General features: G+C 41.3%; 2 protein-coding genes across 2 annotated transcripts; both read left to right on the forward strand.

The window, feature by feature from the left end:
* Positions 1 to 735: 735 nt before the first annotated feature.
* Positions 736 to 1,344, forward strand: LOC135701396 (serum response factor homolog A-like; the record flags this gene model as incomplete). Its single annotated transcript, XM_065222180.1, has 3 exons — positions 736 to 841; positions 922 to 1,160; positions 1,231 to 1,344. Coding segments are annotated over 3 exons (459 nt in total), but the record flags the coding sequence as incomplete, so codon positions are not given.
* A 175-nt stretch (positions 1,345 to 1,519) lies between these two features.
* On the forward strand, positions 1,520 to 3,589 carry LOC135701397 (uncharacterized). Its single transcript, XM_065222181.1, has 2 exons — positions 1,520 to 2,344; positions 2,492 to 3,589. Exons 1-2 carry the CDS (start codon positions 1,520 to 1,522, stop codon positions 3,587 to 3,589), a joined length of 1,923 nt encoding a protein of 640 aa, XP_065078253.1.
* The last annotated feature ends 68,500 nt before the right edge of the window (positions 3,590 to 72,089 follow it).

Raw genomic sequence — 72,089 nt, forward strand, 5'->3', positions numbered from 1 at the left:
TGGAGTTGTACTAACTGCGTGACTGCGAAATGGGTCCAGCAAACTAAGGCAGCTTCGGACGGAGCACCAATAAAGGAAGACTTCATCCAGAATCGGAGATCGCTGCAAGACCTAAGCATCGGGAAAATCGTGACAAGCACCCGTGCAATCCAGTAATTCCTTCAGCTACAACATCACAAAAGTCAGCTAAGTAGCTGACAGTTCCGTTGACCAGTCATCATCCAGCACCTCTGGTTCCAGTGCCCGATCAGAAGCAGCAGACTTCGACACATAGCCTAGATATACCATTGATTGGCTCTGGAATTCGTTCAGATCCAGCGTCGCAAAAATATTTGAAGTCATTGCCAGTTTCGTTGGCCAGTAAACACCAAACGTGTCCAGATCTAGTGTTCAGCCAGCAGAAGCAGAAGTCGTCGTTACCAGCTGTAGTGTTGCCAGTGATCGATGCAGAGGAAGCGATTTCCGAAATGTCCATCTCCTCGTCACAAAAGGTCGGCAAGAAACCGCGCCAAGCTTCAACTAATGAGATTGCAGGAAGATAGGCATTTCAGCAGCAGCGAGAAGAGCGCAGGAGAATCGCTGAGGAAAAGGCACCCCAGGAGTATAAGGAATATCTGGACAACAAATATAAGATTCTGGAGGATTTAGCGAGCGAACGAGGATCGAGTCGGAGCTCTAACTTCTCTCGTCGTTGGGTTGAAGAATGGGTGCAAGCAACTAACCCTACACCCTTAGACACAGCCAAAACCGCCGCTCAGGAACAAGACGGCCTGCAAGAACAACAACAGCAGGAACATCGGCGTCAAGAGTTTGTCGAGCAACAACAGCAGGAACGGTTGCGGCAAGAACAGCTTCGAGAAAAACAACAGCAGCAGGAAGCGACACTGCAAGAATAACATCGGCAACAACGGTTGCACGCAGATCAGCTACGGAAGCAGCAGCAGAAGCAGTTGGAGAGAGAGCAGCAATTTCGGCCGTATCAACAGCAGCAGCGGCAAGAGCAAATACGTCAGGAGAGTCTTCTGCGACAGCAACAGGAAGATTTGAGGAAGGAAGCGGATGCCATCAATCGGATGTGGGAACAGCAGTTGGAACAGGAGAGAATTCTACGCGACCAGCAACAACAGCTAGCGGATGGTCAAGGGGTCATGCGACGACCAGTAAATCTAATTCATTGCAACCAGATGCCAGAACCACAACTCAACCCTCCACCGGTGAATCTCGAAGCAGAGTCATGCAGAGAGTCGATACGTGAGCAACCTGGACAATTCCTTCCAGACGCTCTACCGCAGTCGACGCAACTTCATCCGAGAGAATCGTATTATCCGCATAGACCTTCTATGAATACAGACGACAGAAATAGAGGGTAAACTCGTCGATTGTGGATGATGATGACCAGTTTCAACTTTCCCGCTCTCAAGTTGCAGCACGACAAGCAGTATCCAAAGATCTGCCTATGTTTTCGGGCAATCCAGAGGAGTGGCCAGTTTTCATATCCATGTATAATCGAACGACCACGATGTGCGGATTTACGGAGGATGAAAACATAGTTCGACTGCAGAAAAGCCTAAAAGGAAGAGCTTACGATGCTGTCAAGAGTCGCTTGATGCATTCCGGAAACGTTCCTGGCATTCTGTCCACTTTGAAGATGCTGTTTGGTCAACCAGAGGTGATCATACAATCGCTAATTAGGAAGGTGAGCTCTTTATCGTCGATTCGAGAAGACAAGCTGGAAACGCTAGTGGACTTTGCGGTGAATGTCCAAAACTTCTGTGCCACTGTAGACGCGTGTGGACTGCAGGAGTATATGTACAATGTCACTCTACTACACCAGCTAGTCGGCAAGCTAACGCCATCGCTCAAACTCAACTGGGCACAGCATCGTCGAACACTGTCACTGGTGAATCAGCGAGTGTCGTCGTATTTCCACCGGCGATACATGACGGGAAGCCAACTCAAAACGAAGCGCGGGGGACTAAGAAAAGAAATGCGTACCTCAACGCCCATTCTGAAACGTTTCGTCCTTAAGACTACAGTAGCGATTCGGAAGAACAGACTACAGTTGCATCAACTTCGGCGAAGGAATCCTGCCAAATCTGCAAGGGAACTTGCAAGTCGGCCGATAAGTGCAAACGTTTTCTGGAACTGTCTGCGCATCCATAAAGGATACTGCAAAGCAAAACCATGTGGTAAAGATGGATGCACCTACCGGCACCACGAGCTGTTGCACAACAATTCGAAGGAAAATCCGAAAAACACCGGAAGTACCACTGAAGGTGAGCAATCTTCGCAATCCAGCACTAGCAAGTCCGGATGCAACACCCACCAGACAACCGTCAGCTCAGTACTGTTCCGTTATCTCCCAGTAGTGTTGTATGGAAAAAATACAGCTATTCGCACGTACGCATTCTTGGATGAGGGTTCTGCGCTTACGTTGCTTGATCAAGAGCTAGCTAACGAATTGCAGCTTGATGGCACTGTAAGCCCTTAGTGTCTCCGATGGACTGGAGGAACCGAACGACACGAGGCGGATTCTCACATCTATAATCTTCACATTGCTGGTGGCAAGAACGAAAGCAAGAAATTCCTCTTGAGCGATGTTAGGACGGTTAAAGCGCTACTGTTGCCGCAGCAAACGATGGACATGGCTAAGTTGTCACAACTGTACCCACACCTTCGAGATCTGCCGATCGATTCTCATCGCGACGCTCGTCCACGCATTCTAATAGGGATGAAGCACGCCCTGCTCAGTCTTGGCCTGAAAAATCGAGAAGGGGAAATCGGTCAACCAATTGCTGTGAAGACACGGCTCGGATGGACCGTGTGTGGAGGATGGACTTTCCAGAACGAAGCGAGCCTACACCATTACACCTTCCACGTTTGCCCCTGTAGTGTGAAGTCAGATGAGGATTTACACCAAGCTATGAAGGACTACTTCTCAATAGACAGTCTCGGGTTGGTTAAATCGGAGAAGGCGCTTTTGTCCGTTGAAGATGAACGTGCAGTATCACTGTTTCAGTCGCTTACCCGTCGTAAAGATGATCGATACGAGTCCGGGCTGCTCTGGCGGTTCGATGACGCCCGCTTGCCTGACAGTCGATCAATGGCGCTGCGGCGATTCCAGTGCCTGAAGAAACGGATGGAGAAGGACCCACAACTGTCTAATACCCTGCAAGCGAAAATTGCCGAGTATGTGGAGAAGCAGTACATCCGGAAGCTCACCGACGAAAAAATCAACCAGAAGGTTCCGCGACGCTGGTATTTGCCAATCTTTCCCGTAACCAACCCAAATAAACCTGGGAAGGTGCGAATTGTGTGGGACGCAGCGGCCATCGCCTATGGAACGTCCCTGAGCTCAGCGCTGCTAAAAGGACCGGATCTGTTGTGCTCTCTCCTCGCGATTCTACTCCAGTTTCGGGAACGCCGTATCGGACTGACCGGTGATATCCGTGAAATGTTTCATCAGGTACTGATCCGAGCCGAAGACCAGTTATGTCAGTGTTTCTTCTGGATAGACGAGCATGGAGCTATAGTGGTGTACGTGATGCAAGTGATGACATTCGGGGCTTGCTGCTCCCCCAGCACTTAACATAAATTCCTGCCCCTCCACACGTCTTGGTACTCCTACCACGTCCGGACGAAAGCGAATGCTTAATAAAGTTGTAGGCGGGAATCCGAATAGGTCCAGCTGTTGAGGATTGTCTCAGTTTAGTCTCAGTTACGCAGAAGAAATGGTATTGGTCACGGTCGAGCATTAACTTGACACCATCAATATGTCGTTAGAGACTGCGAACGTTGAGGTGTCCTATACGAAGTTGTTTTGGGTAGGTAGTCATCTGGTGGAATTAAAGTCGTCGAAATAGTAGTGCAGTTAGAAACTAAGGACTGTGCATGGAAGAACAGCGATGAATTTTCACCTTCTGTTGTCGAGCCAGTGAGTTCCATGAGTTGATTGATATCGTTGATTAGCGTGTATTCGGATTGATCAATGAGATGAACGGAAACTACCTATGTCATTTCGAATAAACACAGAGCTGATAACTTTTTTGTGTTTAAGTCTCAGATCAAGATTCCGTATTCGGAAAGTTGTGAGAGACAGGACTTCGTTCAGAGTGAACCGATAGTCTAGCGGAAGATCATCATCCAGCATACACAATTTTGCATCCCTGTGCTTCTTGTAGTACACTCGCAGCGTCGAATTCCTGGCTTCGTTTCCGTCGAACACGATGACAATTGTGGGTGTGAGCGAACGATCCGACCATTTTGAAGATCTAACTGGGTAGACGGAAATACCTGACAACATTGGCCATGATGTGAGGCACACCTAGGAAGTCGAAATATCTCCTCACAATGGCTCCGAGGTTCTCATCGACTCGGTAGCTGTTGACATTTTGCGAGGATACGATAGCAAGCTTTGCTCCCAATTCAATCGCTTCGATCTTCTGTTCGATGGTTTCGAGAATCTTGGTTTGTGCAGACTGCCGGTCGTATATTCTGTCGACCTCGAGCACACGATTCTTAAGACGTTCAACTTGCTTCTTACACCAGGACCGTGAAACTTCCACCTCCTCACACAGCTTGAGCATTTCTGCCGACAGTTCTTCGATTAGCTTCACCAGAAGTTCGTGAACGTCATTGTCCGGTGCTGGTGTTGAATCATGTTGCTGCTGTTGTTGCTTAGGGATTGGGTTTCCTCGCATGCTGCAAGTCTCACAGAAATACCAGAAGCTTTAGAGTTCAGGTGAAACTAGATCGCTGATTAGGACGCAAGTTGTGTGAAACCATTTCACACCATTTCTTGCTTCCTTGCTTCGCCTTTCCTTTTCTCTTCTTGCTCGTGGGTGGATATTCACGGTCACAGCTACCACAGATATCTTCGTCACTCATGATGATATTAGCGCTACCAAACGACGACTTCAACGGAGTTCACATATTAGTGCTGCATTGGAGCAGCAAGTCACAAAAGAGTTTTTCGCCGAAAATAAGGCAATGTTCACAGAGGAAACAGTCACTAGGAAGTCACAGATAAGCTGGGAGCCCCGGTGGAGGCATGATTCAACCAGCAGCAGTCAGCTAGAGGCCCCGGCGGTGGCCGCAATTCCCTAACTATGAAACTTCTGGATGAGTTTGCGTTCTCAGGAATTTTCGTTTAGCAGCTGGGTGCCCCGACGGTAGCCGCAGTTTCCCAACGTCGTACAGCAAAATGCCCCAGCGGTGGCTATCTTGCTACTTATGTTGAGTTTAAAGATGGCGGCTGGAAGGTGAAAAACTTCCTCGCGCCGACCGAGACGCGACCGGGAAGAGATTCAACAATTATCTTAGAATTTTCACGATTTCTGACCTAATTTTAGGTTCGTCGGATTCACCGGAACGTGTGCTACCCGTTTTCAGTAGATTAAGTCGCGCCCGGACGGAAAAACTAGGCAAATTGAAGAAACTTTTAGGAGCAACACGGAGACGCGTGTGTAGGTGTGTAGGGGGCAGCAATTTCCTTGTATTTTGTTTTCAAAATTTTTGTGAGTTTCCAAAAGGGTTTGGAACTTGGGTCTAATTTAGAAACATTATTTTCAAAAGTTTTGTTCCTCAGGGCAGAGAATCGTTTTTTAATTTGTTTTTGCAAATCCCGCCAGATAACTTTCATGGCAGGATCGCGTGTTCTTTGAAATTGTCTCCTACGTACATTTTTAAGACGGATCAAGAGCTGAAGATCGTCGTCTATTATAATTTAATCGAATTTAACCTCGCATTTTGGTACTGAGGCAGCTTTTGCTTCAACTATAGAAGTAGTCAGAGATTCAAGAGCATAATTAATTTCATCTTTGGTTTGCAAAGGAATGTTTGGATCGAAGTTATATTCCATAAATGTTCGATACTGCTCCCAATCAGCTCTATGGTAATTGAAAGTAGAGCTGTTGGGATTAGAAATTATTTCTTGGGATATTTCAAAAGTTACTGGAAGGTGATCAGTACCGAAGTCAGCATGGGTAACCATTGACTACAAAGTCGACATGAATCAGCTAAGACCAAATCAATAGTGGAGGGATTTCTTGCAGAAGAAAAGCATGTTGGGCTGTTTGGATATTGAATAGTGTAATAACCTGCAGAACAATCATCAAACAGAATATTACCATTGGAATTGCTTTGTGCATTATTCCATGAGCGGTGTTTTGCATTAAAATCACCAATAATGAAGAATTTAGACCAATGACGGGTAAGTTTCTGAAGGTCACCCTTGAGAAAATTCTTTTGCTGGCCTACGCATTGGAATGGAAAATAGGCAGCTATAAACGTAATTTGTCCAAATTTTGTTTCAACAGATACTCCCAAAGTTTCAAAAACTTTGGTTTCAAATGAAGAAAGAATTTTATGTTTGATTCGTCTATGAGCAATGATGTCACGCCACGACAGTGTCCATTGAGGTTCAATTTACTTTGATGCATTTTGGAAAATTTCAAAAGCAGTTTTTTCAGACGCATTATTTCAGATTGCAAAAAGCTCGCACTATTCGATTGCTTTTGATATTTTACACAAAATGACGCGAGTTTTTTGCAATCTAAAATAATGCGAGGAAAAAAACTGCTTTTGAATTTTTAAAAAAATGCATCAAAGTAAATTGAACCTTAAGACGATCATTTAAATAAATAAAATAATTTGCGTCCTTCTTAACCTTATGGTCAGGTTTAAGGAACGTTTCAGTTATAACGGCAATATGTACGCTATTAACTCGCAAAAAGTTAAACAGCTCGTCTTCATTATCTTTAAGAGATCGAGCATTCCAATTTAAAATATTTAATGATGTAAAATCCATGATTGAATTTCAAAGTTATGACAATATTGTTCGTAAATTTTACTCAAGTTTGAATAGCATCAAATATGGAGTTAGTTTTTAGCATATCAGTAATCATATGAATTAATATTTCTGTAAAAATTCCATTGCTTCCTAAATCAACATTTTCAAAATTTCCGTTAGAATTACGTTGGTTAGTATTTTGATTTCTATCCGCTGCAATGGCAGCTCCATTTACTCGCTGAACATTTTAGCAGCGAGAGGATCAAGGTATATAGTAGATGAAGAATTTGAAGCAGGGGTGATATTTGTATCTACAGGTACTAATGTAGAATTTGTTCCTCGCTGACCGTTGTTAACAGTAGAGGAATTTGTACCTGGTCGGAAACGTGGACTGTTCCTACCTGTCGCTTAGAACGAGATTGTAGGATCGTTTTGCGAGACTTACATTCCCAAAAATTTGATTTGTGGTTTTCACCATAATTTGTACATTTAAATTTCTTAGGATCTTCCTTCACAAGACCATCCCTGGCACTTACGGCACTGAGTGAGATTTTGGAAATTTCCTCCAGTCTTCCTGAAGTGTTCCCACTTCACTCGGACATGGAGCATAAGGCTAGCTTTTTCTAAGGCCTTAAGGTAGTTTAGTTTACTAGACTTGAAGTGAACTAAATAAAAATCATTAGAAATCCCGTTGCGCGAATAGCCAGGATGGAATTTCATTTTCATTTTGGTTACTTGGAGTGACACAACTCCAAGTAATTTTGCCAGTTCATCTTTGATCTGATCCAGGGATTTACACCTGGGCAGTCCTTTCATGACAACCACACGTTCATGTAAGTAAAAAATGTATGCTGCTTCTCAGTAAGATACTTGAGAAGACCCCGACGGCCAATTGGTAGTGAAAACTTAACTTTCACGAAGTTCAAAAGTTCCATGCGAAGAGCATGGAAATCGGAAGTGGTTATCACAATAGGGGGAATCTTTTCCTTCTTGGCATTAAGCCGGGAAAGTTTGCTAGAATTTTTCTTGGATGATGGATCATTCTCATCATCCGTGAGCAAATCAAATTGATTACTCAAATTAATTTCATCAGAAGGGGGATCAAGAGTTTGCCCCTTTCTTTTGCGCTTAAGCACCATGGCGGCAGTAAATTTTTATCCAAATCGACTTCCAAGCAGATTACTAAAAGAATCTGAAGGATCGAATTTTCCAAATCGATATCCAAGAAGGATTACCTCGGGTAGGGTCCGAACAAGGTAGTAATTTTACAGGTTGAGCACTGAAAAGTGCTGTTTAAAGTTGTTGTAGCTTTAAGTAGTAGTAACACTTCCTTCAGCAAAAAGCAAATAGATCCGCACGGCAAGAGAGCACGATGCGGACTGTTGAACTGGCAACTTTGATTTCTCAATTGGCTCCCGCACGTAACAGGTCGAATTGGCTCCCCCCATTGCCCCGCCAGACTATGAATATAGAGTCTATTTTTTAGTGGTACCAGCAACCTCCCATATATCCACGTCTGGAAACCCGGAACCGGTTCAGATAAAGCTTAAAAAGGACATTTCCTAAGCCTAATGTACTGGTATCGTCCGACGGCTTAAAGACGACGGGTCCGACAACTAAAATTTATGATTTTACATGCAAAAGTAAATAGACACTATACCATGGACCAACATATGGATACATCCGGATACCCGGAACCGGTTCCGGTAGGGGTTCAAAAAGGACACTCCCTAAACGTCATGTACTGGTACTGGCCGACAGCTCAAAATTTATGATTTTTCATCCAGAAGTAAATGAACATCATGCCATGGACCAGCAGGTGGAGCTGGCTATCATATTGAAAGGTACGCGTCAATTGAGCTACATACAGGCTCACCTAATCCATGCCATGAAAACGTGCATTGGTTTGTTAAGCGGAAATTGTTTGACTATTCAACTATTGTGAAAAAGCTGGGCGATCAATTCGGCTACAATTACGGAAGACAGCTGCAAAATCGATCCAACATTCATTTAAGATGGCACAACATGATGATAATTTGATGACACATACCGGATGACATCATTTTCGGTTTTTATTTCGTGTCATCATCGCGCTACCATATTGAGAAAGCATTTACGCTCGCTTTCCAAGAACGTCATTAGCAGCAAACGGGCAGATTAATTTCCCCTTCAGTTTCGACTCACGCTCTTGTCTTCCTAATTGCCTTAATTCAGCCAACAGCAGCACCACCGCCGTTGTTTTCGTCGTCGTCGTCGTCGTTGCTACTCGTCAAGCCCTAGTTACAATGCACTTTATGGTATAATTACAGTTTAATTACATTCATCAGCCCGCGGCCACCGTTGCGAGTACATAGTGCCATCGAAATGTTGCTAATTTTAATGACGCCAAGCTATTTTCCGAGAGCATTCCGTGTACAAAGTACAAGTATAGAGGCACATTATACCTACTACCGAATCGATCCGAAGTAGCTGCATGTAGCAGAAAACATCGTGCAAGTAAGTAAGTAAGTAAGTAAGTACAGTAAGTACACGAGGTATGCGATTGGGCCGTGTGGGCTGGTTTTTCCATTAGATCTTGTTAGGCGGATAATAAGTATGTATGTATTGCTGAACGAGGCGGCGCAGCACTATACTGCTCTTGGCTTGCCTCGAGCCTGCCCCGTTATTTGGTTAAGCCATCCCTCGCCGCCCGCATCGTCCAACTCGAGACGAGAGCTCCTCCGCCGATTATAACCCAGGTAGAAGAGTGCAGCCCCTTGAAACAATAGTTAAACTCTTAATGATGGCAAAATAAAAGTATTGCTAATAACTGTTTGCCTTTAAGATCTTTTCCCGTCGAGTCTTTCACCATCATCGGTGGAACACAATTGTTTGCCTGCCCCTTCTCGGTGCACTCCTCGCCAGCTCAAAAGCTTGTTGGACGCGGTTTTTCGAACATTGCTCATTTTTTTTCGCCAGTACTTTGCTATTTTCGCGCTTCGGTTCGCGTTAATTTACGGGTTATTATTTGCTAGAAACCCATCAGCGTACCGCACTTCAACACCAGCCCGCCTTGCCCGTTGCTTTGCCACTACAAATGCGGATAGATTGAATTTCAGGGTTTTGTCGGAGCTGTTGTTGTTGTTGTTGTTGTTATTATTGCTGCTACTGCACGGCTAATGTTTTTGTTTAGAAGCCGGGAAATTGGTGCGCTAGATGTGGAGAAAATCGTTGTTATTTCGGGCGAAAATAATAATTTAGTTGATCCCTTCCAATCGAGTCGAGGCAGCACAATAACAGGTAACGATGGCGATCTCTGGGTTTCTTCCTCGAGCGGTAGGGTTGAGTGCTTGAATTACTAGAGTAAGTACATATTTGGGTTTTGTGATGAAATAGTTGTGGAACAGCTGTTTCCATGTTGCAGACCGGATCAGATCGGTAGGTATATATCACAAATCCACTGAACAGTTGGTTCCAGCACAGTTCACTCATATGAACTATTTTAAAGCTTATTTATTTAAAGGCTCAATCGTGAGTGCTTAACGGTGCCGATATTTTCATTCTTTGCTTTTCGTAATGTTACACGAATTTCTAAAAAGTACGTCAAGTAGTGATGGAACCCAATACTTGCAGTTTACTCGAGGTAAGAAGGGTAACATTTGAGAGGATATCGTCCCCTTAATGCTACAACTAGGTATCTCAAAAATCGAAGTTTTGAGAAAAACGCATTTCAAAATTTGACCTATTTTAAAGAAGATGGCTTACGTGTCAAAAAAGCGTAAAAGGTTATTTCTACGCAGTATACATGAATTATACTATTCCCCATTCTAGTCAGGTGAACATTACGGTGCCTTTGTAGATGTATGGGAAAAAATATAGATTTTTAAAAAAAATACCGAGTTACCTAGTTGTAGCATGCACAGCTAAACATTTTCTAGAGCATTTGTTCTGAGATAGCGGTTTTTCTGATGAATGAGAAAGAAGTTGTTAAACGCAAAATCGAAATATTTATTTATTTGGCAACTTTTAATGTATGTACTAACACGTTTAAACGTTTTATTCACTCTTTAAAGATCTTCTTCATTCTCCTCAGAGCTGTTATCTTCGTCGTTGACTTGATTATCGTATGGCAGATTCATATAGAACGATTTTTAGCAATCTGATTTTGGTTTCAAATTGAAGAGAGACTTAAGGTCATTGTATTTTGCTGTCGAGATTGGTATCGGTGAACGGTAAAGCTGCTGTAGTGGCTTATGTAATTCTCTTTTGCTCCGCTTGTTGAAATAAATGTAGCGAAACTCCTCTTCATACGATGTTTTGATGGCCATTTTGTATGGCTCTGATTTCAAGAAACGCATCCAAATCATTTTAGGCCACGAAATGATGTCTCCACTGGTGTCCTTCTTGCGCGAAGTCATGTTGTGCTTGAAGAAGGTTTTGTAGTCCTTGATCTGCTCTTGGTTCAAATCATAAACCAAGTAGGGTTCATCGTTCGCCCTCCGTGCGCTACGAGCTATTTGTTTCATGTCCTCAGGCCATGAGGCTTGACCAACGCGCTTGAGTTCGGTACTGATGACCGAATGCATGGAATCGCACTCCATTTCACTGTGGCCAGATACGAGAAATTTGTGATCTATTTTCTCAATATGTTCCAACTTCTGCACTGCCTGCATGAACATTACAGCAACGAACTTATTCAAATTCTGCCCTCCGCATCTATCACTGTAGAATGTTACTTCCTTAGTTTCTGAAGGAAGTGACATTAAGAAGACGTTAATACAGCTGGCTATTTCACAACTTATTTATTTATTTATTTGTCATCAATCAGTGTAGACCGTTTTACAATTGTTGTCTTAAGTGCTATTTTTACAATTCTGTCTTTGTTTATATTTTTTATAATATGTCTTAAGAACAAGTTAAAACATTACTTCTAGTTGACGTTATGCGACGAATTAAAATATTGCTTTAATTTGGTTTTTGTCATTGTAAAGTCAATGTTATCGCAGTGCTTATTATATGTATCCATCATTTGGTTCAAGGGTCCAAATTTGGCATAATTCGTACGATGACGATTTGTAGCAAATATATTTCTATTTCGTAAATGCCTAGATGGTGTATATAAATTTAAGGATGACAATAGTTCTATTGAATCAATTCGATGTGATACGATATCGTTTACGAAAGAAATCATAGCAAATTCACGACGCTTTTTAATGTTTGGATATTTATGAGCATACACCGAGCTGTGTAAGATGGCAGAGGAAATACCCAGACAACCAGAATGCACGTATATTCAAAGTTGTTTTCGTGATATACAAACATATATTCAAACAAACAAGTCGTATAGAATGCAAAGAAATGGCTTATACGTACAAAAGTGGAGGCCATATACGTGCATATTTTCGTTTAATTTTAAACGAGTTGATTTAACATCATATGCAATTTGATCTGTAATAACAAATCCATTTTGAAAAGTCTTACGATGTAATCCGATTAAATTTGTGATACAGTACGACGGAAAAATGAGTCATCGCATATAAGTCGGAAATTTGCATTCTATACGATTTAACTTAAACATAATGCGAGGTATGCCATTCTAATATGCGATTTTGACTTAAACTGTAGCAATTTACGATACTGTCTGTACATTGTTATACGACTTCTGGTTGTCTGGGTACAGTCCAACCTAACTTGCGGAGTGCATACAATAGAAACTGCTTTTGAACGGACTCTATTCTTTCTTCGTGTGTGATTGAAAAAGGTGACCAAACTATGCTGCAATATTCTAATATCGATCTTACATAAGCAATGTACAATGTTTTTATCGTATACGGATCGTGAAAGTTATAGCAGAAACGTTTTATGAAACCAAGCATGTTGTTAGCTCTGTTAATAATTGTGTTATAATGATCGGTGAAAGTAAGTTTTGAGTCCAAAATAACACCTAGATCTCTGACTTTATCACACTTTTCTACGATCTGGTTTCCTAAAGTGATTGTTATATCGGGTAGGATTTGTTTTCTACTAATGGTAATTGAGTAACATTTTTTTTATATTTAATTGTTGCAGGCTTTTTTGACACCAAGTATGGAATATCTCAATTTCCTCTTTGAATGTGATGATGTCTTTGGCATCTTTTATTTCCAAAAAAAGTTTAATTTCGTCAGCATATATTAAAACTTTCAATTTCTTAATAATGAAAGATATGTCATTGACGAAGAGAATAAATAAAAGTGGTCCAAAATAGGAGCCTTGAGGAACTCCTGAAGTGACATCAACGGGATTTGATATCTTTCCTTTGTATTTTACTATTTGATGGCGGTGAGTTAAATATGATTCAAGCCACTTGAGGAGTGCGTAATGAATTCCCATTTTTTGAAGTTTAAAGAGAAGCATGGGTATGTCAATTCGATCAAACGCTTTGCTGAAATCTGTATACAACACTTCTACATGGTTTACGTTATCCATTGCATTCAAGGAATAATTAATTAATTCGAGCAAATTCGTAGTTGTTGAACGGCCTTTAAATAAGCCATGCTGCATAGTAGTTATTCTGTTTTTAATTTGAAGAAAGAGTTTTTCATTTACAATCGCCTCGAAAAGTTTCGGAATGCAAGAGATAATAGCTATACCACGATAATTACGTATGTCGGATTTTTTACCCGATTTAAAGATAGGCACTAAAAATGGAGCAGTAAGTTCAATTGCTAAAGTTTTCATAAAAACTGGCGGAACACCGTCAGGGCCAGGACCTTTAGATGCATCTAAATTGTTTAAACCCTTTAAGATATCATGAACCTTGATTTGACTTACGCTGATGTCACTTGAAAATTCTGGATATGATTCAAAATATTCACGATCACGGTCCTCTTCTGAAAACGTAGTGCCTCGGCCACCTTCGGTTTCATTCCACATAAAACAATTCCCTTGCTTGTTCACCATGTCATAAATCGTAAGGTTATACGTTGAAAGCTTCCGCTTGTAAAAGAGAGCACTGTTCTTCGGGTCGTAATGTACAAGCAGAACTTGCTGCAGATCAAATGAAGCACATACTAGCTTACCGTTTGATGATTCAGCTTGTAGTTTATCGTTCCACTTTTCATTTCTAACTCTTTCCTTTTGCGCCAAATGCAGGTTGTGTTTATCTTTCAATGAGTCCTTCAACTCATTATCGGCATTGTCATAGTAATTACAGACACGGCATTGATCTTTTTTGGGGTTGTGGAACCCCAGGTTGAAATTTTCATTGAAAATTTTGCGGTACGTGGATGCGTTAACCTTGGGATCTCCTCCAGAGTCGCAATACTCACAATATAGACGATACATTAGGGTGATATTCAGCGAGGGATCAAGATATTTCCGATTAGTTTTCTCCCGACAATAATACGACGGTACAACCGGAAAACTTTGTATGTGACGTTTCACATTTTGTACCACTGATGTAGGAAAACAGTATTTAACGTGTTTTTCACGTTTTTCATCTTCCATTACATTCTGCAATGACCGCTTAGTCATGGCGATATCCACAACCCCTTTTTGTATGCCCAGTGTGTTAAGGAACATGGTCTTACATACCTTAATTTTGTCGCCGATATGTGGAAGAAAACATTCGACAGAAAATGTTCTTCTTGATGCAGTAGCAGTAGTAGTCACACATTTCTTCGGTTTCCTTATGGTGTGGCTGTTGATGAACTCGCGTTGCCGGATGTAGCCAGCAAGTTCGTAGTAATTTGTGATATCTCCAAACGTTCTCCTGGCACTTCCACCTGCAGTTCTTACAGGAATCTTTCATCACTGCAGCAGGAATGACGCGTTTTCGCGTAGATACATACGCTTGTCCAGAAAGTCGCTTAATCTTACGGACATTTCGTTCCCACTTGCCTGGACACCTCGTACGTTTTCGTGGTCGATTTTTTTCTTCTGCGAAAGTCTCCATTCCCTCTAGCATAATGCTAGGCTCACCAGCTTCTGAGGTCTCGGTAGTCTCGATCTCCTCGCCAGGTATATCAGACATTTCTGAGTGTGTAACGACTTCTGTCGTAGCTTCAATGCTCACGTCACTCTCCAGTAATGCAGACTGATTGAAGCCGGACGTATCAAATGAATCAACTATGGATTCATCTGAATCGATGTTTTCAGGAACATATTCTGAATGATCCGTGGAAAAATCATCGTCACTTGATTCGAGAAAGTCTTCAAAATCCTCCTCAGACAGATCTGGTTCGGAAAACAAATGGCTTACGTCTAAGTCATCATCAGAATCCGTAGGAATGGAGCCGATTTCTCTTTCAGAATCATCTTTATAGAAAGAAGAAGGAATGCTTTTAGATATTTTAAAAATAAAAACACTTAAAGTGAGCAGCAAGCTACCTTTCCCTGATTCCGTATCCACCAAACTTGAGCCAAATGATTCATCTGATGACATAGATTCGGTATCTTTACCATTTTCTGATTCTGACGTCGAACTAAACATCAAGGAATATTTTGGTATCATCACTGTTTACCAACATTTTTCTGTCAATAATACTTACACGTCGGTTGTATATTCAGATGCCGATCCACTCGAGTCCATTTCTCTATAAAGGGTGATACGGTCAAAATTTGGTCAAGGGAAAACGCGTGTAAATCGGTGAAATCGTTTATTTAAAAAATCAAATTAAATTTCTTTTTCAAGTTCAATTAGTATAAAATTCAGGAAAAATATTCAGTTAGGCTTCCGCTTTTCCAAATCCGAATTGCCGGGCCTTACGGTTGACCCCTGCCATCAGATTTTGTACAGCCACCTTGTCCACCTTCTTCGCCGCAGAAAGCCAGTTTGCCTTGAACTGCTGCTCGCCCTTAGCAGTTTTTTTGGTCTTCTTTAGGTTCCGCTTGACAATAGCCCAGTATTTCTCAATTGGGCGGAGCTCTGGTGTGTTGGGAGGGTTCTTGTCCTTGGGAACCACCTGCACGTTGTTGGCGGCGTACCACTCCATGGCCTTTTTACCGTAATGGCAAGATGCCAAATCCGGCCAAAACAGTACGGAACAACCGTGTTTCTTCAGGAAAGGCAGCAGACGTTTATTCAAACACTCTTTCACGTAAATTTCTTGGTTGACAGTCCCGGAAGCTATGAAAATGCTGCTTTTCAAGCCACAGGTACAGATGGCTTGCCAAACCAGATATTTCTTTACGAACTTTGACAGTTTCATGTGCTTGAAAACATCTGCTACCTTTCCCCTTCCTTTTGCCGTATAAAACTCCTGTCCCGGAAGCTGCTTGTAGTCGGCTTTGACGTAGGTTTCGTCGTCCATTACCACGCAGTCAAACTTCGTCAGCATCGTCGTGTACAGCCTCCGGGATCGCGCTTTGGCCGTCGTATTTTGTTTATCATCGCGATTTGGAGTCACTACCTTCTTGTAAGTCGATAGTCCGGCTCGTTTTTTGGCTCGATGCACGGTTGTAGACGATACACCCAGCTTATTTGCGGCATCTCGGAGAGAGAGGTTAGGGTTTCGCTTGAAACTACCGGCAACTCTCTTTGTCGTCTCAGCGGCTTCCGGTTTTCGATTTCCCCCCGATCCAGACTTCCTGGCTGTCGACAAACGTTCCCCAAACACTTTAATTACATTTGTAACGGTTGATTTGGCAACTTTTAGCGATTTTGCCAACTTTGCGTGCGAGTGCTCGGATTTTCGCGATGCGCGAGCAAAATTTTGATACGCTGCTCTTCTTGCTTGGACGGCATTTTGACAACTGAAGAGTGAATTCCAAAATCAAAATAGGAGCAACATTCTACACACACACACCTTCAAAATGAGGGGTGTTCAGGTTTTTTAAATGCAAAATTGAAAGAAATACGTCAAGTTGATATTGACCAAATTTTGACCGTATCACCCTTTAATAACAACTTGCAATTCACGAATCACAACAATGCCAGAAGTACGAACAACGCAATGGTTAAATCGCTAATGGGTGCTGATGTTATGCGTCCTTTGCTTTTATGCGTCACTCAGCAACGATGTTCATTGTCTTTAGCGTATGTTTGTGTGAGTTTTTTTTGCTGAAGATACCTAGTTGTAGCATATAAAACAAAAAAATCTCCGTGAATAAATTTCAGTGCAACTACTGGATAACTTCAGTTACCTATTTGTAGCATAAAAATCATATTATAGAAAATGCTGGTGATTTGAGATAGCAATGACAATTTATAAAATAAACTTGATATTTTAAGTTACCTAGTTGTAGCACCCAATATCGTTGTTCTATGCTGAGATACCTAGTTTTGAAAATTAAAAATATCTTCTTTGTTTGTTATCGTAATAAGACGATCTTTTGATATGTTATAGAACATCAAACGATGAATAATTTGGTATACTCAACTCAAAATCGACAAATTTCGAGTTACCTAGTTGTAGCATTAAGGGGACGATATGTCTCACACTTAATTTTGCGCTTATTGTGAAACACATCCATTTCATGTGTGAATCTTATGCTACACAGATAAAAATTCTGAATTTTAATTGTGATGTAAACATTCACGTAAACTTAAATTTAATTTCACGCAACCGAGCAACTTGTAAACAATGTTGTTTACAAAGATGGGCTTTTGTAAACAATATTTACTACATTGCATGAATTGTGCTAGAACTTTACATGATATAAAAAGTAAACTCATATGATATATGACGCTCCATTTATGTGCATCATATTGAACAGAAATTTACACTACTTTTCGATCTGTGTATCGAGATCCTTGCTAGATACAAAGTTGTTGTTTCCGTATTGTTGTTCAGGAGACTAAGGCCTTTTGAGTTAAGGATAATTGAGTATGGAAATCTCTCACCAGATGACACTTTTGTTCTTATTAATTTTGTGTAAATGCTGGGTCGATATCTCGAGATCTTTACTAGATACAAATTCGTTGTTTTCTGCAAGGATGTTCAGGAGGCCAAGACCTTTTGAATGGTGGACAGTTTAGTTCGGAATTATCTCACTTGAGTGCATTAGTTTTTTTTTAGAAATTTTAAGACTTTCAACTATATAATTTCAATAATATCTCAACAATTTGTGAATATTTATCATGTCCAATGGTACGTATGGAAAGTAAATAAACTTAGAAGTCACATATAGCAGAATCATTCAATTTATACGTTTAGAAAATAGTTACGCGCAATGATATGTTTATGGAGTAGTCAAATGAATTGAATGTTCGACAAAATATTCCACCGAGCTAACAACTTGTAAGGATTATTGCTCAATAAAATGGATGTATGAAATGTATCAAAACTTTATATGATCTAAAATGTGAACTTGTATGATATAAGACGCTCCATTTGTATGCATCATATTGAATTAAATTTACACTACTTTTTCGAAATGTGTATATATGTCCTTCATTCACTAATATGCCTCCTCCTGTTTTCTATTTTTCTTCTTCTTCTTCTGATCATTCCCTGGGTCTGAACGTTATCGTCATATTCACTATAATGTAATCCAGCATATGGTGGGAAGCACAACAATTGCATCTATAAATAGGTCACGCCTTTTTTCAGCTCTGAGTCAACTTCCCGTGACTTTCTTCATCACAACCACACGTGTGAGATAGAGAAACGTCCCTTGACATCTGAACTTTAAACCGCTTCAGCATGGAATTCCAATAATGCAATGACAAAGCACACAAAGCCCGAAGATGGATTACAAAAGGTTCCAACCAGGGTCATCATCTCCTCCGTCCCTCCCTTCAGCCGGGCATTCTTGTTCGTTCTAAAGAAAGGTGCCAGCAACTTGCCAACAATTTCTGCAGAACTCTTCTTCTCCATCGTCGTCGAATTCTCCGTCGTCATCGAAGACAAAGTTAGAGGATGGCAAATTTTTCTGCTGACAGTAGTTGGTTCAGCAATAACCGCTATGATTGGATGGGAATTTTCGAGAGCCAATAAGTTTGCCACAAAATTGCGCTGGTGCGAATGACCATCAACTGCTCCCCGGGACTAACGTTGTGGCTATTACGAGCATCGTCTAGTTTTAATGATTTTCCCAGAAACATCATAACAACAACAGCGACGGAGCAAAAGACGACATCGGTCGACATCCATGTTTCCTGCTGTGTTTGACATTTCGCCGCTCTGCCCGGTTCTGCATCGCTGTATCTCCACCGCAGCACACCCTGTCTGCGCTCTGTTGGCCTCTTCTCGGCCGTCTCAAGTTTGGCTGAAGTTTACAATTTAATTTTAACTGCCACAGACAGGACTATGACTTTGTTGGGTTGGGTGCCAGCAGCGTGGTCCGAGTGAGATATCGCTGTTCAAATAACAACTCATTTTATCAAATTTCAGTCATTTAGGACCAACATCTCCGAGACCATCGATCCGATTATCCGTTCTTCCTCTTTCGCTTGTGTTTTCCACGCACACCGCTGCAACTGGCAGCGATCGTGACGAGACTACGATAGGAAATTACTGTCTTTCAGTTACGCGCTACGATGCGATGCACTGTCACGATGACGAAGTTTGAGTTGACAACGAACTGGTAGACAGCCTAATTTAGTCGTTGACCTTGTTTTTCGATTATCCGGCGACGGATGACATGGCAGCGGGAATCCGATTTGCCGTGACTAACGATTGACTCTATTAGAGCTTCGGCAGGAGATTACCGCGATGGCTCTGTGAGCCCGATTAGCCAACGATCGATGAATCAAATTTGTAAATATTGGGTAAGTGGAATAACCGGTGTAATTTGCTCGCAGAGCAAATGGCAGGCCTTCAGAGCCGATTCCGTGGAACGGAAAGTAATTGATTGCTTCGAGGGTTGGTTCGATTCTCATTTATTGCCAACTCCAACCAACCATCATCCGGCCTTTTGACTATGCAATTCAACGAAGAAGAACACCCGCAAAAAAAATAATGTAAAACCCTTCCGACACGAACTTCGTCTGCTGGCAAGAATGGCAAACATGGGAATTCGTGCTCGATTTTTCTTGTCATTTTTTTTTTTTGCGGTTGGGCCATTCTTCTGGGGATGAAAGGCAAGGGGCGAGAAGTTTTCGGCAAACTTTTCGGAAATCGTGTTCTTGTATAATTTATTTTCCGAAATGCATTTCTTCTCGATCCAGAAGCTGCTGTTGCTGCAACGGGTGATAGTTATGGGGACCTACACACCCACTCACATACACACACATACATACTAACAAACATGTTTATGCTCTTACAGAAGCTCTGCATGCTCGGACTGGTTGGCTTGACTTTACGTGCCCCTGAGGGAAAGGCATCCGGTAGCTACGCTAGTGCATGTTGAACCGTTGCAGTAATGGGAGTTTGGGCAAACTGTTATCAATTTCACAAAATTCCGACCTAGGAACTGAAGCACATACAGGGGTTGTGAGAAATATACGGTACTAGCAAAATTTTGTCCAAATTTGGACTGTTGTAACTTCGTTGAATATTGTTCGATTTTCAATTTTCAAGAAGCATTCGACTAGAAAACTAATCAAGTTTTATGGTGGGGCAATGGAAGTGACCACGGTTACTGGTTATCGGAGATACTCCGGGTTTCCTGAGGGCATGTCTAAATTGCTAAATTTGTGATGAGTTTTTCTCAGGGTGTCCGTTACTAATCTGTGTTTTTTGTTCATACGCCAAAAATGGAACCATTTTCAAAGCAAATGACGCACCAAGAGCTGAAATCAGCTCAGAATCAACCAAGATATGGCCATTTCCCTGGAATCGGTCCTGAAGGAGGGTTCTGAGTTCGCTCAGTTCTTTCATTCACTCAAAACATGCCATGTGACACCTCTTTATTCATGGTTTTTTATCAATAGGCTTTCTATAGACTTTAAATGGAGCATTGACCACATTGTCCACTTCTGGAGCCACCGGAGTGCCCCCGGAGGAACCTGTAGTAGGGGACAAATTGGTTTTTACAAAAATCATGCCGTGTGACACCTCTTTCTTCATGGTTTTTCATCAGCTCACGAGCTCAATCTCTCAATTGCCATGTTTTTTATGACACCCAATTTGTGATTTCCTTTCATAGATTACAAAATAGAGTATCTGACACTACAAAGCATGTCTGGTACCGCATTTAGATTAACATTCGAAGTCCCTCCTTTTTTACATATTCTGCTCAAACGATACTTTCTGCCCCGCCCCATTCATACAATTCGGAAGGAAATCCTGTGAGGGGTGAGCTATTTTGAGTGCAGAATGTCTAAAGAAGGAGGGACTTCGGTTGTTAAGCTAAATGCATATATAGAGGCACCAGACATGTTTTGTACTGCACTGTCCTCTGTGAACAGTTATTGATGAATTTACGTTACGGTCGTCCAGCAGATGGAAATGATGTTAAAATGATAATGACGTTTTGTTGCCTGTCAAATCGTATGGAATATTTTTTAGTACATCATCACTTTTGTGGTTTTGGATTTCAAACCTAGGTGTCGCATGCACTGGTGCAGTTTCGCGTAGATTCATCAATTAATCATTTTGTCAAGCTTTTGCATTCATGTTCATTCAGATGTCACAGCTGTTGTTTGCGGTGACATCTATCGGAAACTACACACAATCTGTTTTCTTATAATTGTTCACAGAGGACACTGCAGTGCAGAACATGTCTGGTACCTCTATATATGCATTTAGATTATTATTCGAAGTCCCTCCTTTTTTACACATTCTGCACACAAAATAGCTCACCCCTCACAGAATTTCCCGCCGAATTTTATGTATGGGGCGGGGCATAAAGTATCTTTTGCGCAGAATATGTAAAAAAAACTTCAAATGTTAAAGCAAATGCATATATAGAGGTACCAGACATGTTTTGTAGTGTCAGGTACTCTATTTTGTAATCTTTGAAAGGGAAATCACAAATCGAGTGTCAACAAAATACATGGCATGTTGAGAGATTATGGTCGGAAGAGCAAATTTTCTCTCTCAAATTTGAATTTTTTTGACTCTCTGGGAGCTGGTAGTAAATCCGGTAAAACTGTATGGGGAAAAATCATTTTTATTTAATTGTAGCTTGTTTAACAATTGCACCAGCTGCTGGGAGAACCATCCATCGTCCACATTGCAAAAATTGGGCGACTACGGTGGGCTGGGCACGTCGTAAGATTGCCGCACGACGACCCAGTGAAAATGGTTCTAGAAAGCGACCCAACAGGAACAAGAAGAAGAGGCGCGCAGCGGGCAAGGTGGATCGACCAAGTAGAAGGTGACCTGCGGACCCTTCGCAGACTACGAGGCTGGCGAACTGTGGCCATGGATCGAGTAGAGTGGAGACGACTTCTTCGGACAGCAGAGGACAGCAAGGCCTTAGCCTGATTGGTAAGGTAAGCACACACTAAGATTTTTTTGCCGAGATGGGCACCACCGAGCAGCTCGGCAATCTATTTTGCTGGATCTCAGTTAAAAATTTGCCGAGATTCAGTTAACAAACGGGAATTTTGCCGAGATCTCAGCTAACAAACATAAATTTTGCTGAGATACCAGTAAAAATAAATGCCGAGCCTGCTCAGTGGTGCCAATTTCGGCAAAAAAAAAATCTAAGTGTGTAAGTGTAACCCAAGAACCAAAAACGGGGCGATACTAGTTTTCACTGCTATGGCGACGACTTAATTACGGGGCTTATTAGCAGAGAGATGAAAGTCAGTTCTTTTCATCGACCTAACCTATTTCACACTATTTTTGGTAAGCTCTAATATCATCCAGAATAACAAACGTATCAATGAATGTGTTTGCCGTCGAGTTATTAACGAAACAGAAATTCGATGAAGAGAATCGATCAAAATCACTTGCACCCCTGCTTCCAAGTTTGCTTACAAGATTACAACTCTGGAGAGCATTTTGTGTGGTCGTTGGGGGCGTGTGGGTTTGAATATGGCAATGAGTGTGCAAAATGTTACGCAATTGCATCCTCCCTATTCACGCTATCCCGTACACGCCCGAAGATCGGATGCGAATGCCACTTCGACTTGTTTCGTCTACTAACGATTCTCTGATGACTGTGTTGGGGTTAGTGTAGTTATTTTGACGCTTTTGGATAATGCTTGACATTTACCACTTTTTTCAATAGTCTCTTGTTGAAAATCAACAGTCAGCTTAGAAATATTTCTGATCCATTGGTGATAACATTACTGAAATTGGTCCAGGGGCAGCTGAGTTATTAACGTTCAAAATCTTTCGTAATTTCGTTACATGTTCCATTTTCGGTTTTCACAAAGTGTACTCCCAAGTAGAATTCACAGACGTAGTCCGACGTAAAAAAAACCAATGGAAACGTTTCCGAAGAAAAAGAACCTGCTGACAATAGTCACACTCACCTGAGAAGTTTAGAGAGTTGGTAAACCGTTTTGGACAATTCTAAAAATTGGTTAGAACAGCAAGTAGCAGATATATGTAAACACACAAACACATCATATGTGTGGGTGACGCTGAGAAATTGCTAATAGCAGAGGGGACGCCGCTTAGATTCCTCCGGTCCGAATATAGTATGTGTTGAGTTTCTTGAGATTTGTAAGCATTATTTGATGTCTTTGTTAGGAAAGATACCTTGTGGTCTAAGCAGATCTTTGGAAAATGTTTAATTTATTAGTCGTTTAACTATTTTCACTACATGTACTACATGTTAAAAAAAAATGCTGGATAAATTCCCCGTCAAATGATATATTGCTTGACACCCCTCTTTCTCCTTACATGCCTAATTTTTGATTTTTTAGCATGACCCCCAGTGTAGTAAAGAAAGACGTAGTCCTGCGTCAAAAGCGAAGTAAATTTGGTAGCGTAGAGATTTGCTAATGCGGTCGTAATGAGAGTCCAGGTTCCAGTGCGGGTAATAATTTGGTTGCGTGTTATGAACAATTTCCACCAGTTGATTTCCCATAAAATAAAATCAACAAATCCGCCACCATGTAGGATGTAAACAATATTAAACTAAGCTAAACGAAAACGCTTCTATACTGAATATTAAACACTCGGTAAAATCTTCTTGTATATTGTTTGAGTCTAGGTTGCATCTTCATATCGTATAATATTTTAAAGGGTGGTACGGTCAAAATTTGGTCAAGGGAAAACGCGTGTAAATCGGTGAAATCGTTTATTTAAAAAATCAAATTAAATTTCTTTTTCAAGTTCAATTAGTATAAAATTCAGGAAAAATATTCAGTTAGGCTTCCGCTTTTCCAAATCCGAATTGCCGGGCCTTACGCTTGACCCCTGCCATCAGATTTTGTACAGCCACCTTGTCCACCTTCTTCGCCGCAGAAAGCCAGTTTGCCTTGAACTGCTGCTCGCCCCTAGCAGTTTTTTTGGTCTTCTTTAGGTTCCGCTTGACAATAGCCCAGTATTTCTCAATTGGGCAGAGCTCTGGCGTGTTGGGAGGGTTCTTGTCCTTGGGAACCACCTGCACGTTGTTGGCGGCGTACCACTCCATGGCCTTTTTACCGTAATGGCAAGATGCCAAATCCGGCCAAAACAGTACGTAACAACCTTGTTTCTTCAGGAAAGGCAGCAGACGTTTATTCAAACACTCTTTCACGTAAATTTCTTGGTTGACAGTCCCGGAAGCTATGAAAATGCTGCTTTTCAAGCCACAGGTACAGATGGCTTGCCAAACCAGATATTTCTTTGCGAACTTTGACAGTTTCATGTGCTTGAAAACATCTGCTACCTTTCCCCTTCCTTTTGCCGTATAAAACTCCTGTCCCGGAAGCTGCTTGTAATCGGCTTTGACATAGGTTTCGTCGTCCATTACCACGCAGTCAAACTTCGTCAGCATCGTCGTGTACAGCCTCCGGGATCGCGCTTTGGCCGTCGTATTTTGTTTATCATCGCGATTTGGAATCACTACCTTCTTGTAAGTCGATAGTCCGGCTCATTTTTTGGCTTGATGCACGGTTGTAGACGATACACCCAGCTTATTTGCGGCATCTCGGAGAGAGAGGTTAGGGTTTCGCTTGAAACTACCGGCAACTCTCTTTGTCGTCTCAGCGGCTTCCGGTTTTCGATTTCCCCCCGATCCAGACTTCCTGGCTGTCGACAAACGTTCCCCAAACACTTTAATTACATTTGTAACGGTTGATTTGGCAACTTTTAGCGATTTTGCCAACTTTGCGTGCGAGTAGCTCGGATTTTCGCGATGCGCGAGCAAAATTTTGATACGCTGCTCTTCTTGCTTGGACGGCATTTTGACAACTGAAGAGTGAATTCCAAAATCAAAATAGGAGCAACATTCTACACACACACACCTTCAAAATGAGGGGTGTTCAGGTTTTTTAAATGCAAAATTGAAAGAAATACGTCAAGTTGATATTGACCAAATTTTGACCGTATCACCCTTTAAGACAGCTTGAGGCTGTGTAAATGAAATTAGCAAAGCATTTGCATGTTGAAAAATGTTACTTGTAATGTTTTCCGATGATCGGAACTCGACGACGGAAAACGAGAGTGGCTTGACACTGTGCTGCCAAATTTATTCAGGGATTCGCTTGTCCCAAATTTTCAATGGAGAATTTCAGGGCATCGCTTACATCCATGTGAGAGATTGCAGAGCCAGATGGTATTATATTATATTTGCTAACCATGCTTACAATTAGGATGAACATTTTTTCCTGCAGAACCGAAACAGCACGGTTTTATATACGTTATGCATCAGCTAGAACCTGCAAAGTTGTTTCATTCCCCCCCCCCACATTCCCAACATACGATAGGAAATTTTGCAATATAAATCCCTAGCATTAAAATAAAATATTTATTACACGAAAAAATGCGCAATTAATCCAACGCATCATAAATTTGCAGTAAACTATTCCCTTGACGTGCATATAAAAAATACAAAAAAAATATTCAAACGGATTGTTTCGTCAAAAAAAAATTAAATTCAACATTTTCACAAACCCATGTGCTCCCATAAAGATTGCCTTTGTTTTTCTTTAACCGATTGTAAATATTATTGCAGCACGTTTTGCCGTTCGTATACATTTTGCTGCCGTTGTTGAACTGACTGCGAACCACAACACTAAAACGACCGCCGCCGCCACCGAGTGGAAGCTAAACTTGATACAGCAAAAACAACAATATACGGCGAGGTATTAAAACAAAAACTCATCGCGAGAAGCAAACAGTGCGCTGGAATGGGAACGTTTTGATAGATCAATCATAAGCCTGAATGGATCGAGCTTGGCGGAACAAAAAAAAAATATAACATGGCTCCGGCGCTCCGTAATGAATGCCACATGATGATGAGAGCGTTTGTTCCAAATGCAATGTACGAACGTACAAAAACAGTTTCAGGAAAGTAGCGAACCGTAATAGCGTAAGTATGTCTACTCGTAATTAGTAGACCAACGACGCCATCGTCGTTGCCATATGGCAAAGTGCAAGTTTGGCGGTGCATATATTTGCCGGTATGGGAAAGCAAAGGCAACAATCGAGAGACGGGGCCGGCGTCCAATGATTTGTTTTGTGTAAATAAGGAATGCCATCGCTATCGTTATTTAGGTTGAATTATTTTGATTTTACCATTTTCAACAAAATATGCCTTCGTGACTTGAATTCCAAACAACACTTCGACGTACTTCAGGCTTCGAACTCAATTAGTTGTTAAGTTTGTTCTGCAATCGAACGGGTGCATGCGCTACGTAGCGAATTGGACGTACAATGAAAAGATAAGAAAACTTGACAAAGAACTGATGAAAAATGTCATCAAGAGACGAGTTTGTAATTGATCAAAAAAGTGTTTCAAAATGGAATATGATACGTCCATCTGACAGCCTGCAAAGCAAAGTTAAAAACAGGTGTTCAAAGGGTACTAGATAATCTGTTTGTGAAAGAGTATTAGCATCGAAAACAATTATGCGGTATCTTAACATCTGGTGAAAGTACCGGCATGAAACCACTGACGGCTGTATTGCATATTAAATTCCCCGATTTGACACGATCGCAATAACCACCATCGTCGTCGTCGTCGCTCATAATCGGATAGAGCAGTATAAGGTAACATCAACGACCGACCGGAGGAGATCCAGCCTTGGATGGAATATTACGATGAAGCTTATCGAATTTTATCGGCAATCCGTGCACCAATTGCTGTAAGAGCAGCAGCAGCAGCATCATTTCTTGAAAATTAGAGACACATATGGGTACAAATTTTGCAACACCAATACTCCGGCTACGAACCGCAGGTGTGAGGTAACGAGAGGAAAAGGTGCCATATTTCGACGTTGGATATGCAATACTTCAACCCCCATTTCCAGACAAGTAATATCAATAATAAGCCGGCGCAATAACAGACCAGAAATAATAAGAAACCAAACGAAAGAAGAAAAAAAAAATAACTTGCAAGCGGATTAATGGTAATTTAATAAGAAGTCTGCGCAATGGCGAAAAAAGGAAAACAACATTAAAAGCATATAATTACAGCTCAAATTAATTATAAACGCTCGTGAGTGGTACTCGGTTTTCATTTCAGCCTTTTTAAACTGATTTGGCTGCCGTTTGGCGTGCCCGGCCCGGCCCCGGTCTTTGGCTGCTGCCGGTCTCGCGAGGCTCTTATCTCAAAATTAGATTCGAAATTGGATGATTCTTGCTCAATTATTCTCTCACTCTCTATAGGCTGTTGGTTCGGAAGACGCTTCTGCAGCAGCAACAACAACAACAACAACAACAACACCAGCAATAACAGTCAGTTCGTAGTGTGGAGCGCGGCAGCATCAGAGCCAGAGTCGGAGCATTGTTGATGGGGTACCAGAGCGGATTTACGAAAATGTTTGGCCCCTCGCCATTCCAATGAGGCATTCCTTCAAGTCGATGGACGGATGGATTAGTTCAATTGTAAGTGAATGATACTTGGAAAACGATTTGGGGTGATCATGTTTCACGAATTTGAGGTAAATTTAGTCTTCAAACAATAATCTGAACTGTTGGATTAATTCGTGTGGTTTGACCTAAAATTAATGAATTCTCAGCTGGGTCTAAATCAACCGACTCCGATTTCAACTCCGACTGTTCAACTCCAACTCCGATTCTAGGAAGTTGCTGTCTTGGGCAAAGTTGTTCAGTGGATCAACACCTTATGGTTGATGGACAGAAATTTGATTTTTTTTTTCTCACTACGCGGCGTTAGTGTGCATGTAATAGTGATTTCCTTGTTTTTGTCTTAAATTCCTTTCCATTTAGGAGATCGCTGTTTTTCACATGACCTAATGGTTGGTGGGCAAAACTTTGGTATTTTCTCACTGAACAACTACACCCAAGACAGCATCCTAGATGGCAAGGATTTCAATATATGACATAAACAAGGACATCACAAATACACGCACACTAGCACCGCGTAGTGAGAAAATTCCGAACTTCTGTCCACCAACCTTTAGGTCTTGATCTACTGAACAACTTTGCCCAACGAAGACGTATTTTAGAACCAGGCTACACACCTAGAAATACCTAATTCTACACGTGACGGAATCCATCTTTGACATAAAGGATGAGACGTAAACAAACATGTCATTTAAAATTAAGTGCTCCGAGACTGAAAAGTTCGTTTCTCGACGAAAAGTACGTTTGATTTAGCTGAATTTTGCGTCATTTATGACTCAATTTTATGTGAAAATTGACGCTCGTATATGTCAGTCTCAGAGCACCTAAATTTACATGATTTTTTCTAAGTGTGTAGGCTCCCCGGCGGTCTGACGAGGCGCCCACTGCCAGCTGGTGTGACACCAGTGGTGTCAAACTGTTGCCGCTAGTCCCACGGTCACCACCACTGATTGAACCGACCCCGGATCGGCCGGACAACTGCAAGTTGCCCTTGGAAGGCCCACCCATCGTTTCGTCCGCTATCGTCTATGCATGCCAACGTAGTTCATCATCATCAAAAATAAGCGCAAGTACACCCGAATGTCTCTCTCTAAAAACTCTCTCTAGAGCCCATTGTGGGCCGAATAAATCAAGCATGTAAACCTATTTGTCGGCTACTATTAAATCAGGAAGCACTTCCTAACTTCCTTCTTTCTTTGTTCTCGATTCTCGTGCCCAAAAAGGGGTGTACAAGCCTCGCTCTTTTTGGTCCGCATTTAGAACCGCTACTTTGGATCATCTCCACCTAGGTTCTAAAAATTGATTGTTTGCTATTCGTTCAGGAACTGTCCACCGACAATTGTGCGGCTCCTGCTAAGGTAAGTGACTTGGGTTGAAGTTGCGTAACAGTGTTCAAGAATAAGCGACCCCGTGCTCTGCGAATATCCTTCCGAAGAGAATTCCCTTAGGACTGGGAGGTAATCCCAAGTAACAAAATGAATTTTATGGTACACTTGAAGAAGTTTTCAAGACAAGTTCAATAACACTGAACATAAACTAATTATTCTACAAAGCTACTCTAAAACAGCCATAAAACCTTCATAAGACGAAGGAGGCCCATACTAAAGAAGGTTCTCAAGACTAGTTTTTAAGGTTCGCTTCAAACTTGACATTCCTATCGATACATGTTTATAATGGCATTCAAGATCTCTTTAAACCTCTTATAAAACTACGACAAGTTGCCACTGTGTTATGTTTTTTCTCTTCAAGAGTGGTTCCAGTACGTGATAAGTTTGTTTCACAGGTTCCAGTTTTTGCTAGATAGGCAGCTTGTTTCTAGATGGAAAATCTGTTCGAGTTATAAATTCTTCGATTATTTGGTATTCCTTTACCTATAACGATGTGAATAAAAATTGGACATGGACATATTAACAAAGACGATCATTTTCGAGCTTGTAGTTCAGCGATTTTCTATGCTATATTTATTTTGCCGTCGCTAAGCAATACGATATTGCTTAAATATTGATTTATTTAAAAATAAAAATCTTATTGGCAAAGTGGTAAATTTGAACTAGGCAGATTTTTTATGATTTTGAAAGGGATTTTACAAATTCCTTTGTCAAATCCAGAACCTTATTAGGAACGGTAATAATCAGTTGGGAAAACTGAAATCGAATGATTATTATTGTCATTTATGTGTTAATGGCTACATTCCGAGAATGTCAAAAGCAATCGCCATTATTTTCAATGGTTTGAAATAAACCCGTGACAAGATTCTGTTAAGACTAAGCTTTCTTGCACAGAACTATGGAGGAGCGAGGTAAGTTCAATTAACCTTGTTGTTTTCTTGAATAAGGTCAGTTGGGCTTGAATAAAATTAGTGATTGATATTCAAGACAGATAAGTTTTATGTAAGATCGCCATAAGATCAGTGCTTCTATCACAAACATTGCAAATGTTATCGTTCAAATGAAAAGATCTTGTGAAGTAATGAAATTGGGTTGTTAGCGGAATGCTAAATAAAACAGCAAAAAAGGTTATCTTCCATTTAATTCCACTTAATTAATTTTGGTATCCATGACAGATACGTATTTCGACTACAATGTGCAGTCTTCATCAGTGTCATTCCCACTAAAGAACTTTTCAAAATCTAACCCCCTTAAGTACTCATCCCCTAGGTAAAAAAGTCAAGATCATAGGTATAAATGTTTTATTTAGCATTCCGCTAACAACCCAATTTCATTACTTCATTATGATGGCTACCAAGCCTTTGGGGATTTTCCTTATTAGAGAGTTGTATAGATTTTTCTCCTTTAGCTTACTTAAATCTTTGGTTTTTATTAGTTAGGTAGGTTCCGATTCAACACATTGTAGTTTCATTTTTATACCTATGATCTTGACTTTTTTACCTAGGGGATGAGTACTTAAGGGGGTTAGATTTTTATAAGTTCTTTAGTGGGAATGACACTGATGAAGACTGCACATTGTAGTCGAAATACGTATCTGTCATGGATACCAAAATTAATTAAGTGGAATTAAATGGAAGATAACCTTTTTTGCTGTTTTATTGAAAAGATCTTATAATCAATTGTTGTTGCTAATTCATATTCCATCTTGATTTTATTAATTATTCTAAACAACACAACATAGTAGAACTGTACAATGAAAACATCGTGGTGTAATTAAATGTAAGTATTGAGAAGCAAAGTGATTTGCAATGAATAATTTAATTTGGAATATTTCTTATACCGCTTAGAACCTTTTGGTATGTAAATCGCAGTAGACTAGAAAAAAGCTCGTCATCGAGTTTGTCATTTGAGCATCGGAAGGAATGTTCTCCGGCTTTGTTTCCTTGTGTCTTTGTATACCTATTCGTACCTGTTCGTCTTGTTTTGAAGTCGATGCTTGCTGAGATGAAGGCATGTTAATATATTGGATAAGTTTTTACTCAATTTCCGTTTGTAAGATTAACTATTTTTCATTTTTTTTTTCCACCTGTTGTGACAGTTTGTTTATGTATTTTAGGAAAGTCTTTCTCAAGAGTTTTTACTCTCGGTTAAAACCTTTTTGTTTTTAGTTTTATGACAGCATTCTCAAGACACATTAAATTTATAGAAGAATGCCATAAAACTTTTTCAAAACCGTTCTCAAGTTTTATGAAAGCTTAAAAAGGAGGCTTGAAAGGGAGTTGAAGTGTCTCTTAAAACTGTTCATAAGATCAATCACACTTACAAAAGATGGGGTTTTATGTAGGCTTCTACAAGTGTCCCTGAAGCACTTTTCAGAAATATCAATGATATGAGACTAAGTTTACATGAAAAAAGCAATGATAAAACCACATAGACTCAGTCATGCTTTGATAAAACCACCATAAAACATGAATAAAACCAATTAACATTTGGATTGTTACTTGGGAACACTTCACCGGAGCAAGCACGTCGCGATTCGATCCTGCAGTGAAAATCCCGGTCTATCCGCTTCTGACAGTTTTCGATCAAATTTCTGGGCAGAAATTTTAAATCTTGGTTTACCGGAAGAGAGCCCCGGAAGAATGTAAAATCAAAAAGAAGTCAAAATTTTACAAAAAGTTGCTTGTCTGGAAAACTTTCGTTATTCCAGGGACCATCAACCAGCAAATTTACCAGGAGGAGTGCCTACGGAAGAGGCTACTGCCTTTCCTGGAGCAGCATGAGGTCTATTCTGGTTGGACTTGGTAAGCTGCCACTATTCAAATTCCACCAAAAAGTGGTTTAGCAAAAATGGAGATCAATTCTGCCAATACTCCGGAACTAAGGCCAATTGAGGAATACTGGTCAATTGTGAAGCACATACTGAAGGAAAAGGGTGGAACTGCAATTGATATGAAGGATTTCAAGCGGAAATGTGGCCCAAGTGGGAACAGTGCTCGTGCAAAAGATGATGGGTCGTTTACGAAGAAAAGTTCGAACAATGGCCTATGGTAAGAACGAAGACTGGAACAATGGTCTTACAATAAGCATAATACCTACTTATGTATAGCTGTTATATTGAGCTATGAAAAATAAAACGCATGTTTAAACCCCAACAAGATTTTCGTGTCCGGATTTTTTCATGTACAACCTTTAAATGGTCGAAAGGCTGAAGCAAATGTTCTGAAACTGATTTGACATGACTTCAAACAACGTCTCAAAAGCAAAATATGACTTCATACTATTTACCTTTCTTTCAAAGCTGCTCGTTCTATAAAATATGGTTTTCAGAAGACTTATTTAGATGACTGTGTCCTTCTTCTTACTTAGCGCCTTCTACTACTTAGCGCCAAACCGAAAAATAGTTTACAATATAATTATAATACAGCAATCAAATCCAATAACTAGCGTCTCTGGCGTTAATGCCCCATTTCAACTGAATTGCAACTTCATGTATGCTGCAGTGCAGCAAACGTGGAGTACCAATTTGAATGTTGCACGTGTTGTAGAAGCTGATATTTGTGCACTAAAGGTTTCGTAGGGTAAGGATGTCACAACGAATCACCTTAATCACATCAGAAAAGTTTTAAATCACTACAGAAAGTACTGAATCACTTATCAAAAGTTTGCAATCACTTCGGAAAACACTGAATCACTTCGGAAAGTATTTTACCACTTTCGAAATTTTCGGAATCACTTCTGAACGTACTCAATCGATTCAGAACAGTTTGAAATCACTTTAGAAAGTACTGAACCACTTTAGAAATGTTAAGAATCACTTCACAAAGTACTAAACAACTTCTGAAAAGATCGAAAACACTTCAGAAAAAAATCTAAATCTCTCCGGAAAGTACTAAATCACTACGGAAAGTTCACTTCGGAAATAATTGAATCACTTAGGAGTGCACTTAATGATTTCAGAAATCTTCGGAATCACTTAGGGAGATATTGAATATCTTCAGGAATGTTCGGAGTCACTTTGGAAAAGTTCATGATCAGTTCGGAAAGCACTGAATCATTTATGAAAGTACTTAATCCCTTCAAACAATTCTGGATCACTTCGAAGAGTACTAAATCACTTTAGAAAAGTTTGGAATCATTCCGGAAAGTACTGAATCATTTATGAAAGTACTTAATCCCTTCAAACAATTCTGGATCACTTCGAAGAGTACTAAATCACTTTAGAAAAGTTTGGAATCATTCCGGAAAGTACTGAATAATTCCAGAATGCTTTGCATTCACTTCCGCAAGCACTAAATCACTATTAAAAGAGCTGAATAAAACTAGGAAAGTTTGAAATCTTTTTGGAAAGGTCTGAATCACTTCAGAAAAGCTCAGAATCTCTTCGGATAATTTTGAATCACTTCAGAAAATTACTGATCCTCATTGAAAAATACTGAATCATTTCCGCAAGAATGGAATCACTTTGAAAATAATTTAATTAGTTAAGCATGCACTGAATCACTTCAGATATGTTCGGAATCACGAAAAGCTGAATCGCTTCAGAAAGTTCATAATCACTTCAGAAAGTACTGAATCGTTTCAGAAAGTACTGAATAACTTCAGAAAAAATCGAAATCACTCCAGAAAGTATTAAATCATTTCAGGAATGTTTGGAATCACTCCGAAAACTACTGAATCATTCCAGGTAGTTTGCAATCACTTCCAAAAGTACTGAATCACTTTGGAAAGAACTGAATCACTTTTGAAAAGTTTGAAATCACTTCTCAAAGTACTGAATCACTTCAGAAAAGTTCTAAAATTCTTCGGATAGTATTGAATGACTTAAGAAAATTTCTGAGTTTCTTTGGAAAATATTTAATCTTTCCAGAAAGTTTGTAATCGCTTCCGTTAGAACTGAATAATTTTGGAAAAGACTCTATCACTTCACAAAACTTTGGAAAGTATTGTACCGATTCTCTAAAGTTTGCAATCACTTGCACAAGAACTGAATCACTTTTTAACAACTGAATAACTTCAGATTTGTTTGGAATCCCTTCAGAAAATATTCAATCACTTCAGACATTTTTTAATCACTGTGGGGAGCATAGAATCATTTCAAAGAAGTTCGAAATCTCTTCTAAAAATACTAAAACACTTAAAAAAAATCTCGGAATAAGTTTGAAAAACACTGAATTGCTGCAAAAAAGCTTCAGAAAGTACTGAATCACTTCAAATAGCATAGAAATAATTTAGCATGAGAATGATTAACCGTTCGCGGATGCTACTTCATTACGATCACGTGTATTACACAGAGAAGCAACAAACGATGCTTGAGACTAGCGTCTGCATTGTGTAAAAACTGGTGATCTCACATTTTACTAATAACAGCGCCGCCCAAGTAATATTGCAAGCTTTATAGAGGTTTTATAGCATTCTACAAGTCTAAATCATGTTCTACAGAACCATAATAAAACCAATATTGTTGCTTGTAGGAGAATCAAGGAATGGATAGGAATGTGTTGACGAGATTCTCACTTTTTTGGGAACCGAGAAATTCTTCTCACTTCCGCGAATTTTTCAATAATTTTTCAACAGGATTCACTTAAGAGAATATTGATTCTTATCGCTAAGCCATATTAGTACTCAATTTTGACACATCGAAAAAGGTCTCGATTCTGGCAACATAGATGAAGTACAGCCAACTCTGTACAACTCGATGTCCACTAGCGCGATATTGAGTTCTAGAACCATAGTTAACATGAATGTCATGGCTGCTGCGATAGGGAATTTGTATGGGATTGTTAAAGACTGGAACGGGCAAAAATTGGTCGACAAAAAATCGTTTCTTTCAGTCAAAATCTATGTCAATTTTTCTTTTGGTAGTTCAATTAATATATTTAAAAGAAAAAAAAAAATGTCCGTTCGACCTTATTCGCCACAGAACTTCAGTTATATTCAAACTGCTGCTCGTTTTCCATGGATTTATTCTGTTTTTTTGTTTTTTTTTTAGATTCCATTTGACCAAGGCCCAATACCGTTCGATAGGGCGGAGTTCTGGGCTGTTGGAGGGTTGTGGTCTTTGGGTACCACAATCACGTTGTTCGCATCGTACCACTCGATTGCTTTTTTCCGATAGTGGCAGCTCGCCAAGTCCGGCCAGAACAGCACAGAAATACACCAATTTGAAGTTAACCAATTTTTGCGCGTTTCAGACATTATGTCGAAGTAAATGTTTACCATATAAATTAATGCAGAAGCTGATGATCTTCTGAGCAAAACCGATAATTTGAATCACCTTACACTAGGCCTGATGGTCATTGGCCTGATTTTCAACTCAAGATTATAATGATTTTCAGGATTTCAGGACATAGGAAATTTATGTATTCTCGTCAACTATCTATTAGCAATTTCTCCCCATCATGCTTTCATATAACGTGTTTGTTTGTTTAAATTGATTACTGCTTGCTGTTCTATCCTTTCCAATCGAAAGCATTATAGGTTTGAACGCGTTATTACTACGCACCAAGCTTCGGTGAGTGTGACTATTGTCAGCAGCCTCTTTTTATTCGGCAGCCTTTCCGTTTGAACTGCGTCTTAACCAGCTGTTCTATTATATGATATATGAAGTGCGTATATTTCATTTGACGACAGGTTTACGCAGTCGTTAAAATGTAATCAGATTGAAGCTGCAAAACTAAAGAATCGGTTAAATACATTCAGCAAAGTGTTTTGGTTAGAAAATAAAACGAAATTAACATCTTTTGGTCGCCGAAAACAGTCAATGGGTACCGAGGCCATCATTTACCCTATATAAGTTTTCGGAATTTCTCGAACTTTTTGAAAGCTTCCAGGTGTAGTTATGTGTTCGAAATTGACAATGGAGATATCTTCAGACTATTTGGTGATGTATATGACAGTGCTGATACTCCGGGCTCTTCCGGAATAGATAACATTTATTTCATCCCATGATTTGCGGAAGATATACATAGCAGCTTGGTAAGAAACCCAAATTTAATATTGCTAAAAAATTACCCAAATTACAGACAACCAATCAACGCTGACCATCCCCACAAGCACAACCACGACGTAGGGCATCACAAATGCACTTTTCATTCGTCAAAAACAGAACCCAAGCAAGCCGAGTAAGAGGAGGGCATCCTCGGTCGGCGCTTCCAAAAGAAGCCGTCGCATTCATTCACTCGATCGCGCTCGATCCTCGCTCAGAAAAAGAGGAAATACAAATTACGCCACCTAAGGCTACAACAGTAGAGCAGCGGGAAAGGAACGGAAATGTGTGTCGATTACGAACGAGATGGAGAAAAACTGGCAAATGGCAAACAGTAGTGGGTAACTGCTACCAGATACAATAGGTTCCATAATTGCTGGCGGAGGGAGATCTCCAAAGGGTAGCTAGCCTTCAACTACGCCCGGGCACTGGAAAAAGAGACCTAGAGAGACCTCTTCAGATTCTTTTTTTTTTTCATCTGGGATTCATTTCGGAGATAATTTGGAGCGATTGCACGCCGATTCGATCGGTTTCGGTTGAATAGTTTAAAAGGTTATGATGGAGCTTAAAATTTAGAGGCTTTTCCTCTCTACTCTGATGGCCAGAGTTGAGTTGTGTAATAATCGCCCCGGGAGCTCGGGTAACGATCGGTCTGAGCGCTGTAATTGCCGGGGATGAGTTTTTTTTCCTTTTGAAAATGCGAGCTGGTAGGAATTATTACCCATAATGAGCAATTAAGATTCTACAGCATGTGATTGAGGTGCGGGCAGGAAAATGAAATCGAAAGCTGCGTTTAGAGTGAGCGAGCGAGAGCGATAGGGATCACGAGCTGAATTTCGATCAATTTATTCTTGATTAAAGAAAAAAAAACGAAAACCTGTCGGAAATGAGTTTCCCATGCAGTAGCGCTGCGCATCAGAATCGTGATTGATTCATTTCGCTGATTTTCAGTTTCAAAATTGATTCTCCCCTGCCCCGTCGTCTTCGGTTCCTTCAGTTCACCGGAGGATGTGGTATGCTAAATTGTGTCTAACCCGTTCCGAACCGCACGGGGGATGATTATTTCTATAAATTTGAATCCGCACACAAGGTTTCTCGAGGCGGATCGAATTCACATCCCGTCATTTCATTCGTCCCCCGGCGGCGACGACGACGACGACGTCGATTGGATGGGTTGTGGGATTTGCAGCAGGCGCGAGAAAACCAGCAAATTTATTCGGTCGTGACCGAGGGCAATTTATCTCGGGCCGGTGAATCTCACTCTTCTCTTATTTTTTTGCCTGTATTTGCTATGCTCTACGAACCGGAGAGTACGATGAGGCTCATCCATTCATTCTATATCTGTACGTAATATCCCTTTAAGTTAAGGTTGATGTTGATGATGGCCCTCGTTTGTTCGTGGCGCAGTCAGGCCTCCATAAAGGAGAAGGAGAGATGTGTAATTGGATGAGTTCGATTCGATGGCAGGCTCCGTGGAATGAATGGCTTCAAACGAATTAGACGTTGGAAACGAATGGTTTCAGCTTGTGGTTGTGGAATATTGTTATAAGTCTCACATTTCAAAATTTCCATTTGTCAATCATTCTTAATCCATGCTTATTCGATTTATAATTTTTCTACATTTATTCTGCACTCAACATATAAAAAATCAGTTTTTGGGATCATCTCGGTACATTGTGTTGAAGAAAACTAATCATACTAATCATGAAATGAAGAGCAATGCACCAATCTAGGATGGAAAATGCTCTTGCTATGGAGCATGAGGATACACATATTCCAATTAGCATTCTATTTAACATTCCATTTCGAAATTCATGTTGAATTTTTGTTCCATTTTGAATTCAATGTTCTTTCCATTTCAATTCAATTTCCATTTCCATTCCATTTCCATTCCATTTCCATTCCATTTCCATTCCATTTCCATTCCATTTCCATTCCATTTCCATTCCATTTCCATTCCATTTCCATTCCATTTCCATTCCATTTCCATTCCATTTCCATTCCATTTCCATTCCATTTCCATTCCATTTCCATTCCATTTCCATTCCATTTCCATTCCATTTCCATTCCATTTCCATTCCATTTCCATTCCATTTCCATTCCATTTCCATTCCATTTCCATTCCATTTCCATTCCATTTCCATTCCATTTCCATTCCATTTCCATTCCATTTCCATTCCATTTCCATTCCATTTCCATTCCATTTCCATTCCATTTCCATTCCATTTCCATTCCATTTCCATTCCATTTCCATTCCATTTCCATTCCATTTCCATTCCATTTCCATTCCATTTCCATTCCATTTCCATTCCATTTCCATTCCATTTCCATTCCATTTCCATTCCATTTCCATTCCATTTCCATTCCATTTCCATTCCATTTCCATTCCATTTCCATTCCATTTCCATTCCATTTCCATTCCATTTCCATTCCATTTCCATTCCATTTCCATTCCATTTCCATTCCATTTCCATTCCATTTCCATTCCATTTCCATTCCATTTCCATTCCATTCCATTTCCATTCCATTTCCATTCCATTTCCATTCCATTTCCATTCCATTTCCATTCCATTTCCATTCCATTTCCATTCCATTTCCATTCCATTTCCATTCCATTTCCATTCCATTTCCATTCCATTTCCATTCCATTTTCATTCCATTTCCATTCCATTTCCATTCCATTTCCATTCCATTTCTACCTTCTGACTTTCCTTGGATGTGTCTTCTGACTTACACTAGAATTTTTTCAGAGCTCTCCCAGAAATTCCTTCCAACTTTACCTGTAAGTCTCTTGCAACTTCCTCTGGGAATTTATGTCACCTTGTCCCGGAATTTTCTACCGGCTTCCCCTGGAAATTTACTCCGAATCTTGTGGAGAGTTTCATCTGATTTCCTCGGAAGTCTCTTCTGAGTTCGCTCGGAAGCTTCTTCTAACTCCGCACGAAAGTTTCTTCCAATGTTCCTAGAATGAGACATTCGAGGAAAATTGGAAGAAACTTTCGTGCGGAGTCAGAAGAAGCTTCCGAGTGAACTCAATTTTGTACGAAAATTTATGGAAAACGTTCCTAGAAGAATTTTCTGGCCTCTGTCTTCTGACTTCCCCGGATTTTGTTTACCTTTTTCCCTCAGAAGCTTCATCTGACTTCCATCGGAAAACGTATCCGACTTCTCCATAGAACTTCGACGTCCTCATAAGTCCATCTGATTTCCCTTGAAAGTGTCTTTTCCTCCGTTTTTTTCAACAGATAGACACTTCTAATTATCCCGAGTAAATCAAAACTTTGATTTCCCAGGTGTGGCTTCTGAGCAATTCTCGCTGAATCCAAACCACTTTTAGCACGAGGTTCTCAAAAACTAACTTTTTTGCACACATTCAGAAGTTCTAGCTATGAAACGAGAAAAAAACGATCAATTGGTAACTAGGGACTCAATAAGTTATCAAGATTGTTATTTTTTTTTGTATTTCTTGGATTATTAAAATAGCTACATTTTTAAAATTTCTCAAGAAACTCTTTATATTTAAAAATCATTGAAAAGGAGAGAGTTAGGGATTTCATTTGGAGTGTTTAAAAAATTTGACGACCATATTGAATTGGACTGCCATATTTATTTTTTTACGCAGGACTAAGTCTGTAATTTCTATATGGGGAAACTCTTTGTGAAAACCGAAAATGGAACATGTAACAAAATTATGAAAGATTTTGAACGCTAATAACTCAGCTGCCCCTTGACCAATTTCAATAATTTGATCACGAATCGATGAGAAATATTTGTACGCATCTGTTTAATTTAATAATTTGTCATGTTTAAAAATGTAACTATTGAAAATTTAAAGAATATTCAACTGTTGCTATGATAAATAAAAATAGAACCGATTGCCTGCGAAAAGCGATTTGCCTAACATAGATTTCAAAGTTGAATTCCATCCGGTCTCACCAAACGGTGTTTATTCAATCACCACGTGGTGAGTGGTGATGTTCTCCAGTACACAACGAAAGGTTGCTTGCAAGCAGCGAACTGTAGCCCACATGAGCATCCATAGAAGGAGAAGGAAGCCGCACCACTATTGATCGGAATCAGTAGCTCTTCGTGAGTCGCTGTGGGCCATCTATGCGAAGCGCGTCATACTAAAGTGTGTAAACAGAGAGAAGCCCGCTCAAATTCCTATTCCTACGCAAAACACAAGCTCCTGCTGCAGTTAACAAATAACATTTATTATATAAGAGCACGTAGTCCTACGTCACCATTGCGTACAACCCCATAGGGCTGTCCCTTGTAGTCTGTTCTTTTAAATGCATTTTTCATAAGGTTACCTCGCACCGATTTTAAAAGGAAGCGCATCATTAGAAAGCTGAGACTTTTTCCTATAAGATACAGTTCAAATTACAAGGGAGAAATCCAGTCTTTGCATGTTAATTGAAAATAAAAAAAGTCGTTTGATAAATCACATATGAGCCTTAATACGCATGTAAATCAATGTTCCTTCGAAAATCCTCGAGAAAGCCTCTAACGCTGCATATCATTGGAAAGAGGAAAGTAAAACTTTTCTTTTGATATAACCAAAGTGTGAGGTGGCCATATAGGATTTTGCCGCAATGTTAGATTTTTATCATAAAATGTGGTTATCATCACTGATTTTTAAAAGAAGCACATCGTCAAAAAAAAAAGTCTCAGCTTTCACTTTTTTTGACGATTCCAGTAATGATCGAGCAATTCAATCTCCAAACAGAAGAAAATCATATCATGAAAAACCTTCCCTTTTCAATGGTAAATAAACATTAAGGGGTTTCTTTTGGTTTTATTAGCGATATTTTGATTTTAATAATCCAAGAAAACGCAAATATTAGCAATCTCAAAAACTGATTGAGCCCCTAGCTAACGAAGGGTCCATCAATTTAACCTTATTTGATCGTTTTTTTTTTCTATTTAGTAACTAGAACTTCTGAATGGGTGCAAAAAAGTTGGTTTTTGAGAACCTCGTGCAAAAAGTGAGTAGGATGCAGTGAGAATTGCTCTTCTGTTAAAAAATTATAATTTTTCCGGGAAGTTGAAATTTTGAGAAATTCCCGGGATGTCCGAAGTACTAAACAAACACTAGCTAGATCGGTTGTTTCGATTCTCAATAAAAATGCATTTGGGTCGTTGCACTAAAACCAAACTGACGCTCGGGCTTGTAAGGTACCCGGGGGAAAGGGGGGCTACAGGCTTAGTGGGAATAGCCATTTTTAAATTTGAATGTTTAAGTGTGGGTGCGAAAAAATGGGATACTCACCACAGCCAATGTGTCATATTTCTAATAACGTCATTGGCTCTATGACCATTTATATCCATACCTACTGGTCATTACTATGATTTTGACGATAGTGCCCAAGTAACAATTTTGGTTTCTTGAGGGTTCTGTAGACCGTGTTTTGGACTCATAGAATGCAATGTTACTTGGGTGGGCACCTTGTCAAACACTCACCCCACTCATGACTTTGAAAAATTATGACAACTAAGCTAATCTCAAAGAAATCTCAAACCTAAAGAGTCTGGAATTTCCATCATGAACGTCTGGAGTTTTCATCGGGAACGTCTAAAATCTCCGTTGGGAGCGTTTCGAATCCAAGTCGGGATCGTATTTATCCTTCATCGAGAACATCTGGAACCATCGTCTGGAAAGTCTGGAATCTCCATCGAAAACGATTTTAATCTTATTGTGATCTTTTGAAATCATCTTCAGGATCGTCTGCAATCTTCGTCAAAATCGTATGGAAACTCAGTCGAGAACATTTAGAATATCCATCAGGAAGTATTCAACCTAACGGATGAAATCCATATCGAGAACATTTCAAATCTTCACCGGGAAAATGTGGAATCCCAGTCAAAATCGTTTGGATGCTCCGTTGGGAATATCTGGAACTCCCGTGGGGGTGGTCTAGAACATAAATTTAGAACGCCTTAAAACCAAGATGGTAACGGCTAGAACCATCGTCGAAAACTTGTGGAATCTCCGTCGTAAACGTCTGAAGTTCAAGATCCAAGTTGGGAAATTCTCGAATCTCCGTTGGAAAAATCTAAATCCCAGTCGAAAAAATTGGAATCTTCATCGGGAACGTCTGAAATCATCTTCGAAAACGTCTGTAATTTTTGTTGGGAACGATTTGAAAGTCTTGAATCTAATTAAGGAATCATCGCCAGTGTAGGATTACTAGGAAACCTTCATCACACAACAAAACCTAAATAGCTAATCCTACGTGTTCGAATAAAATCACGGCATCTATTTTCGTTCGAGGCGCAACACACTCGCGGTAAGAAAAGCCTCACTCATCAAACATATTTGACCGCGCTTACCGCATCAACCGAACAATCGAGTTCATAGCGGAAACAAAAGGTTAAGCAACAAACAATAAATACGCACAGCGGGCGACTTGCCCACGGAGGATCCAAATGCTTCCGAAAATTATTTCACACCTTCTCGATGGAGATTCGAGACGTTCCTGACTTAGATTCAAGACTTTCCCAATGAAGATTCCAGATGTCCCTGAAGGCGATTGCTGATGATCCCGATGGAAATTTCAGGAGTTCCTGAGGATGGTTGCTGTTGTTCCAAAAGGAAATGCCATATGTTCCCGCCTTCACTTCAAGACACTCCAAATGGAGATTTCAAACGTTACTGTGGGAAATACGAGCTGTTTTGAACGAAGATTCCAAACGTTTCCGAATCAGATTAAATCCGTTCCCAACGCAGATTCCAGATGCTCCCAGCAAACATGCCCGACGTTCCCAGTAGGGATTCCAGAAATGTTTGAAGAGTATCAGAGGGTACCGAAAGAGATTGCAAACCTTCTCGAAGGGGACCTTCGGACGTTTCCGACGGAGCTTTCAGACATATTCGAGCATTTTCCTGATCCCGACGGGAGTTCCTAACATTTTCGAGAAGGATTCCAGGGGATCCTGAAAAACATTCAAATCGTGATCGATGGAGAAACGATTCCAACTTGGATTTGAGATGATCCCGACAAAGATTGTGGACGTTACTGAGATTCCATTGAACAGTGATTCCAGACGTTCCAGACTTCTGGAATTCAGGAGAATCCAGTGGGCATTTCGAACCTGGATCTTTGGGAAATCATCTTCGGGGACAGTTCTGCGTGCTGTCAACAATGTCAATTGACGTAAGATATTGGTCTAGCACTGAATTTGACTCCCGACACACGTTGTAGGCAAGTCCATGTGAATATCACTACTAGGGAACAGTTGAAAATCTTACTTCTATCTCAAAAAGTCAACTTTAGCTGGCGTATATAAGAAACATTTGAGGTAGGATAATATTGATATTCTAACAGTGTGAACTGATACTGAAATCAGGTGGCTAGTAAAATTCAGCATTTTGTAGGTATTGATATTGATATTTTGCAGCACTGTTCGGGGACGTCTTCAAGCTTAGTCGGCTACGTCTCAAATCCAAGTCAGGAACGTCTGGATCCTCTGTTGAGAACGTGGAATTCTTTACATGGCGAGTAAGCAAGATCCTGGTACTCTTTCACACAAGTACGGTCAAGTCACTTGAAACGTAAAAAAAAAACTTCTCGTGATTTCAATCCGACACGTGATCGTGGCATTGTGATCAACAACAAAAAAGGTTCAAGCAGGTTACCCTCACTGAAATCTCAATGTTCAGTAAATGTTCTCGGCCGAAGGTAGGTACGACGATGTTGCCAGGAACAGTATTCAGAAAGAAATACAGTGCTGTGGTTTTGGGTGGTCACGGGTAGTCATTGACTTCTAAGTATTCAACCAATAGAAATCCTATAGATTATCTATTGCACTGATGCACTAAAAGAATGCAATCAAGCTTTAGTAATAACTTTTTTCTGGAACATAGTCTGGTTCGGAGGTTTACAATAAGTAAACCTTTCTTTTCTTTATAAAAGTGACTATCAGTTAGTGGCTGGTTCGTCACTAAGCTATTTTTTAAATGTGTTAAATATATAATACTTTTTTGTAAAAAAAAAAACAACAAAGGCAATTAACGTAATCGTGTTTAAGTCATTACAATGAGTTTTAAAGAAACAGAAATCCATTAAATGTTTAACTTAAAAATTCACTTAATTTAAGAAAATCGAAGATCTTAAAATATTCATTGTCTGTAATTTCGAATGTCAAGCACAAATTGAAAATTTTCTAATTGCCATAATTATGGAAAAGAATATTTGTTTCAAGTTTGCATTTGACTTCATGAAAGATTAGATAAGTTCGGTGAAGTCCCATTAACTTCGCATCAATTTAAGGAACTTTACAGAAGATCTGAGAAATGAAAGGAAATACTAAGAATTTCAGTCAAATAAACAAGCTGCGGGAACATACGGGAAGTTCTTAAAACACTTTGAAAATATTCGGAATTTCATGGAAACCTTAGAGAGCTTAACGTAAGCCAAAAGAAATTCAGATATGTGGAGAGAATTTGAGAAAAAATTGTGGACAATTTTAAGAAGTTTCAAGTACCTCAAAAAAGCTAGATCTAGAGATCTTTGGTGAATTTCAGAGATCTTAAGGGCATCTCCCGTATCTGCAAGAAGTTCAGTCTTTTGGAGAAGATTAAAAATTTGTTAGCGTGAAATTGAATAAAAGGCAGCTTCATGATCTTTCTGGAAAAAAAATAAATTGGCGAAAATTTCACTAAGTTGTTTAGAGATCTTCAAGACAGTCCCATACTCAAGTAACAATTTTGGTTTTAAGAAGGTTATGTAGACAACGATTTAGTCTTATAGAATGCTATAAAACCTCTATTAAACTGGAGGAAATTTTACTTGGGTACATTATGTCATGGGGTAAGTGAGCCAGTTTTGACACTTATTAGTGAGCATATTTAGTTTGTACATTTTATAAAATATAAACTTGAATGCTGTATATTAACTGATACCATAGAGTTGAAGTTTAAAGTATTCTGAAAGATAAAACGATACACTCATGAATTTCTGAAGGTTCGAGTGTGAATCTGATTTGACAGAATTGTCGTTGTTTGTCCTGCAAAACCAAAACTCTATCTGGTAAAAGGCAAGCGATACGCCTTACAGACAAGAACAACGGTGAGCCCCCCTTACGGTAACTCACTCGAATCCAATGGGATTAAGGTAACGTTTCCTACACATACGTCAAATATTGATTTATTTATTTTATCGTTATCGTCAAAGTCAGGAGTGCAACGAAGACAATCAGATAGCTTCAGAGCAATCCCATTAAATAAAGGACATTTTTAGAGACTTAGAATTCTACGAATGTAACGAAAACATCATAAGCGTCAGGGAATTAGGAATATTTTAGGAACCTCAGAGAAGCACAGAAAACTTCAAGAAAGCCCAGAGAAGTTCAGGGAACATTAGTAGTTTAAGGCAAAGTTCCGTGAGCGTTTAGTACTGGAGGTCACATTACGAAATCGAAAATGAGGCATGTATCGAAAATTGAGAAGTTTTCAAACGCAAATTTCTCAAAATCATTAATGGGAAATATGTCATGCAATATGTAATTCGACGGAGAATTTATCCAGAAATTTTTTGGTGTTTAGTACAAATAGTGAAAATAGTAAAACAATAAAAAATAACTTTTGTTCGTTACAAAGGAATATTTCACGAACTTATCAGAAGAGCAGACGGATGGGAAAAATCTCTTCTCTTCCCATCCGAACATCACTTCTCTTGCAAGGACATCACTTTCGAGCTGATGTGTAAGTTTGCCTCCCACATCGCAATCTGGAAAGACGGTCGATTTGATCGGAGCTTTTTGATAACACTAGACTAGAGAAAGAGGAGCAGCGAAAATGTTCGTCTACAAAAAGCCTGCCGAATCGCTTTCCCAATCAGTTGCTGCCAGATAGTCGAGCTGGTCGAATCTACTAGGCATCACTACAATTTGGAAACGAAGTCTGGAACGTAAAGGTCTTGCAGTTTTCTCAGTTTGTGGGCGACAGCAGCGCGGGGAGGAGGAAGGTGGATAAACTCTTCGATGCAAATTTAAAGGGACAAAACTCATCTAGTGCTTCAGTTTTGTAGTAGAATGTATATGAAACAAACAATTTTCAATATAGCCACTTCATGGTATAGTGCAACGTGGTCAACCTGAGCTATGTGGCATGTGGCATCTGGTTTAGTCTATAGAGCTTCAAGCTCTGAACTTCAGACACTTTGAAGAACCCAGATATTTTGATTATACAGATCATGTAACGAATACTTGATTTCTAAATGATATTCGGGGAACAGCAAACACTTTGATAAGAAGCTATCTATCATCAAGAATGCAGTACGTAGTTGCAAATGATGCCTGTAGTAGTCCTTTAAACACAACCGTTGGAGTACCTCAAGGAAGCAACCTGGGACCTCTCTTATTTTTGATTTATGTCAACGATCTTCCTGAAATTGGATTGCATGGGAAGCCACGTCTTTTTCCAGACGATACGTCTCTGTCATATGCATCTACTGATTCGAATCAGCTTATCCAACAAATTACGGATGACATGGAGAAGTTGCAGACATACTTTTCCGAAAACTTGCTGTCTATCAACATATGAAAAACGAACTACATGATTTTCAAATCCGCCCGGTGTAGACCACCTGTAAACCTTGCTTTAGTTGTCAACTCTGAAACGATAGAGAAAGTTGCTCCCAGGAAATTATTCCCATTGTCACTGTAAAAGGACTCCGGAGAACCACGACGAGCCACAAAGTGCCGAATCGCCATCACACACGACTGGGTGGACAAGGTGTGTATGTACGGCACGCACCGTGAGGCAGGTGAATAGTGCTACCCATCTCTTCACCAAGCTGCGTCAACGGTCCAAAATAGTCCACCCCAGTGTGTGTGAATGGTCTCACAAATCCATTCACTCTAGCTTCCGGTGAGGGTGCCATCATAGGAGGCTGTTGGGCAGCCTTCCTAATGCGGCAGAGCAGACACCTCCTAGACGCTTGTCGAACCAAGACTCGTAGACCTGGTATGCAAAAACGTTGACGTATCTCGTTGCACACCGTCTCTCCATTTCCGTGTAAGAACCTCCGATGGTACACCTCCACGAGGAAAAGGATTGCAAGTTGTTTCTTCGGCTACAGGATTGGGTACTTCGTCTCTGTCGATACGGTTCGTGTTGCGGTGAGCCTACTGTTCATTCGAATGACGCCGGGCTCATCCACAAAGGGTGACAGCCGGTATAGTGGACTTAACTTGATACTTGATACGGAATTGATACTGGATTGCTTGGATTCGCCTGGTTATGCTGCAGAATTGCGTACTCGTCTGGATACACTTCAGCTTGTACCTGCCGCCATAGCAGATTTTCTGCATCACACAGCTCCTTCTGCGTCAAGAGATCCGGTTTGGACCCCTTTTCTCCCTTCCACCTACGAACTGCCCGTAGAACGTAAGCTGCTGTCCTCAGGAGTCGATTCCAGTTTGAGAATTTGGATACGGCGATCAATGGTTGAGGCGTTACTCCATGAAACAGGAATACAGCTCGTAATTCGATATCCGTCTCCACGTGCTTCTTCGACGGTTCCTTTGGCCACTGCTCCTTTGGCATATACAGGAATTCCGGTGCATTATACCAAGTGTTCTTCGGATCGAAGCTTTGTCCGTCTTTTCGGCAACGTTCAGGTTGGAAGGCACGTGGTGCCACTCATCCCCGCTACGAACTGGTGGTATCGTCGGTAATCAGATCTCAACCAGGAGAGTACGGTAGACGAATCAGACCAAAGGCATCGATTCGTTACAGGAATATCCAGAGCTGTCACAACGCTATCCAATAATCTCGTTCCAATAATTGCAGCTTGTAGCTCAAGACGAGGTACGGATAGAGGCTTTAAAGGTGCGACTTTCGTTTTCGCCGCTACCAGCGCGCATCAAGTTTCGCCATTGTCAACTAATCGGAAGTATAGTACTGCTGTACATGCCAGTTCGCTTGCATCCATGAACAGATGGGTCTCAATACCGCCAAAAGCAGCTTCCATACCATCCCCAACACTCGATCCCTTTACAAGGATTTTTACAGATTCATGGATACCATCACTGACGCTTTTTGTTCTCCGATCTCAGCCAGAACATCAGCGGAACTAGAGCAGAAGTTTCGAATCTCGAATCCCGCTTGTGAGTGCACGTACTTAACCTCGTTGACGAGCTGCACAGCCTCTGCTTCCGAATCTACGCTGTCCAGGAAATCATCCACGTAGTGATTTTCTATTATTGCCTTCACCGCAGTGGGAAAGCTTCCGGCGAACTCGGCAGCGTTTTTGTTATTAATGAACTGCGCCATACTTGGCGAACAGGTTGCGCCGAATGTGGCCACGTCCATTACGTAGATTTGAGGGGGAGATTTTGGAAATAGCTGAAAAATTAACCTCTGTTATTGTTTATCCAAGTAGCGTATAAGAATCTGATGGAACATCTCCTTCATATCACCAACCACCGCAATATTCCTTTGCCTGAAGCGTAGTAGTGCTGACAACAGTGCAACTAATAGATCTGGCCCTTTCATCAACATGTCGTTGAATGACACTTCTCCTACTCGTGCTTTTGCATCTCATATTAGCCGAATTTTGTCCGGTTTCTTCGCACCACGCCCAGTTGCAAGTACCAAACCTTGGTCGGGTCCGTTGACTGGATTTCCTCCGAAGTGATCCGGTGTGCATACTTGGAAAAAAATCCGTTCCCGAAAACGGGAACGGACCGTGAACTAAAAATCACGGCCAGCTATCCAGAACAAAATTTTCTCAAATATACACCGTGAACTATGGTTCACGGCTGTGGTTCACGAATATGGGAACTCTTTTTTTCCCGTGTATCCTTTCGTTTCGTACTGTGCAATTGTCTCCTTCACTTTAGCTTCGAGTACTGGATCTCTGCTTAACCGCGTATTTAACGCCCTCATTCATCGTACTGCCATGGGGTAGCTGTCCGGGAAGGAAAAAAGGTCATACTTCCATAACAACCCTGTTTCAAACGACCCGTTCACTCGTCTTGTTGTTGCTTCCATGATTGCACGGGCACGTTTGTCTTCTTCGGCTTTTGGCTTGACTGTAACACTTCATTCCTCGACAGCAAAGTATTGTTTCATCCATTCGTGTAGCTCCCGATTTCCCGGATCGTCCACAAGGTGTAGGTTCAGCTGTACCATTATCGGAGTTCCTTCCAAAAATGCACCAGCCAAGGCGCGTCTTTGTCGCCACGGGTTCGTTTTCCTTACCCTCACGTACTCGCAACGAAGTTAAAAGTCGGACGTGCTATATCCCTTTGATAATTCCCGGAGTAGCATCCTTATAGCAGCGTACCGGTAGACCCTTCAGGTGTTGATAGGCGCTCTGCAGATCTTCGTAGCACATCGCCTGTGTTGGCAACCGGAGCTCCTGTACTGTTCGCACGCTGTGGAGTTTGAATATCCTGCCTTCACCACCGACCAGCACACTGACACGTTGAGATTCACTTTCCTCCCTCGATATGTCCAACTCAAAGAAAAGCCGTCGCTTGGCCCTTTGATATCTAACGCTGACGCAATGCTGGACTCAAGCAGTGTAGAAGAAGACCCGTCGTCTAAGAATGCGTATGTGTGGATCTGCTGTCCGCTACCGTGAATTGTCACCGGTAAGTAGTGAAACAGGGAATATGCCACCGAATTGTGTAGATTCTGGTGTACTATAGGCTTTGGTTTCTCGGCGGACCCTGATGCGATGGCTGTTTCCTTTTTATCAACTGATGGACTCCTAGCGGTGTGCAGAAGTTTATGATGGTGCATTTGGCAACCGTCTACATCACATTCCTTCTTAGTCCGGCATGGCCATTTCCGATGAGGCACAAGGCAACTGAGGCACAGATTCTTCTGCTTAACTGCCTTCCACTTACCATCGATGTCAAGTGCCTTGAACTGCATGCAATCTGCAATCTCGAGGTTGACTTTGGTGCAATACAGACATGTTTTCTTAGACAACTCTGATCCGCTCTTCTCAACGCTTATCGATAACTTCCGGTTGATCCTCCGAATGTACGTACAGTTTTGGCTTCTCCTTTGGTGATTTGTTGGATTTTGAGATCAAGGTGAGAGTGTCAAGTGGTAGTGTAACATCCGAGGCCATCACTACTAGCTCAGACATGAAAGCGCTGAACGTCGCCAGGTCGTAGGAGTACCTACTTTTGTAGTAAGACCACTGCATTTGGAGCTGAGGTGGAAGTTTCTCGATAAGCTTATGAAGCAATGTCGGATTCCACAGATGATCTACTAGGTTGGCGATGGACATGTGATCCACAACATTCTGTACTGCTAGACGGAACATGATCTGGGACTGCAGGTTGTCGGACTTCGGCGAAGGAACTGCGCGTAACTTTTGGAGAAGAGAGTGAATCAAGACGTCAGGACGGCCGTACAACCTCCACAATATATCGATAACGAAAGGCACCGACTGTGGCATCAGCAACCTGCTTCTCACTGCTTCTAAAGCATTTCCCTTCAAACAGCGTCGTTGTCGCGCCAGATTCTCCGAATCACTAAACCCACATGTATCTGTAGAGTTACAGAACGAACTATAAAAGAGCGGCCAATCCTGGGGGTCACCCGAAAAGTTTGGAAGCTCTCTCGGTATCACTTGTCTTGCAGCTAGTTGTTCACTGGAGGGTCCACGAAGCACCGGCACAGTTGACTGTTGGAACTGTTGCCGTTGCGTGAACTGCGGTTGTTGTTGTTGTTGATATTGACCAACTGGAGGAATACCAGAGTATGCTGAACTCGAAACTGGTTGTGAAGCCGTCGTCTCGGGCTGAACTGGTGTAACAATGGTGGCAGGCGGCACCGAAATGTTAGCGGCTACCGGCACTCCGCTGTTGTTGATGACCCCCAACGAAGCTGCAGCTGGAAATTGTAGTCGTGTTCCACCCACACCAGTGCTGGTGAGATTAGCGTTGATCCAGGTTGGACTGCAACTGAAACTCAGCATTGGTTGACCAACAGCCGGGTTTCATCATCGGGTAGGACACCAGCTCTCTGTCAGGTAACAAGACGGGTATTAGACTGATGCAAAATTTGACTTTTTCGCTCCACAGTGCTTAAATGGTTCTGATTAGCCTCCCAAAGTTACAATTCATTTGGTTAGAAACAGACTTCGCACAAGCCATTTGAAGTTTACATGTAAATTACTATGGGAAATATCAGCTTTTTGTTCATTGCCTTCTAGTTATTTTTTTTTCATATTGAGCTGCGAAACAGTTCGATAGCCATTCTTATAGAAAATTTCCTCAGCTACAACTTTGCTCTAGATCGTTTCTATGTAAAACGAGACTGGAAAAAGTTATTAATTATTTAAGAGATTGGTAAACTTATGACATGATCAAGCAGCTGCTCTGTAGGCAACACTGTATTTTGCAGTGTGACATAGTAGCCATGATTTTTGTGTCCTATTCAACGCCCCAGAAACACCAATGTTGCCTGCTGAGCAGTTGATAGAGCATGATCATAAGACATCAGCGCATTGAACCATTGATAACTTTCGATTCTTGAATTTAATCAAAAAGAGGTCTTGAACAAAGTTGTAGCTGGGAAAATTTCTTACAAGTACAGTTGAAAGCTTTTGAAGCAGACCGATATGGTGAATTATTAGATAGACATGAGCAAAAATCTTGGTTTACCATAGTAATTCCCATACAAACTTTAAATGGTTTGTGCCATCTCAGTTTCTCACCAAATGGGTTCAAATTTTGAGAGGTTAGTCAGGATCCGACTCGGAATCGTTTAAGTATTGTGGAGCAAAAATTTCAAATTTTGCATCACTCTAACAGGTAAGTGTCTGGCCGAAGACGCCGGTGATACTGCGCCCTTTAATTTTGTGCAACATATGGTTCCAGTTCTCGATTATCCGTGACTCCGCTGAAACCGGGAATGCTACCCAGGCATCCCCTGGGACTATCTGCTAGATGTTTCGGTAGCCAAACGGAGCGGGACCCTTCGCCGAAGATGTACGGTCTCACCTGACATCCACCGCCTCTAGGCTTCATCAGCGGGTCTACGATCTATCTTCTATGAGCGTTTTGAGTTTCTTCGACAATGGGACATATAAACAAGGATGTATGAAGTTTTCCAGGGTGAAAAACTTAAGAAGTTTGCATTTAAGGAAGTGAAAGTGAATGAATTGTTATTTACTTTAGACACTTACACGCACACTCACAGTTTTAACACACTTTTTTTTTCAATTAGGGTCAACATGCAGTGTATGTTTTTTTTTTATTCAATGAAGCTTATTTTTCAAAACTAAAAAAAAAATGTCCCACATGATGCAGTGAGTTCCCACGCAGCTCTCCAGGTTCGTATAGCAACTTATAACACCCCGTTGAGAACGCAGAACATTAAGATGCAAAATTCCAGTATAATTTGGAGATTCCGAAACACGTTGTCACCACAACCATATATCTTACATGATATTATGGGACTCCACGAATGTGATAATGGTAAACCATCTAGTTGGGACATAATTGAATACCGCGTTAAGTCCATGGAACATCAAGATCTGAAGTGCAGGATGATTCGGAGAATCTAAGATATCATTTTAACACACCAATTATTCTCACTTAACTAAGTCGGGAAATTTAACAGAACTTCATTGAGCAAGCAAATTCTCAAGATCCATTCTCCAGGACGATTTGTAGACCTGTTGATGCCTTTTAAATGCTGTTTCGGATTTCATATGTTGTGTGTAAGTTCTACACACATTTTTGAATACACATTTCTCGAAAAAAAATATATATATCCTATATGCTTCTGTTGAACCTGAAAATATGAAGATCAAAACTCCAGCGGTAGAGTTTACCATCTAAACTGACAAATACCGAGGAATATCACTTATAGCATGGTCAAAAATAATTCTGCAAAACAACTTCAATGATTCGACGGCATTCGCGCACATCTTATCATTGCCCGGTCGGTCGGTCGGTAAGCTCCACATCATCTAATTTACCGAGCATGCTGCTGCTGCGGCGTTGTTGCTCGAACCCACATTCTTCTGCGGATTGCATTCAGCTTAAAGGAAAACTTTCCTGCATTCCAACCGACGGTAGAGACGACGACGACGACGACGACGAACTGGGCAAGCCGCAACCTTATCGGTGCGAGATCGGCGAACGCAAAATGTGGTTTGCAAAACCGTCTTGGTAGGTTAGTGACGAAACCAAATCGACTTACAATCAGCGTTCACCTTCAATTTCACCTCACCTCACCTCTGCTGGTCGGTACCGGGTATGCCATCAGTTGCCACAGTTGTTTCGCCTTTTTAAAAAAAACCCATCGCCGCCGCCATCGACGTCGAATTCCTAATTGTAAGCATGAAACCCCCATTCCGGCATTCGCAAAAGCTCCACGGACGCGGCTGAACGTCGGTCGGTCGGTTGGTTTAAATATACACATATCACATGCCGCTGCTGCTGGGGGGATTCTAGGGCGATCAACTGCGCGCGAGTAATTAAATTAACAACACATTGTAATTCCATTTCCATTGGAATGAGTTTTACAGCTTTTCGATTTTTTTTCGCCGCTGCTTTGGCTTTGTTTCCAATCCTACACACGAAGCTAGGCTGAATCAGTTTCTGTTAAAGTTTTTTTTTTTACTACACGCATTGCAATTCAGCTGTTGGAACGATCCCGTCAGTCAGTGGTGCTGGCCTCGGCTAGACTTATGAGGACCGGTGCTCGCGGTGATGGAATAGTTTTCCGATTTTACTGCTCTGATTGATTGAACCAGTCTGGGGCAGACGTTGATCGATTAATTTATCCAGTTCTTCTGTTCGATTTGGTTGAAATTGCATTTTTCACCCAGCTCACGTTTAGTTCATTATTTATGGACGTGTCGGTTTTAGTTTGTCAGGATGTGATACTTGTTTTTTTTTTTTGAAAGTATTTAATTTCTTGTGGTGCTGCTGGAATATTGACTCTTTCCGTTCCAAGAACCACATTAATACATTTTAAGGAGCTAGCAAAAATCATGGAAAACAGTTGGTAGTACTTTTCAATTATTTTTTTTTTTTTTTATAAGAGTAACGATGTGAAGCTTCGTTGAATTCGCTGAAGAACGACATAGCTGGAATGAAAGGAAAAGATAAATGCCATTTCCGCAAAACTTGATTCAAAACCTGCAGATTTAGGATCGAACCCAGTTTGGAAGATTTTCGGCACTAATCCTGTCCCAAATACATCGAAACGGTTGCGGGAAGACGATCAACCTACGGCAAAGGCTCCGATAATTCAAGGAACAAAATCAGTTTCGAATGTTGCAAAGAGAGTTCCACGACGCGAGGATCTGCTGTGGATTTATTGGTCAGCTTTTTACCCTAGCACTTCAGACGATCAAATAGCGAGTCTCACTACCGACTGTACGAATTTGGGCTCTGATGTCAAACCTAAGGTGGTCAGGACAAAGGACAATGACTCTGCTACACGTAGCTTTATTACTTTCAAGGTTGGTGTGAGCAAGAGTCTCAGGGACGTGTCCTTAGCAAAAGAGGCATGGCCTGAAACCGTGTACTTCCGCGAATTTGAGAACAACTTAAAAACTGCAAGGGACAGCCCAATGGGGTTGTACGAACAGTTGACGTAGGACTACGCTCACATATGTTAACTTTTTTGAACGAACGTCATTTAAAACTCCCGATATTATTATGACATCTGTGAATTTCTTCCGAAGTGTAATAATTGGTCAGTGTCCATTTTTCGTTTAATACTAATAAGATTCTTTTTCAGTTCATGTGTAATTATTCTTGTGTTAGAAAATATTCCAAACTAACTCTTTCTTTGAAAATTGTGGTGACCCTGAAAAGGGCCGTTTTGATGGTTTGTGACTCTGAAAAGAGTCGTTTTGATGTTGCATGGCCCTCAAAAGGACCGTTTTGGTGATGTGGTTTTAAAATGAACGGTATGTATTTGTATTTTGTATTTATTGTATAAATCCATCTGACATCGTAGTCTTAATGAATAAAACTTAACTAAAAAAAAAATTTAACACGTTGTACACAAAAAAAAAACAAAATCATTCTGGTCGATTCCGTAGGCGGTTTCGAAAGACGTTGGTAGAGATATTGAAGTCAAACAAGTTGTAATTGTCGACTTCGACTTTCGAATCGATGGGATTGTTGGATCCGTACTGTGTTCGTTTCGTTGGCTGGCGCAATAGCTGTCTAGATCGCAGCACTCGTTGAGGGGCGTAGATGTTGAGCTGACTCAGCAATGCAGGGCAGTCTATTTCGGAGCGTAAAATTTTGGCTCCTAAGATAGCTTGGCTGAACTTGCGTCTATCCACTAGCGGGTCAATACCAAGCAGCGCACAGCGGTGCTCGTAGGGTGGTAGTCGTAATGAGTCGGTCCATGGCAAGCCTCGTAGAGCACATCTCACAAATTTCCGCTGCACTGTTTCGATTCATGAAATCCACACAGCATCGTACGGAGACCAGACGGCAGAAGCAAATTCAAGAATTGATCTAACTAGCGTGCAATACAGAGATCGCAAACACAGAGGGTCATCAAATTCGTTCGCTATCCTGTTCTTGAGAATACATCCAAGTTGACGATTTGCTTTACCAACTATTTCCGAATAGTGCATTTTGAATGTGAGTTGATGATCCAGTACCACACCCAAGTCTTTAACATGATCAACCCGATTCAGTACAGTGCCATTGATAGTATAGTCATGTAGGTAACAGGTAGATTTTCAAATCGTCTGCGTAGAACATTAGGCATTCAGAAGAACGTGGGACACATCATTGAAGAACAACGCGAATAACAGCGGCCCCAAGTTGCTCCCTTGCAGCACCCCACATCGAGGAATGAAAGGTGCAGACACGGCAGATCAAATTTTCACGAACAATTGACGGCCAGTCCAATATGATCTCAGCCAACTACAAATTCTCGAAGATGCTCCTAGTCACTCCAACTTAGCCAACAGAATATCGTGATTAACTGAGTCGAACGCAGCCTTTATGTCAGTATATATATGCTGTCGATTTGACCTCCTTGCTCCATTTCGCTGATGCAAAACGACGTGTATTCACACAGATTAGTGATGACTGAACGTTGCGGAAAAAATCCATGCCTTTCTTGAAAATAGGCTGCATGTATGACATCTTCCAAGCGATTGGAAACTGCTGGCTTCGAAGAGAGAGGTTGAATATAGCTTGCAGAGGTGTAATCAACATGCCACCACATTTTTTCAATATGCACGCAGGAATACCGTCCGGTCCAGCTGATACAGATGATTTCAGCTTCTTCAGTGCATTCTCCACCATCGTCTCATTAACATCGAAAATATCAATGTCGAATGCGTCCACGGGCAGGGACCTTGTCGCAGTTTCAACATCCAATGGAGACGCAGTTGATGCCTGAAAAACACTCGCAAATCGTGCAGCATATAGTTCACATTTGGCTTCTGCGGTGGAGGCAGATTGCTTTCATTTCGCTTAGTGTTTACAAAATTCCAGAACTGTTTAGGATTTCTTCGCAGATTGTCCTGAACACGTCTTACGTATCTGCCGTACAAGTAACGGTTATAGCTCCGATAGTTGCGACTAGCTCGTGCAAACGCCAGTTTGGTGATGCCATTGTTGCGTGCCGAGAAGCGTTTAAGCATCTTAGATCGAATACGTCGAAGGTACTGTAAGCGAGAATTGGACCAAGCAGGTTTTCTCCGAGGTCTTGACAACGGAACACAGAATGTGAAGCAATCGCGCAGTATACTGTTGAAGCAAACTAACAGCATCATCTACGTTGCTACACCGACAAACAGTAGATCAATCAACTTGAGAAAGCATAGAGTTGAGTGCGTCATAATCAACTTTACTAAAGTCATTATCATGTTCATCGACGTTCTCAACAAATGGAAAGATTGCTGAACAAAACACCGTGAAAACAAGAGCTGGATGATGAAGATCAATATCCACAACCGACTACGGGGCCTCATCAACAAAACTGCAATATGTCATGCGGTCGTCCGAAAATATCAAATCAAGCGTTCTGTCCAAGTGATTGCGTATCATATTTCGTTGTCTCAACCCTCCAAAAGCAAGGCTGTCCAGAAGAATGCGGCAAGCTTGAGAAAAATTTGATGCAAGAGGATCAGCAAATGCGTAGACGTTGTTCACTGATTTCCAGACGATTCGAGGCTGATTGAAATACCCGAAAAAGATGATCGCATCATTGCTAACCCATCATTTAATTAATTTCCGAAACAATGTCAGCGTGAGATTGAATGCACTCGCAATCAGCGGACTTCTCTGGGGGTACGTATGAAACACCAACGAAGATAGACCTTGTTTCGGATGAGATCTTTACCCATATGCTCTCCATGCTTGCACCCGAAGAGGTTTTCACTAAAGCTGCTTCGAGTTTGTTAGAAACAGCTATTAAAACACCTCCACCACGTGTCCTGGTACTGTTCAAAGCAGAACGATCGGTTCGATAAACGCTGAATCCATCACCGAACAATTGACATGATTTAATTCGGTCGTCGAGCCATGTTTCCGTGAAAACCAACACATCATAACTGTTTTCCGAGGTTGCAAGGAAGACGTTGGTGATTTTGGTTTAAAGCCCTCGGACTTTTTTTTATAGTAAAAATGTAGTTGAGATTTTGCCGGATCACACGAAGCAACTATCGTGTCGGTTGTGCTTTCTCTGCCATTCCGATCGATTGAACGGGATCTAACGTTTGCAGCATTCCCTCGAACAGAGCTGAAACTTGGGAGCAAGTCAGGTACCGGATTGCTTCGATTGCAGTCATACTTGCCTGAGGTGGAAGCTTGGAAGACCCCATCACCGTTCTCAACAGCAGGGCCAGAACGACTACGACGGCGGGAACCAGCAGGCTCGACTGCGTTGAGGGGATCAGGGGCTTCCATGAGGCGGCAGGCAGTGCATTCTGGTTCAGCGTGTTCATTGGTGTCGTCAACGAGTTTGAATGAGTCGAAATTTGCAGACTCTGTTATGATGCGGGAACGAATCAGGAGCCGTTTTGACTGAATTGCGTTCATAGTTGCCTAAAATTGAAGTTTGGAAGACGTTGACGGTGTTGTAAACGGATACTGTGAACACCCAGTGCAAAAGGGAAACATCCTACTGCCACTACTGTGTCGTCGGTGGCTATAAAATAAAGCAAATGATCAACCATATTCAAGAATTATTCAGAAACTTACAGCAGACAACAAGGTAAACAAGGGGCGATGGTACGAAAAGTACGTGATAAACCTTTTGGTTGGCAATTCCGGTATTTTCCTTGCACACATCAAGTCGATGCATGTGCCACCCAATGTAGTCGACAGCTTAGGGTCTGATACGAGATCGAGTTGCAGAAAATTCTTCATAAATTAGATGAATCCGATATTGCCAGCACAGACATACACGAAACGAAAATCAATTATTTAATTCATGTGTTTCACTTATACATTTTTGCCAAAGCATCAGCCTTATACATTCCATAAGACAAACCTATTAGAATGCATAAAAGGTATGTGTGACCGCTTATACATTTCATTTGACACATGATCTTTATTAACTTTTTGCAAGGCATCTGCTTATTAGTTGACTTATACATTTTATGAATAATCAGCAATGGAAATTTGCCAAAAGGTATAAGGAGATTTCTATCCGTGTAGTATCTCAAAACATATGACCTCAGTAACGACATATCTCGGGCTTCTCGCGGAAAACAAGCTTGCTCGCTAGCTCGCAAACAATATTGCATAAAAGTTCTATAGAATGTATAGAAACGTCAAAGTGATCCGATGCCAGCGCTGCGGCGAGTAGTTCGCAGAACTGATAATATTCAAATCAACCGTTAAATGCATGAACGAAGATACACAATGAAGTGTTACGTCTGTGTGTCTGTGTTGCCAGCTTTCGAGACGTCTACGTTTAAATCCCCCGCATGTGCTGGTTCCAGGAATTTCATTCATGCCAAGTTTAGTAGAGCTCCTAAACCATCTCTTTTGAAATGAGAGGGCCGTTTCAGATAGTGCAAATGAAAATAGCTTAACCTCCGTATGGTTTCGGGTGCGTCCCTGACGCTTCAGAGCGTACGCCTGGCGTCTTCAGAGTAGGTAACAGTGTCACGAATGACATTTTCCAGCAACACCTTCAGCACACCTCGGGTTTCCTCGTAGATCAGACTGGAGATACGCATTATCACGACGAGCCTGACGACAGTCTTGGAAATACCCTGTAAGTTATCATGCAACACCTTACGATGACGCTTGGCTCCTCCTTCACCGAGTCCTTTGCCACGTCCAGCTGTTGGGTACGGTTGACAGGAAATGGATGCGAAAAACTTTCCATTTTACTCTAGAGAGCGAGCTCAATACATACTGACCTGCTTGACGGTCTAACAAAGAATGATGCTTATTTTGACCATGAATACCTCTTTTATACCTACTCGAAGGCTAAATTCTTCTTGGAAGTTGTTTCATTTTTGTTCTTCCATCATTTATGATTGGTTGAACATAGCAACAGTATGTTATTAAATAGAGGAGAAAGTGGTAGAATTTTTTATTCAACGTATTCGATTCATCTTATCTGCACCGTAGCTAAGCACAATGGCTCGTACCAAGCAGTCCGCTACGGAGGAAAGGCTCCTCCTGAAATCACCCAGAACTTTCAAGACCGATCTGCGCTTCCAGAGCTCGGCCGTTGCAGGAATCCAGCAAGGCCATCTGGTCGGTCTGTTCAAAGATACCAACCTGTGCGCCCCCCACGTCAAGCGTGTCACAATTATGTCAAAGGACATTCAGCTGGCTCGTCGTATTCGTGGTGAACGCTCTTAATTTATCCGTCGAAATCTAACAAAGCTGGCACTTTTTAGAGCCATTAAAAGATTTCACAAGAGAGTTGGGAAGGAAATTTCTGCTGCTTCCACTGATCGCATCACAGTGAATCCTGTCCTTAAAATTGCAACCAACAAGTGCCCTAGGGGGCTTAAGCAGAAGGATGAAAGCCAATTCTCTTTCGATTTCCTCTTTTGTGATCACCATGGCTTCACTTACCTATTTCGCACTATTTCTGCTATTCTCTTCTATCATCCACAACAACAATGAATGTTGGCCGTTGAGTTAACGTTATCCGACCTTCTTAGTTGCTCTTCCGTGAATGATCAGAACTAATCAACTTGCACAATGCGGTTGTTGCTAGAGACCGAGAATTCCTAAACATCCCACAGCTGTCTCGGGAAGGATAGTTGTGTTAGTGAGTTAGGTTTTTTTAAGATCAGGATTCATGTGGTAAGTGATGCGATCGGTTAGAGTAGAATTTATTTTTATTTAAATCTAGTGGGGATAGGATAAGGCAAAGTGAAAAATTGCAAGGATGGGGACGGGCCTGGGATTGAACCCCGACCTTCTGCTCAGTAGGCAGAAACGGTAACCACTGAGCTACCGAGCCTCGTCGTAATGCTACATCGACATGTTTCGTCTAGGAATGATTCTTTGATGACTGTGTTGGGAAAGCAGCATAAGTATGTACGTAATTGGTCGATTTATTAGGTGATTCGACGCTTTTGGACAATGCTGGACATTTACCACTTTTTCAATAGTTTCTTGTTTAAATGAACAGTCGGAAGCATTGCATAGAAATATTGCTGATCGATCGGTGATAATTTTTTTGAAATTGGACCAGGGGCAGCTGAGTTATTAACGTTCAAAATCTTTCACAATTTTGTTTCATGCTACATTTTCGGTTTTCACAAAGTGTTCCCTCATATAGAAATCACAGACGTAGTTCTACGTCAAAAACCGTCGAGTCATTCGGATTGGTGCGAAGCCTCCTGCAGGCACCGGTGGCCAATAGTTTTTTTTTTTTTTTTTCCTTTATTATAGAGATTTTTAGCCATAGGCTAGTTCATCTCTTAAGGTGGCCAATAGGATTGAAACCAATAGATTCTCCGATGAACATCTTTTTCGCTGAAGTTAACCCAGAACGCACTGCCTGAAGCATCATGGAAGCCTCTAATCCTCTCAGCACAGTCAAGTTCCTCCCGTCAGCGCTCAGCAGCCATCGCTTCTAGTCACCACACTTCAAATGGGTTTTACTCGAATATTGACGCTATCGAAGCTGCTGAATCATCGCTCACAGTAGCTACTGCACCTGACATCGTCTCTTCAAGCATGCCGGCGAGTCCCGCTGCGCCCTTCGCAGCAAACTGTACCACCGATCGCATGTTTTCCCGTTCACGGATGACGATCAGGACAAGTGTTTCAAATTCAAATTTTAAGGTTTCTGCTTTCAACAATCCGTGGTGGACTGCAGATTTACGTTCACTTCGTAACAATCTACATAAACTGTGCAACAGGTTTTTCCATACGAAAAATGAGTCCGATAAAGCTATACTCCATGAGCTTGAGTTGGAGTACAAAACCGCCATTTCTGCAACACACGAAAACTATTTGTGTAGGATACTGACAACCGTCAACCGTCATTTTATCAAGAAACGTAAAGCTGGCCACGGCATCCCTAGTGTGGGGTACACCCTAACGTAGGCGGATACCCTTGATGTCTTATCCTTCGTTTAACTGTCAAATAGATGAACATCATGCATTCATTCGACTTCAACATTCGGCAGAGGCAATCACAGCTTGCTACTGCTTCACTCTTCCTTTTTCGTAGGTCGACCGTAGCCGGAGTAAGTCGTGCAGTGTGAAGCTCCTGCGTTGGACGATTCCCCACAGATTGAAATTATAAATTCCACACCTGGCTCGGTCAACTTCGATGGAACCAGTTCTCGCTAAAACTCGGAACAGCCAATCTCTTTGTTGATTTTTTTGAGAGCGTATTTAGTAAAGCATCACCCATTCATCGTCCAGCATTTTTTTTTTTAGAAAATTGTATGCTTGATAGATTATACCTACCATGCATAGAATTTTCTCCAAATGAAGTTCAGAAAGCCCTCTAAGATCTCGATTCAACGAAAGGACCTAGAACGCTACGCTTGCGTCGCCCATCGCTGTTATTTTCAACCGCTAGCTCCAAGACAGAACGTTTCCAAATGCATGGAAAAGGGCATCCATAGTACCGATCCATAAGTCTGGAAATGAAAAATGTGTTACAAATTATCGTGGCAGGGGAAATGTCTCCAATGTTGGCCTATGGATCTAAGATTGGGCCCATCGCTAAAAATCTGCTATTTATCAATTTTATCTAGATGAATGCGTTATTGGGACGTTATAATGGATATTTTTGGTTGCTATTGAAAATTTAGTCGATTGCTGAATTTATGTATGGGCCCGAATTAGGGACACTTAGGCCGACATTACCTGCATTTCCCGTATATCCATACTTTGCGCTCTCAGTAAGATGTTGGAGAAACTGTACCGTTGTAGCCCCGATCATCTCCAACAGCCAGCATGGTTTTAAGAATCACCGGTCAACGACGTCAAACCTAATGTGTTATGTGTCAGCGATATCAAAACAGCAAGTGGATTCGGTTTACGTCAATTTTGCAGTACCGTACAACCTCTGTATGCAGCCCGGACGATCCGACTAAAAACGCGTGGTTTAAGTGCCACTCCACAAGGGAGACCACACGCCCAATGTAAATTTGCCCGGTTAAGACTCTCTTAAGGGCGAGTCCATTAAATTTCCTAGAAAGGATTTACGGATCAGGCAAGCTGGCTTTCAACTAATCGTCCAAACGGGAAAACCCTATTATCTCAGTAAAATCACAAACACGATAATCACTCAGAGAGTCGGTGAGATCTCACCCACTCTCCCCAACTTTCAAACTCTCAACAAGAGGACGGGACTCGAAAACTATATCGGAGAACGCGTAGCGATGTCGAATAGAGATCTCCAAGCGCAATCTCAAGAAGAACCAAAAGGTATCGCGATATCACAACTACTTAAAAAGGTAGCACGCGGTCTCATGCACACTTTTGTGCATCTGGAGAACTCTATGCATTCAATCAAGGGGATGGTTCGTTTAAGAAAACATTTATTGCTACGAACTATTCAGACGGTATATTGACGGAATAACGGGTATTTCAACATTACTTACACGGCGAATGTGAACAACCCAAATTTGAGTTTAGTTCACTCATAATCGCCAAAAGTGCAGGAACTCAGCGATGAGTTAATTTGCCTCATGTTTTCCCAGGATTTTCCAGGGAAAAATTCCCGAATTTGAGAAAAGTAAGGATTGGATTCACTCAGTCTATTGGTACTACTCCGAGACTGAATAAAATTTTCGTCAATTTCCTCATTTTCCGGCAGATTTTTTAGGTTTTCCACAGGAAACCATGGAACAAATTTTACTCATCGCTGAGTTCCTGCACTTTTGGCGATTATGAGTGAACTAAACTCAAATTTGAGTCGTTCTCATTCGCCGTGCAACCTACGTAGATCTATTCACATGTTATCTTTATCCTAGGCGAGTAAGAGAGGTGACACAGTCGGAAGAAGTGTTGGTTTGTTTACTAATATGAACTATGCCCATTTTGTTATGGCAAGTTTTGCTATAAGAAATGCTCCTCGTGTTTATTAGCGAAATTCACATCAAATGTTGACTAATTGCGTAGGAAATCAGTTTGGCACGGCATTTGTGACCAGCGTACACCTTCCGGTCATAAAAAAAACTCGTCAAAAACCGTCCAAATTCGCCCAAAAAAAAAAAATTGTTTTGAATTTCTGTATGGCAAAATAGTGAACTTTTCGTGAACATTAACGGAAAAGAACTCACCAACACTGGGAGACCGTGAGTTCCTGCCCACCTGTCATTTTCCATCTCGATCTTTATCGATTTCTATAAACTTGTGTGTGTTCGTTCTTCTCTCCTATGTGTGTTTCTCTCTTCCTAACTAACGTGCTCATATGCACTTACATGTTCCTATGACCTATCGACTGGTTCGACGCGAGATGGAAAATGACAGGTGGGCAGGAACTCACGGTCTCCCAGTGTTGGTGAGTTCTTTGCCGTTAATGTTCACGAAAAGTTCACTATTTTGCCATACAGAAATTCAAAACAAAATTTTTTTTGGGCGAATTTGGACGATTTTTGACCTGTTATATATGACCGGAAGGTGTACGCTGGTCACAAATACCGTGCCACACCGATTTCCTAAGCAAATAATCAACATTTGATGTGAATTTCGCTAGTAAATACCTAAGACGGGACTTGACAATCGGGTAGCGATTTCGAGCCAATTAGCTGTCAAATTCGAGCCAGTTTCTGATTGGTCGATTTGACAGTAGCAATCGTGGAATTAACAGAACAGAGGGATCGCATTAATCAGGCTGGCAGTGTTGCCGGAATCAATGATGACGTCGATGGCATTGTTAATTGTTTATATTTGCGAAATGAAAGTTGAAAAACTGAGTGCACTGCGTGTTTTAAGCGATGGATATTGTGTTTTGTTTATGGTTGTTTTTATTGTGTTGAGCAAAAATGATGTACAAGTTGCCAAACCACGGTAGAAACTCCGAATAAAATCCAAATTTAAATAGAAAAAAAAAATATTTTACATTCCTGGCATCATTGGTCAACTCCGTCAAACACCACGCACAACTTTCCGAAGGGCATTCTTCTAAAACATTAAGAAGAGTGAGAAGCTCGATTGTCAAGTCCCGTCCCGGATAAATACGAAGAGCATTTCTTATAGCAAAACTTGCCATAACAAAATGGGCATAGTTCATTTTAGTAAACAAACTAACACTTTTTCCGACTGTGTCACCTCTCTTACTCGCCTAGGGTTCGACGCACTCGTTAGTGATCGTCGATGGTGTTCCGATGAATGGAGCACGAGCAATGACCCCGGTGCGGTGGCGGTTATACTGCCGTGCCGGTAGGTTGACGAACCGACGGGTGAACCGTGTCCACGTGGAGATCCCCTGAGTCTCCTCGGACAGATTTATTAAACGGATCCGTCCGCTTCCAGCCGGTTGACGATTGTCGGGGAAATTAAGAGATGAACTAGCCTTCGGCTAAAAATCTCTTAAATAAAGAACTAAAAAAATGCCGGGGAAATTCCGTCAGTCGGGGAGAAGTTGCTGCGCTCGGGTACGGTGACTTATTCTGCGAACGATTTAAAGATGGCTTCACCAGAACAGTGAGCACAAGCACAGACACCGACATGGACAGCACATATAGAGCACATCTAATCACTTGCAATTTTATAGTCTTTCTCTTGATCGCATAAAAATTCTTCACGCACACTCTAGCTTCTACTAGCTATGGAAACGAACAAAAATATTTAATTAATTTAAACACTTGACATCACTTTAAATTACATACTTTAACTAGGAAAAATGACCACGAACAAACGCACACACTTCAAGTTCGTTGGGAAGTCACGGACGAAATGATCGAGACCGTAAGTCCTCAGATTAAAAAAAGTGAAGCTCGGACGAACCGGGAGTCCATCATTTCCCGAAACCCTTCGTGTCCTATCGTGAATCTAAAGACACGAAAAATAACTTGACTCGTTTAATCGTGCGGCTGTCCCTTTCCTACCTTATCCATTAATGTATGGATAAGGTAGGAAAGGGACAGCCGCACGATTCTCCTCTTAGGAAAGATTTCAACAAAAATGCTTGTGTCTTCCTACTGCCTAAGGAATTGAATTCAAACAATTTAAACTTATTAAGTTATAAACAAATTTACACAAAATTCCTGATCGTCACACTCATGATTAGCTTAATGAATCATATAGGATTTCCCACCTGGATCACGGAATTGCTCAACTCGTACCTGCCTGAACGCAATGCTTTCGTGGTGGTGAATTCCGTACGCTCCAGGACCTTCGGCATTCCATCTGGCGTACCACAAGGTAGTGTTCTCGGTCTTCTTAATAATATCATATATGTGAATGACTTGTGTGAGCTGCTCTCATCGTCCAAACTGTCTAATGCTGACGACCTAAAATTTGGTCGTGTAATCGTTTCTCCTGCCGTCTATGTTGCAGTTCAAGAATATGTAGATCGTTTGCTAGTCTGGGGTGGCGACAACGCAAAAATGCAAAGTGATATCGTTCACCCGCTGCAATAACGTTACTCTTCATCCATACTGCATGGAATCGGATTCCCTAGAACGTGTAAACTCAATCTGCGATCTAGGCGATTCCAGGTTAACGTTTTGCGAACATAGAATCATCGTTATTGCCAAAGCATAGACTGTGATGGATTTCATTCGACGTCATGCTTCTGGTTTCACCGATGTTTATTGCCTCGTAGTATCTTAAAATATGCTTCCCCAGTGTGGTCTCCATTTTTCACAAGGCATATTCTTACGATTGAACGAATTCAGAAAAGGTTTGCTTTACGTCAGCTCCCATGGGATGATCCAGTAATTATTCCTAGTATTCTGGACCGATGCATGCTGATTGATTTGGAATTTCTCTCATCAAATTGAAACGACTGTTTATCTTCGACCTAATTACCGGCAATGTGGACTGTCCCGATTCCATGGAACATCCTCCTCGCAGATTTCGTAACTCCCCGTTCAGGCAATACCATTCCACAGAACCAACTGTTTCAATTTATATTTATTCTTCTTCTACTTCTTCTTCTTATTCTTCTTCTTCTTCTTCTTCTTCTTCTTATTCTTCTGCGCATTACAAGCTTATTGCATACCGCATATTAGCTTATTGCGTGCTCTCAAACTTAGTGTTCTAGATGCACTTCCACAGTTAGTAATTGAGAGCTTTCGATGCCTGTACCATTTTTGCATTGATATGATTGTGTGGCAAGTCCAATCATACTTCAATGCCCAAGGAAGTCGAGAAATTTCCAACCCGAAAAATTCCTAGACCGAACCGGGAATTGTGAGCAAAACAAAACTGTATTCGAATATGTACTAGTCTACGTTGGTTGACAAAAAAAAAAAAAAATGGAACCCGGCCACCTCCAGCATGGTCTTGCTTTGTAGCTGTGCCTTTACCGACTGAGAAATGGGAGGACCCATTTCTGTTTGCGTTCCTTTAATGATGTTTCTAACGAATTTGATTTTATATTGTCCTAATATGTATTTAGTAATAGAATAGGAGGTTTAGATTAAACATGTTAGTTTTAAGTAATCAGTCTATACGACGTAGTGCAATAAATAAACAATAATCTATTTATTTTGACCTAAGAATTCCTTGTTAATTTCTGAGACTTCTGGTATAAAATTGCCATAATCCTTAAATTCAACCTTCAAATTTCCTATGACATTGCTTTAAATAGGATCACATAGGATTACCCGAAAAAATACTCCGAAAAGACTAGGACAGGCAAGAATTTCATGAGAACCGAGCTGTGATCTTGTGTGAATCAAAACAATCCCATTACTGTTAATTTAAGTGTCATTTAAATTCCTCTGAAACCTATACGGGTGAGCATCCTTTATGTCCCAAAAAACAAACCGGTCATTCCTGAATTATTCAATCTAACGTTAAACGACACTGAATAGAGAAAGAAGAAAAAGCACCCGATTAAAATGTGTGCTATCCGCGTTCCTTCATCTCCTCCCATATATCCATTACCGAAAGAAATCGGTAGCTCTCAACGTATCCGGCAAAATAAAAATAAATCATTTCACATTTAATAGATTTACAGAGATAAATATTCCGACTGCCACCACCCGTGCAGCCCCCGTGCGTTCGTTGTAGCGGGAAAATTAAATTGCTTTCGTTTGCCTTTGTCAGGTTGCCTATCATCACTCGTGTCTGAACTCTGGGGCACAAAGAGTATATTCTTACCCAATCACTCTTGTGAAAGAAGCGAATTTAGTACGACAAAATACCGGCCGGTAATCAAATTTCCTTGCAGAGTCATATCAGATTGGTATGTGAGTGGCGAACGGAAGAGATTGAACGAGACTTCAAAGCGAATGCGGGCATTGTGTATGTTGCTTGGTGTATTCTGACTGATGGGGAGAAATGAAGCTTTTGTGTGTGACTTCCATATGGTGTAGACTTCACCGTAGCTGAGAAGCACTTCTAAATATACAGATGATCCATTTACCGCTTGAAAATATTTTTGTTTTCAACATATTTTTATTTTTATAAAAAATTGCGATTTTTTTCAAAAATCCAAGATTATCAGTTTACTCCTAAGATTTCTGAGAAAATTTACATGTAAAAATAAATTGATTGATGAGCAGTTTAGTAGAATAAATGTCTACGATGTTTTTCCTTTTAATTCTACTGCAATTGTGTCACTTCCACTTTCACCAATTCGCTTTCACTAACTACTTTCACTATCACTTTAAACTAAACAGATACATATATTGTTTACTACTTGCAAACTTCTTCAGTGTATAGTCATAGATTTAAAGAAAAAGCCATGCTTACATTCCTTAAAAACGTATGTTCAATCAGGGGCTTAAATATTTGTTCGAGTCGTCGGATAACGTGTTGTCCATCGCCGTCTCTTGAGCTACTGTCTTCGCAAATTCCTGGTTATTGAACAGTTTCCGTAGTTCACCCAATTCACGCCGTGCCCCGATGAAGTTCGTTGCGTTGTCGCACATGAGGATTTCTGGGCGTCCACGTCGTGCGACGAACCTTCTCAACGCAGCGATGAAGGCTCGACTGGTGAGGTCTCCCACGACCTCCAGGTGGACAGCCTTCACTACACGGCACACAAACACGGCGACGAAGCACTTAATCGATGCTCCATTTCTGTACGGGTACTGGAAGTAAAACGGGCCACAGTAATCCACTCCTACTCGTAAGAAAGGGGGAGCTGGAGCAGCAATTAGTATATTTCATGCATGCTGGCGGTCAGTAGCTGTTGTCCAGCATGGAGATGCTTGCGGTCATAGTCAGGGACGATAAGAACAGACAACGGGTGTTGATTGTCAAGAACAATTCGATGTTTCCGGCCAGCCAAAATGTTGGCATTCGCGAGCCGGCCATCGACAAGGATTAACCCGTTTACCAAGCGTGGAGTGAGCTGGTTGATCCTCGATGTAGACTTGACTTCAGCGTTTCTCTGCAGCTCTACGAGAACTCCAGAAAAGCTTTCCTGCTGGGTTAGGGTCAGTAACTGGTGCAAAGCTTCGGCTCTCTCCTGGTATCTTATGAAGTCTTCTCTGTGATTTTAACGGTTCTTGCAGTTGTGGACGAATCTTCGAAGGAGAGCTACGATTCGGATCGATCGCACACCGAATATTGGACTGGGTTCAACAACTTGGGCTCAAGAACAACCGAGCTATTCTTTATGTAACAAAGTAAATAAGGGCCATTTTCAAGATGCTTGGACCCGAATCAGCTCCCGTTTCAATGTGTGAAGTAAATGAAGACCATAAAAAGAGCATTCCAGCCCACACAAATAAGCTATTAGTCTTTAGGCCATTTAGTCTTAAGTTATCCGTGCTGTAACCATCCTAATTACAAGTAAACGTACCTGAAAACTGACCAAAGATAAGTGTTCTGTATCCCGTGTTCCGTCGAATAAAACCTTGTTCAACAGTGTAACTATTCCGTGTTTTCCGTTACTGTACCCGAGCAACGAAACACTGGAAGTGTCTGATTTGTTTGTACCCGTGTTCCGAACTGTAATCGTTCTCACCTGACCAGATTCACGGCACCGGTTCAACAGATGTTTGAATGTGCGTTAACATTTTGATCTTATACAATGGTTTTTTCCTCGAGAAAAGAGGGATACCGGTCATTAGGATTGATTAACGTGGTTCTCGGCCAAAATGTCTTATCCAAGCGAAGCCAGGGTGGCCCTTGCCACAACATCTCATATTCTTTCAGCAGATCAGGCATCATTCCCCGTGATGGATTGTAACAGTCACTCCATTTTGTAAATAGTAAATTAGTCAAAAATAAAATAAGAATGAAATAGATCTAATCCATACGCCAAAAACATTCGCGGGAAAATCGAACTTCCGTTAAGTTCGGCCGAGGTCACCTTCCCTAATCTGAGGTCACGGTTTCGCTTCACTTGCGTCCGAACCGCAGATTTCAGTGGAAGTGTTTCATTTTGTTCGGGTGATAGTTTCGTTTTGTAAAGTGATGCGGGGAGAAGCATGGGGATGACACCTGTGCAGCTACCGCACCAAAATGCGTGTACTGTAAGGGAACTCCTCATGGTCTCTCGTCGTGCCCGGTGTACAAACAACGCGGGGAGAAGTTACAACGCTCACTTAAGGAATGTTCCCGGCGATCTTTTGCAGAACTGCTTAAGACGGCCACGCCATCGACCAACGACAAAAATCCCTTTTCTCTTTTGTTAGATGACGAGACTGACTCTGACTTGGCTGAGGAGGGAACTTATTTCCGTTTTTCTGCACGGAAATGAAAACGCATCCGTTCACGGAAAGTTGAGAATGAAGAACCCCAAATCAGCTTGCCCAAATCAAGAAGTGGTGGAAAAAAGGAGACATCTACTCCTGGATTCAGAAGAACTGACTATACCCAGGATTTTCAACCTCTCCCGGGGACATCCAAAACCCCTGATGTCCCATTTTTAAGAACAGAAGCCCCTTCTTCAACTGGGTTGATAAAAGTAGAAGGGTCTGTGCCTAGGGGCACGAACGGAAGCTTGGCGTAGGACCGCTAGTGGACGGAATAAATGTGAAGAGCATAAAGTTTTTTAATTGATCAATTATCTATTATCTCAGTTATCGCTCAGCTTCTGAGACGTGCAGACGTTTTTCTTGATTGCGCTTATCACTAGTGAAGCATTTACGTTTTGGATACCCTTCTATCCGCTGCGCCACGTCGCGCTCAAAAGTGTTTCGCGATGAGGCGAGAAAACACTTTTAAGATTGACTATTCGCAGTTCTCCGTTAAGCCGTCGGTCGAAAAACTCTATGGTTTTTGTCGTTCGGTTCTCGGTCTAAATAGGGAAGACATTAAAAGACTTCAGTGCCACAGAGGTGGAGCATGTGCCTTCGTCAAAGTCAGTGACTTGACGCTGGCACAAAAAGTCGTTGACGAACACGACGGGAAGCATGAAGTGGAGTGTGAGGGGAAGAAACACAAGCTTCGGATCACGTTGGAAGATGGTAGTGTTGAAGTGCGGGTTTACGACCTTCCCGCATATGTGTCTGAAGAGAAAGTCATTAGTTTCCTAAGTGCGTTCGGGGAAGTGATCTCAGTTCACGAAGTATCGTGGGGTGAGAGCAACGAATGTGAAGGCATACCGCTCGGCATATGGTCTGCTCGTATGCTAGTGAAGCGGAACATTGACTCGTGGGTCACCGTTGATGGAGAGCAAGCGTTCGTTGTTTACAAGGGACAGCTGCAATCCTGCCGCCACTGCAAAGAGCAAGCGCACACTGGCATATCATGTGTCCAGAACAAAAAAAAAAACTTTACCAGAAAAGCTACGCGAATGTCACGAAGCAAACTGGACAGGCCAATAGGTCAACAACCGGTCAGCAACCCAAAAAAGCTGGTGCGAAACCACCAAATACGAAACTAGTCGGTCAAAAATCCACTATTCCGCCATCGTTAGAGTCAGACGTTTTCGACGAGTGAATTCTCAGGCCCGAAAACACACCCACGCAGCCAGCCTGCAGCAAGTTCTGCGCAAATACAACGAGCGCACAATGCGTCAAGTTCGTTCCTAACACCACCAAAAGCTGTTTTGGTTTTGGATGACATATTCAAAAATCCAGAAAATGCGCTGGGATCGCAGAGCAGAAGCAGCAACGGGAACGAAACCGATGAATCCTCCGCTTCCACGAGCAGTAGATGAAGCCGAGAAAAACCAGCCGGAACAAAACCCCGCCGGGATGACGACGACGACGAGAAGGACGAGGACAATCGCTTATAAATGGCTCTCACGTCGTACAACATCTCGTCCATCAACATCGGCACCATCACGAACCCGACGAAACTGAACGCGCTCCGAAGCTTCATAAACAGCCATAGCCTCGATATCGTGTGTCTACAAGAAGTAGAGAACGAGCAGCTCTCCTTGCCTGGCTACGTCGTTTTCTTCAATATGGACCATACGAGAAGGGGAACAGCTATTGCCCTGAAGGAGCACATCCAGGCCACTCACATCGAGAGAAGTTTGGACGGCCGACTGCTTGCGCTGAGAGTGCAAGACACAACGATCTGTAACGTTTACGCTCCCTCCGGCTCTTCGCTACGTGCAGCTCGGGAGAACTTTTTTAATGGGACGCTTGCCTGCTATCTTCGCCATCGTACCGCGCTTGTTATTCTGGCCGGCGATTTCAATTGCGTGAGTGATTCTTGCAGCC

Source organism: Ochlerotatus camptorhynchus, unplaced genomic scaffold (assembly GCF_037179485.1).
Source record: "Ochlerotatus camptorhynchus isolate MF236.1 unplaced genomic scaffold, CSIRO-AGI_Acam_v1.1 ptg000159l, whole genome shotgun sequence".
Lineage (NCBI taxonomy): Eukaryota > Metazoa > Arthropoda > Insecta > Diptera > Culicidae > Ochlerotatus > Ochlerotatus camptorhynchus.

What these genes read in the sequence shown, in the direction of transcription:
- LOC135701397 (XM_065222181.1), top strand. Translation starts at nt 1,520, where the DNA reads ATGTGCGGATTTACGGAGGATGAAAACATAGTTCGACTGCAGAAAAGC. An exon ending in ACCAGACAACCGTCAGCTCA is followed by an intron (nt 2,345 to 2,491) that starts GTACTGTTCCGT and finishes GTAAGCCCTTAG; the next exon opens with TGTCTCCGATGGACTGGAGG.